General features: G+C 39.1%; 1 protein-coding gene across 1 annotated transcript; it reads right to left on the bottom strand.

Moving 5' to 3' along the window:
* Positions 1–28,646: 28,646 nt before the first annotated feature.
* Positions 28,647–61,567, bottom strand: LOC131154554 (uncharacterized). Its single transcript, XM_058107391.1, has 3 exons — positions 60,691–61,567; positions 57,737–58,301; positions 28,647–29,089 (listed from the first exon to the last, which is right to left on the bottom strand). Exons 1-3 carry the CDS (start codon positions 61,234–61,236, stop codon positions 28,776–28,778), a joined length of 1,425 nt encoding a protein of 474 aa, XP_057963374.1. The 5' UTR covers positions 61,237–61,567; the 3' UTR covers positions 28,647–28,775.
* Positions 61,568–72,089: the final 10,522 nt, after the last annotated feature.

Here is a 72,089-nt window from a genome sequence, read left to right as displayed (position 1 = left end):
ACTTCCTAGGAGTAGCATGACGACTTCAGATTGTTGAACTGGGGTAAAATAAGGCTAGATTTCTAGAGAGAAGGTAGAGAAAACGGATTTTTAGAGAAAGGGAAATTTTGCATGTTTCTCTTGCAGAAAGTGACTTTGGCCTTTTATAAAGTGCCTGTCCCTATGGCCTTGTCAATGAGCTACGTCACCTCGTCAATGAGTCCAAGAAGGAGTCTTGTCAATGAACACTTACCCCTCGTCGATGAAATTCAGGCCGTGGAACAGCCCTCTCGATAACTTCTCGTCGACGAGACACACGTCCAAGTTGACGATCCTAAGAAGCCCCCTGTTGTGCCTTAAAAAATTTTCCTTTTTATCCTATCTCTTATTATTTAATTGTTATAATTCATCGGTTCTCTACATTCTCCCTTCCTTATAAAAAATTTGTCCTCAAAATTTTCTATCTTTATTGAACACCATCCTTTAAAGAAAATGGGCTACTTATTTTATTACTTTATTACTTACCTTCACTTATGATGGAGGAATATCGTGGTTACATTCAGGGTCTTGGGAGATTACAAATATTTAAACTAAAATTCTCCCAAAAACAAAACACTACCAAAAGATTATTACATGTACTGATTAACCTACAAAAGGGACATTACATACTTATTTGCAACTTTTCCTAATTACCGCTGAACCCCGCTGAATAAATGTGGGTATTTCTGTTGTATCTGCTCCTCGAGCTCCCATGAAGCTTCCTATATCGTATGATTTCTCCACAGGACTTTTACTAAAGAAATCTTCTTATAGCGCAATTCCTGTTCTTTCATGTCCAGAATCTGCACTGGTACCTCCTCATACGTCAGAGTATCCCTGAGCTCAATCTCACCAAAACTGATCACATGGGAGGAGTCTGAGACGTATTTTCTCAACATTGAAACATGGAATACATCCTGTATTATAGACAAAATGGGTGGTAAGGCTAGCCTGTTGGCAATTGACCCCACTCTCTCAAGGATTTCAAATAGGCCAATAAACCTAAGGCTAAGCTTACCCTTCTTTCCAAATCTCATAACTCCCTTTAATGGAGCTATTTTCAGAAATATTGATCTCTCATATCAAATTCTAGTTTCCTGTGGCGAGTATCAGCGTAACTCTTCTGCTAGCTCTGAGCTGCACTGATCCTATCTCTAATGTGTAGAACTTTATCATATGTCTGCTGCACTAGCTCTGGCCCCACAACTCACTGCTCACCCATCTTATCCTAGTATAATGGGGAACGACACCTTCTTCCATACAATGCTTCATAAGGTGCCACTCTGATGCTGGCATGGTAGCTATTATTGTATGAAAACACCACCAGTGGTATATACTGGATCCAACTATCCCCAAACTCCAGCACACAAGCCTGTAGCATATCTTCAAAAATCTAGATAATCCTTTCAGTTTGCCCATTTGTCTGAGGATGAAAGGCCATGCTGAAAGATAACTGAGATGCCAGAGCTTCCCGCAAGCTCTTCCAAAATCGTGACGTGAAACGTGGGTCTCGGTATGATACTATAGATACTGGCACACCATGAGAATGGACTCTTTCCTGAACATAATTATCTGCTAGCCTATCTATGGAGTAGTTGATTTTAATGGGAAGGAAATAGGCCGTCTTCGTTAGATAATCCACAATCACTCAAATTGCATTTTGACCAAGCAATGCCGATGGCAGCCCTATAACAAAACCCATAGATATGTGATCCCACTTCCACTCCAGAATGAAAAGTGTATGCAACTGACCTGCCAGTCTCTGGTGCTCAGCTTTAACCTGCTGGCGTGTCAAGCGTTATACTACAAACTCGGCAATCTCCCTCTTCATGCCGCTCCACCAGAAAAATTTTCAAAGGTTCCTATACATTTTCGTATTGCCAGGATAAACCATAGAGATCTATGAGCCTCCCCTAAATTCGTTTTCCTAATATCAACATCTGCAGGCACACACAATCTGGTGCGAAACCTCAGAGCTTCGTTATCCGAAATACTAAACTCCTCTCCCTGACCACCTTGTATTCTAGCTATTACCTCTGTTAATTTTAGGTCCTTTTTCTAAGAAACTTTAATCCTTTCTTGTAATATAGGTTGCACCACTAAGTTGGTAATAAATGACTGAGGATCACTCTTTACCAACTTTACCTCAAGCCTCTCTAGATCCATTTGGATTGGATGCTGAACCTCCATGGCTGCCAGTGCTGGTCCCACTAATTTCATGCTTAGAGTATCAGCTACCACGTTTGCTTTTCCTTGGTAGTAACTGATAGAGCAGTCATAATCTTTAATAAGCGCCAGCTACCTCCTCTGTCTCATGTTTAGCTCCTTTTGAGTGAAAAAGTACTTTAAACTTTTGTGATTGGAGAATATGTCGCATATCTCACAGTACAAGTAATGCCTCCAAATCTTTAACGTGTGTACCACTGCAGCCAATTCCAGATCTTAGGTAGGGTAGTTCTTTTCATACTCTTTCAATTGTCGGGAGGCATAAGCTACAACCCTACCATATTGATAAATACATAGTCGAGCCCTTTCAAATACGTGTCACTGTAAATTGCATAACCATCACGTCCCGATGGAATCATCAGTAGTGGTGCAGTGACGAGTTGCTACTTTAATTCCTGGAAGCTCTGCTCGCATTCATCATCCCACACAAATCAGGAATTCTTCCTAGTCAATCGCGTCGAAGGCCCTGATAGTCTCGAGAATCCCTCTACAAATTGATGGTAATATCCAGCTAGTCCTAAGAAACTCCTGATCTCCTAAACGTTCCTCGGCCTTTCCCAATTTACCACTGCCTCAATCTTGCTGGGATCCACTGAAATTCCATCCCCTGATATAACATGCCCCAGCAATGCAACTTTCTCTAGCTAGAATTCATATTTGCTAAACTTGGCATACAATTTCTTTTCCCCGAGCATATGAAATACCAGCCAGAGATGCATCTCATGCTCCTCAAAGCTCCTTGAGTAAACCAGTATATCATCAATGAAAACTACAACGAACTGGTCTAAATACTGATGAAAAACTGTATTCATCAAGCCCATGAATACAGCAGGAGCATTCGTCAATCTGAATGGCATGACCAGAAACTCATAGTGGCCATACTGAGTCCGGAACGTTGTCTTGGAGATGTCCTCTGCTTTAACTTTCACCTGATGCTACCCAGAGCACAGATCAATCTTCGAATACACTTGCTTACCTTGAAGCTAATCAAATAAATCATCTACACGAGGTAGAGGATACCTGTTCTTGATTGTCACTTTATTAATTTCCTTGTAATCTATACACATCCTCATGGACCTGACTTTATTCTTTACAAATAACACTGGAGCTCCCCATGGTGATACACAGGGCCGAATAAAACCCTTATCCAGCAAGTCTTGTACTTAATTCTTTAGCTCTCCCAACTCTGCTGGGGCCATCCTATAAGGAGCTTTTGAAATCAGAGCCATCCTTGCAAATAGATCAATAGAGAAATCTACCTCGCGATCAAGAGGCAACCCAGGTAGCTCGTTTGGGAAGACATCTGAAAACTCCTTCACCACTAGCGTATTAGCAAGCTTTAATTCATTTTCTGATATTTTCTTTACAAAGGCCACGAACCCTTGATAACCGTCTATGAGTAGTCTCCTCGCATGTATGGTTGATACTAACTAAGGTGGAGATTGCGTTTGCGACCCCATGAACTGAATTCTAATCCTTCTAGAGGTCTGAATATCACTTCTTTCGAACGACAGTCTATACTGGCGTATTTAGCTGCCAGCCAATCCATACCAAATATTACATCGAACCCATGCATGTCAAACACTATCAAGTTAGTTGGCAAGACTTTCCCCTGAATATCAATTGGACAGTCTCGGAACACTCTACTACATCTCACTACTGACCCTGTCGGTGAAGTTACTAACAGTTCGGTGTTTGACAACTGTATTTCTACCCGACATAATCTAATGCACCTCATAGACACGAACGAGTGTGTGGCTCCTAAATTAAACAATACAATAACTTTAAATGAAAGCATGCTAATCATACCTATCACCACATTGCCATATGTCTCAACATCACCTAGCGTCAGGGCGTAAACTCTCACCGGAGCCGTATTCCTCTGCTGACGTCCACGGGGTGCCTGATAACCTCCCCTAGCAGGTCTGGGAGCAGGAGTAGTTCCACTATGAGCCTGACAATATCTCATCATATGCCCTGGCTCCCAGCATCAGTAGCAGACACCTTACCCGGCATGACACTCTCCTGAGTGTTTCTTTCCACAAATCTGACAGGATGGGTATGACTGCGTACCCTAAATCCCACGACTCCCTGACTCCTACTTTTGATCCTTACAGTAGCCACCCTTCTTCCAAAAACCCCAGCTGGATCCTTATTGGAAAACAGAAGGCGTGGATCTCTTTTTCTATTTTTGTTCCTCAGCATCCATCCGCTCTCTGGCTTCTACCATAGCTGCTCTGTCTACCAGCTCAGCAAAGTCCCATAGTTTCAGTATTTCCACCTGCTTATATAATTCTCGCCTCAGGCCTCTTTCAAACTTTCTTGTTTTCTTCATCTCATCCGGAGTAATGTACGGGGCAAAGCGAGATAATTCAATAAACCTCACTGCACTGTCCGTTGTCCTTGCTTCAGATTCAGGAACTCCTCTACCTTGGCTTCTCAGGATAAGGTCGAAAAGTATCTGTCAAAAAATATTTCTTTGAATCGGTCCCATGTCATCTTTATAGGCACTGACCTTTACTGCTCCAAGAGTTTCAATGTCGTCCACCATCTCTCGGCCTCTCCCGTCAGTTTATAGGTGGAAAATAGTACCTTTTGCTCCTCTATACATTGCAGCATTGCCAACACCTTTTCAATCTCCTACATCAAGTTCTCAGCGACTGCAAGATCAATTCCTTCTAAAAAGCCAAAGGATTCATCTTTGTAAACTTCTCAATCGTAAATCTGTGACCTGCAGACGGATTTCCTTACTCGCTGAAGCTTCTGGCAATTTCAATCATGACTTGCTGAGCCATGCTGCATAATACTGCATCTGAGTCGCCACTAGCTGCACTCGAAGGCCCAACACCCTCATTACCACTTGCATGTGCGCTACCACCTCCAGTGTCCATCCTGAAAAGACAATAAACTTGGCTTTAGGACCTTATTACCATAACATATCCAACACATTTCATCTAACTAGTATATCATCTCTATCCTTAATTCAAGATTCAATACTGCAACCTAAACACCCAACCCGACTATAGTTTGCTATGGCTTTCCTTAAATCATTACCCCAAGAAAGACACATAAACCATCACGGAAGTCCTATATCCAAACTACAAAACAAAACCTCAAATTCCTTTGTCCTATACTCTGGTATTGTTTCTGCTGCATTCTAGAGTCTACAGAACCTAACAACCTCGTCTATGATACCAAACAGTAACGATCTGCCTATTTCACCATAATTTTTTTCCTCACATACATAAATATCATTCTTAATAATAACCCTGATACCAATATAGAAAAATTAATCCGAACCTGTAGGCGTCGAGGATGCACCTGTTATACACAGTAAAAACCTAAGTAGCGAAAAACATAGATTACATTCATAACAAACAGTACAATGGGCCCACCTCACCTTGGTCCAGACTGCCAGGGGGACGTCTATAACACTACACTGAAACCACATCGACTATCCATCTCCCACACTCTCTACTATCAAGTGTAATTGCACTAATCTGAACAGAACTTAATAGCTACGGTACCAAGCCCTAAATACTGATTTAAACTAAACCATCTGAGTTCCAATAACATATAGTATGTTTACATATACTAATTTAACATGAACTAGATTGATAGAATTTTTTTGAATTCTGACATATCATACATAATCACGGCCTTGCGCCGAATAACATACATAATTACGACCTTATGCCGAATAACATACATAATTACGGCCTTACACTGGCTATCAATCACAGCCTTGTGCCGAGCATATTATAACATACTGTACTAAAATTTGTATTGTTTATCATAAAATTCTGAAACCATAATTTCATGTATTATTTATGGTTTTCCTAAAAAAACTATTGTAAACATGCTTTTACTGAAAATCTGACATAACATAATATTCGTAAAATAATACTCATGCCACATAGTTTTAAATAGTATTAAAACTGAATACTTAAGCTGAATATATTTTTGATTAAATATTTTAAAAGCGTTTTTCTAGTTCAACAATAGCATTCCCAAACATTCTGATATAACATACATAATTACTATAAATACATGTTGCTTTAAATAATAAATTTTCATAAAAATAAACTGACTTAATTTATCCCCTTACCTGGCTACTGAAAAACCCATAAATCTAACTTAATCCGCACCTGTGGTGTTCCCAGCTCAACACCTTGAAGTTCACATTTTTCTCCAGCAAAACTTCAGAATTATTTCATCTCCTTAGTCCAGAAATACCAAATACCATATGAGACTTAAAATAATTAACTTACCCAAATTTTGAGATGGTGCCCAAGTTAGCCTAACCAACAATCTACTCCAGCAGATATGAAGAGAAACTTCCCAAGAGTAGCATGGCGGCTTCTGATCGTCGAATCGGCATGAAATAAGGCTGAATTTCTAGAGAGAAGGTATAGAAATTGGATTTTAAGAGAGAGAAAGAGAAATTCTGCATGTTTCTCTTGCAGAAAATGATTTTTGGCCTTTTATAGAGTGCCTGTCCAGACGAGGTCACGTCACCTTGTCGATGAGTCCAAGAAGGAGTTTCATCAATGAATACTTACCCCTCATCGATGAAATTCAGGCCCTCGAACAGCCCTTTTGGTAACTTCCCGTCGATGAGACATGCATCCATGTTGATGATCCCGAGAAGCTTATTCATCAATGAACGCGGAGCGTTTGTCGATGAGACCCTGCTGTGCCTTAAAAAAATTCCTTTTTATTCTTTCCCTTATTATTTAATTGCTATAATTCATCGGGTCTCTACACTAGCTGCCCACTATGCTAGTATTGATTGCCACCAGAGAGTGGTATTGTTTAGACCTCCATGGGGACAAAAATTCAGATTTGTGGGATTATGTGTGCGCACCCCACCACAATTGCTATCCGCCATTCAGGCAAGGAGATTGTTGCTGGAAGGCTGTCAGAGATATTTGGCCTATGTGAAGGAGGTGTTGGAAGGGGAGTTGAGGTTAGAGGATATCCCAATAGTGAGGGATTTTCCAGATGTATTTCATGAGGATTTTTCGGGACTACCATTTGATCATGAGGTAGAATTTACAATTGATCTAATTCTAGGGATAGCACCGATTTCGAAAGCTCCGAATAGAATGACACTGATGAAATTGAAAGAATTAAAGGAAAAGTTGTAGAAATTGTTAGACAAGGAGGTTATTGGACCCAGCTTGTTGCCCTAGGGAGCACCGGTATTGTTTGTAAAGACGAAAGATGGGTCGATGAGAATGTGAATCGACTACAAAGAAATTAATAAAGTTACTATCAAGAATAAGTACCCACTTCCCCACATTGATGATTTGTTTGATCAATTATAGGGGACACAAATTTTCTCAAAGATAGATCTACGGTCTAGGTACCATCAGGTGAAGGTCAGGGCAGAAGACATTCTGAAGACAACATTCAGGACTCGGTATGGCCATTATGAATTTTTGGTTATGCCTTTCGAGTTGATAAATGCTCCTGTAGTGTTTATGGATCTGATGAACAGGGTTTTTCACTAGTATTTGAACCAGTTTGTGGTGGTATTCATTGACGACATACTGGTGTATTTGAAGAGTCCAGAGGAGCATGAAGAACATCTGAGGATAGTGCTTCAGGTGCTGAGAGAAAGAAAGTTGTATGCAAAATTCAAGAAGTGGGAGTTCTGGCTGAAGCAAGTTACCTTCCTTGGACATGTGGTATCCAGGGGTGGTATTTTGGTGGATCCGAGCAAGATTAAGGCAGTGGTGGACTAGGTACGACCGAAGAATGTGCAAGAAATAAAAAGCTTCTTGGGTTTGGCTAGGTACTACCATAGATTTGTTGAAGGCTTCCTAAATTGTCAAGTCCTTTGATGAGATTGACAAGGAAAGGTGTGAAATTTGAGTGGACCGACGAATGTGAACGGAGCTTTCAGGAGTTAAAGCAGTGGCTCATCACTGCACCGATATTGACGATTCCTTCAAGAGAAGAGGATTTTATAATTTACAGTGATGCATCACATAAAGGGCTCAAATGTGTGCTGATGCAGCAAGGGAGAGTGGTAGCATCTGCCTCATGACAGATGAAAGAATATGAGAAGAATTGCCCTACCCATGATCTTGAGTTAGCAGCGGTGGTTTATGCGCTAAAAATTTGGAGACACTATCTATATAGGGGTAGGTATGAAATTTTCACTAATCATAAAAGTTTGAAATACTTTTTCACACAAAAAGAATTAAAATACGGCAAGAGATGGCTGGAGACTGATAAAAGATTAGAACTATACCATCAGTTACCACTCGAGAAGGGCTATATGTGTAGCTGATGCTCTAAGCTGAAAATTAGTGGGCAGTAGCAGTGTCAGTAGGGATGATTCAACATCCGATTCAGCTAGATTGGAAATCTTGGGTTGGATCTCGTTAGAGGGTGATTACCGAGCATTTATTGCCAATCTAGTATGCCAGCTGACCCTATAGGAAAGAATTAAAGGTGCTCAGCTGAAAGACGTAGAATTCAAGAAAATATGGAAAAAGTACAAGCATGGTCAGGAGGGTTTAGATTTCTATATCTCAGATGATGGAGCCTTAAGGTTTCGTAGCAGGCTGTGTGTACCTGCCGACCTCTGAGATTAAGAAAGTATTTTGGAGGAAGCACACCGCTCCATATATACTGTACACCCCTAGTAGCACTAAAATGTATAGGATCTTCGGGAGTCTTTTTGGTGGAGCAAGATTAAAAGAGAGATCATTGAATTTGTAAAGCAATGTTTGACATGTCAGCAGGTAAAAATTGAGCATCAAAGACCAGCGGGATCATTGCAGCCACTCCACATCCCTGCGTGGAAGTGGGAACATATAGCGATGGATTTTGTTACGGGATTACCAATGGCACTGCATGCACAGGATGCCATTTGGGTAGTCGTAAATCAACTGACAAAGACTGCCCATTCTTGCCGATTAGAATTAACTACTCCATGAGATGATTGGCGGATTTGTATATTCAAAAGATAGTTAGACTGCATGACATACCAGTATCCATAGTATCAAATCGAGACCTACAACTTGCATCATAGTTTTGAAGGAGTTTGTAGAAGGTCATGGGTTCTCAGTTGATGTTTAGCACAACATTTCATCCTCAGACAGATGGGCAGACAGAGATGACGATATAGATATTAAAGGATATGCTACGAGCTTGTGTGATACCCTGTGGAAGAAAGTCTTAAAAGGATTAGATGTTACTACCCATATCAACAAGGTGCACCTTTCTTTTTGGGAGCATTCCCATAAGAACTCCACGATTAAGCGTGCTTGGCTTGGAGTAATCTTGGGATGGGTGACCTTCTAGGATGTTTACTCAGGAAGTGTGTGAGTGAGGACAAAACACACTCAAAAGGACATGTGTTGATATGTGGGGCCAGTCATTAGTCCGATAAGGCCCGCCCCTATTGTCTGGTCTAGGTGGAGGAGGAGAGACAGTGCTCCTTGGCAGACCCAGGTTGGGGCGTTATAGTATGGTAGTAGAGTCATTACTCAATCGGAAGTGTGATGAAATTCAAATCGCCTGGGTTTGGAAATGTTGGTTCGCAACGAGAATGTTGCGTTCTATAAGTGGGGGAGAATGTGATACCTAGTGGAAGAAAAGCTTAAAAGGATTAGATGTTACTACCCATATCAACAAGGTGCACTTTTCTTTTCGGGAGCCTTCCCAGAAGAACTCCACGGTTAAGCGTGCTTGGCTTGGAGTAATCTTGGGATGGGTGACCTTCTAGGAAATTTTCTCAGGAAGTGTGTGAGTGAGGACAAAACACACTGAAAAGGACACGTGTTGGTATGTGGGGCCAGCCATTAGTCCGATAAGGTCCGCCCCCTGTTGTCTGGTCTAGCTAGAGGAAGAGAGACGTAGTGCTCCTTGGCAGACCCAGGTTAGGGCATTATAGCTTGTGTGCAACTTCGGGGGCAATTGGATACAGTTTATGCCACTGGTTGAGTTTGCTTATAATAACAGCTATCAGGCCAGCATAGGGATGACACCATATGAGGTGTTATATGACAGGAGGTGCCAATCTCTATTGTACTGGGATGAGATTGGGGAAAAATAGATTTTGGGGCCAGAGCTGATACAATAGACTCATGATAAAGTTAGATTCATCGGAGACAGGATCAGAACAGTACAGAGTTAGTAGAAGAGTTATGCAGATACTCACCGGCGAGAGTTGGATTTTAATGCAAGAGACCATGTATTTCTGAAAGTGGCACCAATGAAAGGAGTTATGAGATTTGGGAGGAAGGATAAACTGAGCCCTAGGTATATTGGACCATTCGAGATTTTTGAAAGAATGGGTCCAGTTGCTTGCAGGTTGGCATTACCACTGATTTTTTCTAGAGTCCACGACGTATTTCACGTTTCCATGTTAAAGAAATACGTCTCAGATCCCTCCCATGTGATCAGTTATGAGGCACTGGAGCTGAATGATGCCTTATCTTATGAAGAGATGCCAGTTCAAATTTTAAACTAGAAGGAACAAGAGTTGCGTACAAAGAGGATCCCATTGGTAAAAGTGTTATGGTGCAATCATGCAATAGAGGAAACTTCCTGGGAATTAGAAGAATAGATGCGCCAGAGATACCCACACCTGTTCAGTGGGACCCAGGGTTGAACTGGGAAAAAGAAAGTGAATAACAAGGTATGTATTTTGATTTGTATAGTATAGGATAGGTAGTGTTTTGGTTTTGATTATGAATGGTTTTGGGGGAGTTTTATTTGGAATGTAGTATAGTACATGATTGTAATCTCCTAGAACCCTTTTTATGTAACCACAGTATTCCTCCGTTATAAGTGAGGGTAATTAATAAAATTGGGGCGTTTTTCTTTAAGGATGAAAAGGTGATGAATAACAATTTCGAGGACAAAATTTTATAAGGAGGGGAGAATGTAGAGACCGCAAAAAAATTTAATCTATTAAAATAATAAAGGAAAAGAGGAAGGAAAGGAGAAGAAGAAGGAAGAGTAAATAAGGGGGAAATAGCAGGGAATTGTTGACAAACATGTGTCTCTCGTCGACAAGCAACCTTCATTGGTTTGTCGATGAGTCATTTATATGCGTCGATGAGAAAGTATTGAGAGTTAGGGAATTTCAAGGAATTTAATATTCGTTGACAGACCAGCTTCTCTCGTCGATGAGTTTTCTTCATTGGCTCGTCGACGAAGCACTTAAACTCGTCGACAAACGCTGGCTTATGAATAGGCATTCCGTCATTTTCTAGAAAATTTCTCTCCTCTCTCTCTCTCTCTCGCGCCCGCGCTCGCGCGCACACACACACACACACACAAGGGCTTCGGTCCTCCTTCTCTCTCTTTTTGATTCTCGCTCCATTTAAACCCATTTTGATGATTAGAAACCACCCCAAGAATCTAGGGAAGATTCTCTACAACTTACTTGGAGTGGATCGTTGATTTGGGGTTCTGGGGCACCACTTCAAAACTGAGGTAAGGGTGTTAAATATTAGTTTTATTGTTTATTTGGAGTATACAAGGCCTAGGAAATACTAAATGAGAAATATTCTGTGAGATGAGTTGATTGATTTGGGAAAGATGTGAATTTCATGGTTTTGAGTTTCGAATGCCGCAGGCGTAGGATTTGGGTTTTAGCGGGTGTCGACACCCCAATTTTAACGAGGCCTGCCCAAGAAGACCCAGTATAATAAGAATTGACTTGGCATCCCGGAAATGGGAGGACCAGATCGAGTCCCGATGTTTTTACCGAGTTTTGGTGTTTTTACCGAGTCCTAGTGCTTTTACCCAGTCTCGGTTTGTTTTTTCTGAATCCCGATTTGTTCTCAATGAATCTTAGTGTTTTTACCAAGTCTCGGTGTTTTTGCCAAGTCCCGGTTTGTGTTCAATTGAGTCCCGTTGTTTTTGCCGAGTCCTAGTTTGTTTTCAATGAGTTCCAGTGTTTTTATCAAGTTCTGGGCATTTTTTAATAAAAAAAATGGAGTCAGAGTCCTTTGATTTTTGGGAAATTAAGTTTAACTTTCGACTGAATCTCTCTTTTTGGAAAGATAAGGGTCAATGAAAAAATACAAAAAAAAATAAAAAAAATAAATATACAAAATAGAAAAAAAAAATACAAAAAGCCTATAATTATTAGTTTCTTATTATTATTATTAGTAGTAGTAGTAGTGGTAGTAGTAGTAGTAGTAGTAGTAGTAGTAGTGTTAGTGTATTATTATTAATATTATCATTTTTAGTATTATTATTATTATTATTATTATTATTATTATTATTATTATTATTATTATTATTATTATTATTATTATTATCACTACAAAACAAACAAACAAAAAAAAGGCCCCATCGAAGCTTTCCTCACCGGCAACCAACTCTCTCACTCTCCCTCTAAATTCCATCCTCCCTCAGACTCTCCCATATCTCTGCCTCACGACGACCACCATCCCTCACGGCTAGACCTGCAATTCTCCCTCACCTCTGACTCTTCCACCATCCTCACCTCATTTTCTCCCTGCTCTCCCCCTCATCCTCTCTCGTCCTCCCATCGCAGCCACCACCCGAACCAGGCACCATCCAACCACCTTATCTTTGCTCTCTAACCACCACTTGGCATCACCTGCAACTCCAGCAACACTCTTCCTCACCTGTTGCTTCCACTCACGAAAATGCCCAGCGCCTAGTCACCACCGCCGACCGAACCCAATCGTGAGCACCATCCTTTGTCTCCATCCTCCCATACCACTCCACGAAACCACAATCTGCTCTGGCAACCCACACCGGCATCCCTTCGGTTCTCACAACATTCTTGGTGGACTCTTCTTCTCTCCCTCTTTCATTCCATGGGGTTACAAGGAGGTTCTGTTTCTTATGTTGTTATATTGTGCTTGTAGGTGAGGTGTTTGTCAAAATGCTCTAACGAAGTGAATGTGTTGGTGGGTTGTGTTTGCATGTGATGTTTGTGAAAATGTTTTAATGAAGTGAATGTGCTGGTGGGTTGTGTTTGCATGTGAGATGTTTGTGAAAATGTCTTAATGAAGTAAGTGTCTTTTGATTGTGGATACTAAAGCCCAAGACACCGCTGACTTTCTGCATTATTAACAAAAGGTTTGGCTTCTTAAGGGCTTATATAGGCTAAATTAATGTCATGGTTGTGTCACTATTGCCGAATATCATCACCTTGCCTTAGTTCATCACACACCACACACACTTCTCACACACCATACACACAACACACACTATTCACACACATTTACACACACCGTTCACACACTTTTTCACACACCTTCAAATGCTAATTTACTAATTTACTAACTTTAACTAACATTTTATTTCTTTGCTTACATTCATCCTAACCCAAACTCATGCATTTACTAACTCATACTAACATCTATATTTCTTGTATACTAACATTCACTTTCCTGCACTCTAACTTTTAATTTCCCATATACTAACTTTTAACTTCATGTATACTGACATTTAATTTCCTGTATACTAACTTTTAATTTCCTATATACTAACATTTAATTTCTTGTATACTAACTTTTAATTTCCTGTATACTAACATTTATTTTCCTACACTCCAACCTTTATTTACTTGCTTACTAACCCTTTTCACTGCTTGTGTACTTGTATATGGTCTCCTTTACACATGCAAACACATACTCCCACGTCCACATACATGCATATACATGCATGTAATCTCATGCATACACATGCACACATGTATTCATATACACCCACATCCACATACATGCATACATGCATGCAGTTTCACATATACACATGCATGCATGCATTCATATATACTCACATGTACATGCATATACATGCATGCAATTTCACATATACACATGCAAGCATGCATACACATACACCCACATACACATGCATTCACGTACACATGCATACACATACACCCACATACACATGCATTCACATACACATGCATACACATACACCCACATTCACATTCATGCACATGCATGCATGCATACACATACACATGCATTTACATACACATGCATATACATGCATACAAATTCACAGATACACATGCATACACATACACCCACATCCACATACATGCATATACATGCATGCAATTTCACACACACACATGCATGCATGCATTCATATACACTCACATGTACATGCATATACATGAATGCAATTTCACACATACACACACATTCCCATTCATGCATGCACATGCACATAATCATGCACATACCCACACATTCACATTCATACATATACATGCATGCAATTCTGCTCATATGCACCCATTCATATACCCATGCATGCAGTCACACATTCACATTCTTGCACATGCATGCATGCACTCACACTTGAACACACATTCACATGCACATGCATGTACATGCATGCAATGCACATAATCACATACTCATACACATGCGTGCATGCAACCCACCTCATGCATCCTGATATCACCCATGATATCATCATTTAAGTCATTATCCATTCATGCATGCATGCACGAGTATTCTAGTCCATGCATGCACATCCATGCATAATCATGCGTGCACTTACACACACCATGCATGCGTGTTCATTCTCATCCATGCATGCACACACATTCATGCACGTACCCAATCATGCATGCACACACATTCATGCACGTGCTCATCCATGCATGCACACATTCGTACACGTACACATCCATGCATGCACACACATTCATGCACGTACCCAATCATGCATGCACACACATTCATGCACGTGCTCATTCATGCACACACTCACGTACACACGCTTATGCACACACTGATTGCACAACCATATACACTTCACATGCCCACATGCATATATACATACATCCATGCACTACATCACTACCCATTGACTTCATCCGTCCATGCATGTGCATACTCATCACATCTCATGCATGCATGCGCGTCTGTTCTTATCCATGCACAAACACATCATCATCCATGCCGACATCCATCCATGCGTGTGCCCATCCATCACATATCATGCATACATGCATGCCCATTCGTGCCCTACACGCATACATATATTCATGCATTACATCATGTCATTACTCAAGCATGCATGCACACATATGCATGTTCGTTCATACACCAGGCACATGCATGCCCATTAATGCATTGCATCATTATTCATCATGGTTCATTCATACATGCATGCATGCATACATGTGCATGCCTGTTCATACACCATGCACATGTGTCACGGGCTAAGCTTGTTCAGGGCATTATGCTTGCCTATGACCGCTTAGCTCGTGTGTTTGGGATGGGTTTCCATCATGTAAATACTAGTGTAGGGTTATTTTCTAGTATTTATTTCATTGTAAGCCAAATAAGGCAGTATGACTCCTCGGTCACTTTGATGTTTCCTAGTGCTAGAGTGAGAATGACCTAGAAAGCTCTTTAGGGGAGGGTGAGTGTTCATCAATCATTGTAAAACTCACTAGAAATTGTCAACGTGCTTAGCCTACTTGCCTCCCTCGCTAAGTACAACATGTCAACGGAGGATTTGTTAATGAATTACGTTTGCTTCAATATTTACTGCTTGGTTGCCACGGCTTTCATGAATTGATTATTATTTCCGCTGCTATCTGATTGAATGTTAATGAAAGTGCTTCGTGGATGAATGTTGGTAAACAATAGGCTGGCTAGTTAAGCAAGAGTGCTTTAGCTAGCGCCGCACGGCCCTTCACAACGGTGTGAAAAAGGCGGACCGTGACATTTGGTATCAGAGCCCAAGTCGGTGACACTTGGTGAGAGCCCAAGGTTGAGTTGCTACGTGAATTCGATTGCCTTCGTTGTTGGGTTTGGAAAGCTTTGGTAAGTGACCATGGCCCCAAACAATGCTGAGAGGATTAGCGTGCTGGAAGCACAAGTTGAGGAAACAACCAACACTATATCCGCGAAGGTGGCCCAGATGAGAGAACTTGTTGATGAAGTGATGGGATCACAAAAACATCAAGCAGGTTTGATAGGCGACATGTCAGAGGACTTTCGCCACACTATGGAATCTTTGCAAGCCCGGATGGCAGATCTGGATGCAAAGGTAAATGTGATGGTTCTTGCTATGGGGAACTCCAACACTCCGGGAGTTAGCAAAACCAAGGTGCCAGAACCCAGGACGTATGGGGGTGCCCGAGATGCCAAGGAGTTAGAGAACTTCTTGTTTGATGTGGAGCAGTACTTTCGCGTTGTGAGGATGGCCTCAGAACAGGCAAAGGTGGATACTGCGACCATGTACTTGGTTGGTGATGCCAAACTGTGGTGGCGTACCAAGTACAGAGAAATTGAAAATGGAAACTGTGTGATTGATAGTTGGGCAGACTTAAGGAGAGAGCTCAAGGCCCAATTCTTTCCTGAGAACGTTGAGTATAATGCAAGGAGAAAACTGAGAGATCTCAAGCATACGGGGTCAATCAGTGAATATGTGAAACAATTTTCTGCTTTAATGTTGGATATTCGGGATATGTCGGAGAAGGACAAGTTGTTCTATTTTCTAGAGGGGATGAAACCGTGGGCAAGAACTGAACTTCATAGGCAAAGGGTTCAAGACTTGTCAACTGCACAAGCGGCTGCAGAGCGCTTGACAGACTACGCTGGTGATGAAACCGCTTCGTCCAAACGGTTTGGCGGAGAGGGAAACAGTGGAAAGTCTTTCAAGAATGGCAAACCCAAGAGTGGGGGAGCCGACTCTAAATCATCAACCTCACAGGAAGCTTCGTCGTCTCAAGGGTTCAACACACCCAATGGAAAGGGGAAGAGTAAAATTGAGTGTTTCTTGTGTCGAGGTCCTCATAGAGTTTTTGAGTGCCCTCACAAAGCATCACTTAATGCCTTACAGGCTTCCATTGTAGAACAGGCAGTGGAAGACGATGGGGAAGAGGATGAAGCCCCGAGGTTGGGTTCAGTGCGGTTGGTGAACGCAGTGGAAAAGCAGGCAAAAACACTGAAAGTTACACGAGCAAGAGGGTTAATGTTTGTGGACTTGAGGATAAATGGGAAGAGTACTCGCGCTATGGTGGATACGGGAGCTACTCATAATTTTGTTTCGCAGTTGGAAGCAGGAAGACTCAACTTATCCTTAGAGAAGGATACAGGACGCGTGAAAGCAGTTAACTCTGTAGCCCAGCCTACTCTGGGAGTAGCCAAGCAAGTGGCTATAAAGCTTGGACAGTGGGAAGGTCATGCGAATTTCACAGCGGTGCCATTGGATGACTATCCAGTCATTCTAGGAATGGAGTTCCTAATGGGGACGAGGGCAGTGCTGATGCCTTCGGCTGGTTCCCTGTGTCTGATGGGAGATCACTCGTGCATGGTGCAAGTCGTTGCAACGAAAGGAGACGAAGGGAAGTCCCTTTCAGCCATACAACTCAATGAAGGATTGCGTCAGGGTGAGCAGACACGTCTAGCCACGGTGGTGGTAGACAAAGAAGTAGGCCAAGAGCTGGAGCCTACGACCATCCAAGCGGTGTTGGATGAGGATAAGGAGGTGTTGCCGGATAAGCTGCCTCAAAATTTGCCTTCACGACGGACTGTGGAGCAAGAGATCAAGTTGTTATCAGGAGTGAAACCACCTGCTAAAAGGCCATGTTGGATTGCGCCTAGAGAGATAGTAGAGTTGGGGAAGCAACTTGATGAAGTGGAAGCGGGATGTGTTCGCCCTTCCAAAACACCGTTGGGAGTATCGGTGTTGTTTCAGAGGAAACATGAAGAGCATCTACGGAAGGTGTTCGACAGGCTGAAGGGAAACAGTCTGAATTTGAAGAAGGAGAATTTCTCTTTCGCTCGGCGGAGCAACAAATTCCTTGGTCAAGTCGTTGAACAAGGTCATATCCGGAGGGGTATGGAGAAGGTAAGGATGATTCAAGAACGGAAGATCCCCACAACAGTGAAGGAGTTGCGTTCCTTTCTTGGCCTTACTAGTTTCTACAGGAAGTTCGTTAAGGGGTATTCGCGGAAAATGACTCCAATGACAGGACTACTGGGGAGGTATTATTGGCCGCACACGCAGGATGATGTGGTTGATTATACCAAAACTTGTCTCACTTGCCAACAAGACAAGGGGGAGCGGAAGAAGTATGGTACTTTCATGGCCGCACCAAAGTACTAATCGGCAGAGGGGACGACACAATTATTCCTTGTGACTATTGTGAGATATTGGGGTGTTCCCCAAGTTATTATTTGTGACCAAGATTTAATGTTCACTGACAACTTCTTAACAAAGTTTTTCAGGATATTCAGGTCACATCTTGACATCTCTTCGAGTTATCATCAACAGACAGACGAACAGATGAAGAGATTCAGAGAGCTACTAGATGAGTACTTGTGCCATTGTGTCAACGACAACCAGAAGAATGGCGTGCAACTACTTGATGTGGCTCCATTCTGTGGCAATGCCCAAAGGCGCTCAATAACCAACAAGAGCCCTTTTGAGCTTGTTACAGGCCAGCTGCCGCTGTTACCTCACACAGTGGGTGAGCCGTACAGACAAAAAGAGTCCCAGGGCGTACATCTTCACCAGTGATGGGAGATAGAATGCAAAGTTTGCCCAAGCCTATCTGGAGAAAGCTTTTGAGCAGATGAAGAAGTGGGCAGATCAAGAGAGAAGACCGCAGTCTCATGTCAACTGCCTCAAGCCATTCAACGCCAATACCAACAACCTGAGCAGAAGTCAGTCAAACAGCGCAGAGTTGAAGACAGTGCAAACTGATAGACATGATGTTAAAGAGATCCTTGCAGACAGAAAGCTCATATCCTCAAGGAAGAAGCGGCAGAAGTTCCTAGTGAAGTGGAAATGCCTTGATGATAAAGAAATCAGCTGGATTTCTGCGGAAGATTTGAAGCCATTCGTGGACAAAGTTGAAGTATACCTATCGCAAAAAGTCTACGAGGACGTCGACCACATAAGTGGGGGAGAATGTCACGGGCTAAGCTTGTTCAGGGCATTATGCTTGCCTATGACCGCTTATCTCGTGTGTTTGGGATGGGTTTCCATCATGTAAATACTAGTGTAGGGTTATTTTCTAGTATTTATTTCATTGTAAGCCAAATAAGGCAGTATGACTCCTCGGTCACTTTGATGTTTCCTAGTGCCAGAGTGAGAATGGCCTAGAAAGCTCTTTAGGGGAGGGTGAGTGTTCGTTAATCATTGTAAAACTCACTAGCAATTGTCAACGTGCTTAGCCTACTTGCCTCCCTCGCTAAGTACAACATGTCAACGGAGGATTTGTTAATGAATTACGTTTGCTTCAATATTTACTGCTTGGTTGCCACGGCTTTCATGAATTGATTATTATTTCCGCTGCTATCTGATTGAATGTTAATGAAAGTGTTTCGTGGATGAATGTTGGTAAACAAAAGGCTGGCTAGTTAAGCAAGAGTGCTTTAGCTAGCGCCGCACGGCCCTTCACAACGGTGACAACATGCATGCCCATTTGTGCCTTACATGCATACACATATTCATGCATTAGTGTCATTGTTCATTCATGCATGCATGCTCATTCACACACCATGCATGCACATTCATTCTTATCCATGCATACACATGTTCATGCATTATGTCATCATCTAGGTCATCATTCATTCATGCATGCATGCATGTGCATGCCCATTCATGTGTTATACATGCACGTTTACACATCCATGCATTCATTGATACTTGCACCATGATACCACACACGACACTGCGCACATTCTCCTGCACACATTTTAACATGCACTTGAACACACACAACCCACGCGGAAGGCAATGTGTGTTGACTTGAGATGGTCTCGACCAAAACCTTAAACTGATTTTCCCCCCCGGACTAGTCAGTGCTCAATCGGCTCCTCCCCCAAACCGGTTTACGCCAGTTTTCTTCATTTCACTTGTTTATTATTATTTAGATATCTAGAAAATTCACAAAAAATCCATAAAAATTAAAAAAACTTAGAAAATTTCTAAAAAAATGTTTTTTTGACTTATCTTCATGGTTTTTGTCTTAATTTTATTTAGACTATTTTGAAGTTCGGGAAAAATATTGAAAAATCAAAAAAACCACAAAAAAAATATTTTCACACTTAGAAAAATCACAAAAATATTTTTTAGGCCCAGAAAATCATTTCCATCCTGAGCAAATTCCAAAAACCTCTCAAAATATTACTTTTCACTTAAAAACTTCTATAAAAATTTCAAAATCCTGGGAGTGTATTTTCATAAACTATTTTCTTGATTTTCTCATCCCGATAATTGCAACAAAGGGCATGGACTCTTTGGAGTATTGGATTGCCCCGATTATGAGGGAATACCTATATAGTATCTGTTTTGTGCATTTTCTTTGATTTTTGGAAGGGAATAATTTTGAAAGGCTTATTATATTTATTTTGGGATAATTTTTTATTAATTTGGTACCGTTCGTGAGAACGGGCGTGTAAGGGGTGCTAATACCTTCCCCTCGCATAATCGTACTCTCGAGCTCAACTCTAGTAACGCAGACCGATTCTCCCCCTAATGGGGTAGCAATCAAGTGTTCTAACCACACTCCAAAAGGTTAGTGGCGACTCCATCACACGTTGTTTTTCCACGAAAATATCTTTTTCAAAATACACATCCATTTTTCCCAGTTCGCTGCCGCACCATTTTCCAGAGTGGTTTCTGGAGGGTCCGGGACGTCGCGACAACGGGTCTCTCAGTAAGTCGGGTAAAGGGAATAAATTATAACAACTATTTTTAAGAAAAATGAATTGTTGAGTTAAAGGATGTGAAAATGAAATATGATATTTTGCCTTTCGTTATTATGTTATAAATATTAGATAAAAATTGTGTGGCTTGAGAAATATGAGATAACAGGTTTATATTGGGAACGTAATTGAAATTGGGATATATGATTTGCACTGAGGAAAATGAGATTATGATATATATATATATATATATATATATATATATGTAATATACTGGGAAATAATGAAATGTGGTATTGATATGTTTACTGAGAAATGTTGAAATATGAGAAATGAGATATTTATTATGAGGAGAATAAAATAGAAAATGATGAGAATACTGCTGATGTGATGAGATGAAATGTGAATACTGAATTGTGAATACTAAATGTGAATACTGAAATGTGATTACTGAATTGTGAATACTGAAGTGTGAATATCAAAATGAGAATACAGAAATGTGGAAATGAGTACCCTGATGGACTGTTATTGATTAAGAGCACGATACCGTTGCTAGGGAGGTGATAGTGCAATCACACGGTCTCGTGGTGAGTGTGGCAAGACAATCAAATGGGCCTGTAAAGGGTTGTCATGCCCCCTCCTGGGGTCCGGCCCAGGATTGGGTAGGCCATTCGTACTACAGACTCATTTCCCTTTGATATAACCAGGTAGGCAAACCACAGTTATGTTCAGCTTTCGGGCCACACAACCCAGTAATGGGGGGAAGCGTGACGATGAGATGGGGCTATCCTCAGGGCATCCATGAGTTACAGACACGTTATGGATGTTATAATGTCGGAAACTCATGTGCTGGATTGTGATTACTCATTACAGACACGATGATGAACAACCATGGGTTACAGACACGTTGAGATATTTATATGAGGATACCTATGGGTTAGAATGTGAAAATGAGAATGAGAAAGAAAAGCTTACGAAAGCTATTGAAATATGAATATGAGAAAGAATAGTTTGTGAGAGAAAATGTGAATATGATTTTGAGAAATGAGAAAGTATGTATATAATTATGAAAATGATAAGAGAGCTTTGAAAATATGTTTTACATACATATATGATTATGAGTACATATATATATATATATATATATATATATATATATTCTCCCAGCTGTTATATTTATTAAAATGGAATGTGATATGATGTAATTGAACTCATTTTGCTACACACTGTGAATAATTTATTCCGTCTAACTGAGAGATGTCTCACCCAAATATTTAAAAATTTCAGGGAACCGTATTAGACCAGGAGATATAACTCTGAGATAAAGGGGAGCTGGTACCCTGATAGACAAGGTAAGCATTTTGTGTTGGGGATGTGTTTGTGTAATCCCCTAGGGTATGTTATGGACTTTTGGGGATGTATATGGATGTTTAGAATTCTGATTATTTGTATTTTGGATGGTATGTAAATATGAACTTCCGCTAGTAGGTATTTTTATATGATGGACTGATTACCTGGTATCCCACTTCGAGTTGGGTTGTGTTGATATGGTATCAGAGTTGTGACGTGGCAGATGCTAGTTTATTATTGTTTATGGTAAAAAAAATATGGTAGGAAAATCAGGTTGTCACACAAGGTATTGTTTGAGTTGATCGTAGGCCTTACTTTGCTCCTCCCCCTATTCAAATTCACCTTTCTTTCGTAGCGCCTTGAAGAAAAGTGGACCTTTATCTCTCGCACAGGAGACAAACCTACCGAGAGAGGCGATTCTTCCTATCAAGACCTGAATCTTCTTCTTTGTTCGAGGGACTTTCATCTCTAGCAGTGCCCTTATCTTGTCATGGTTGGCTTCTATCCCCCTGTGTGTCACCATGAAGCCTAAAAACTTCCTTGCAAAGACGCCAAACACGCATTTGGAAGGATTTAATTTCATTTGATACATGCGCAACAATTCAAATGTTTCCTTCAAATCCTTGCAATGCTCCCCTGCTTTTAGGCTTTTCACCAGCATGTCATCTACATATGCCTCCATCGTTTTTCCGAGATGGTATTTGAATATCTTGTTCACCAGCCTCTAATATGGTGCCCTCGCATTCTTCAGCCCAAGGGCATCACTCGGTAGCAATAAAGTCCTCTTTCTGTGATGAATGATGTTTTCTCCATGTCCCTTCGGTGCATTGGGATTTCATTATATCCTGAATAAGCATCCATAAAACTCAGGAGCTCATGTCCAGACGTCAAGTCTACCAACTGATCAATTCGGGGAAGGGAGGAAGCTATCTTTTGGACACGCCTTGTTCAGGTCTGTGAAATCGATACACGTCTGCCACTTTCCATTCGGTTTCTTTACCAAAACCACATTATTTAGCCACTCTAGATAGTTGACCTCCCCGAAAAATTTTGGCCTACATCAGTTTCGTCACTTCCTCATCTATCGCCTTAATTTGCTCCAACGTGAAGTTCCATTTCTTCTACTTTACGGGCTTATGGTTGGGGTCTACCTGCAACCTGTGTTCCATGATTGCAAGGTCAATCCCTAGCATATCTTTGGCCGACCAGGCAAACGCATCTGCGAACCCATTCAGTAGTTTACTCAGTTTTGTTTTCAAAGGGTTGGACAAGCAACTCCTGATCTGTACACACTTCTCCCGATTACCATTTATGGGTATGCGTGTAAGGTCATCATTCAATGTGCTAATTTATAGGTACTCTCCCCTTACCTCCAGGTCTTCACTGATCAAGGTTTCCCTTGCTTCAGTCTTGCCTTTTAACGCCATCACGTGGCAATTTTGAGTTGCTGCTTGATCTTCCTTGATCATCCTCATCCTGTGTGGGGTAGGGAATTTCATTTTAAGTGATATTGGACGTTATGGCTCAGGCTGCATTGAGCGATGGGCTACCCAGTATGATGTTGTATACTAATGGCCGATCAACCACCTGAAAATCTGTCAATGAGATGATTCATTATGGGGCCATCGCCATTGTCACCAGGTGTCATGCCCTAAACCAAAAATGGAATCCAAAGGTGAAAATGTAATCTAACCCGTCCCTATATCAAACAAATATAACCAAAATATAGGACAAAGGATGAGGGTCCGATCCCGTGGGATTCCCAAGCACCCGATACACATCCATACACAACAGAATGTACGCAGCGGAAAAAGGTTTTTCTATATACATACAGTCTCATACCAGAGTCTATACAATAGGAGTCCAAGCTCTATAGAACAATACATAACCCGATTATCAGCCATACTCCAAAACAACAACCCGAGCACAAAAGTCCTAGCACTTATCCAAGCGCTATTCGCGATACACTGACCACTATGCTCCTACACCAAGAAGCTAGCTTTGGTTACCCGAAGGACCTGAAAATATGTACATACAACAGGGGTGAGACACCTCTTAGTAAGAAAGAATACAAGTTATATCGGTGTGTGGTATTTGAGTGTTATCATGACAGCAAAACATACACAGTTAAATACAGTTCTAGTACTAGTTTCAACACTGTGCATACAAGCACACACACATATGATCAAATCTGGTGTCGACACACCCCTCACCCCAAAGCCGGCCACGATACCCGGCGTTCAGCCTGTAGCCGACCCACAGTATTCGGGGTCCACCGACACATGGCTAGTCCCAAACTCCCATGACATCATACCGGTGCAAACTAGTGGATCCACACCCTTCGGTGATCAGCCGGTAAGGCTCACGCCCTCGGATATAGAGCTAGACACTCTGCCAACCTATGGCTAGTGATTTTATATGCCCTCGAATAAAGAGCCAGACACTCTCAGTACCTGGAACAACTCAGAACCTAGTTCTAATTGCATTTCACACAAAAAACACAACCATACGTGCTCATATGACCAAACATACCACACCCATTTGGTAATCTAAAATCATGGTTTTACAAAAACATACAGTTTAAATAAAGTCAAGGTACGACCATCCCTGTTACACAGTATAAATCATCATATACATGCCGTTTTCCAACAAAACCAGGGATGCAACCTAATACCCCATTTTCCCAAAACTGTAATCTTGAAACACCCATAGGTTTACCCATTAGATCCCCCCCAAATGAGTAATCAAAACACACACAGGACCATGGACCACAGGACCACTGAGTTCGATTTAAAAAATAACTGACATAAACTAAATCCCCTTACCTTTCCCCAAACGGTAAATTCCAAACTCCAAGGCCCCTAAACAGCCAACCGAGTTCCAAAACCTACAACGTACAGTATAGAAAATACTCACAACACTGTTCTCTACAAAACTACCGAATCAGAACTGAAGACTGAGCCTTACCTCGATTTTGAGCAAAAACCAAAAAATGCCCGAAACGAAAATCTGATCCGTAGAACTTGTAGAGAATCCTTTCACAATTCTTGTGGTAACTTCGGATCAACGATTCCCACAACGAACAGTGAGGAAATCTAGAGAGATGGAGAGTAGGAAGAGTTTCTAGAGAAATAGAGAGAGAAAATGAGATTTCTTAGCTAAGAACTAATGAAAATATCTATTTATAGTACCCTTGACTCAGCTGTTCTCGTCGATGAATTGCGTCCTCATCAACAAGTCCCTACAGACACCTCGTCAACGAAGCGATGACCTCGTCAATAAGCCTGAGATTCTCGGTTTTCCAAAATCCCTCAGCTTCTCCTCATCGACGAGCCTCTAAATTTTGTCGACGAGCAGTGCATTGATTTCGTCAACAAACTCTAGCTTTGTTGACGAAGCCTGCTAAATTTCCAATTTTCCCCTCTCTTAATTAATTAAATTCACCTCTCACAATTCAGGTTCTTACACTAGGAGTGTAATTGTTCCCATGGAATGTACTATGTCTCCTCTAAATCCGACCAATGGGGAGGAGATCGATTTGAGGTGCTCCCTATATATTTTCCTTCAAGCACTAACCAAAATATTATGTTGGCCGAGGTCTCGTTGTCTATCAGCACGCACCTTACTTTGTAGTTGGCCACTAGAAGGGCTACTAGGGCGTCGTCGTGGGGCTGTTGTACTCCTTCTTCATCTTCGCTACTGAAGATGATAGTGTCTTCCTGTTTTTGTCTTTTGCTATGTGGCTCCATTTTCTCCATTAAGAGTCCCTACTTAGCATACCTCTTTCAAGCGCCTCCGCTATCTCCGCCACTGGTAGATCCACCAAAGATCACAACAATTTCTCCAATGATCTGCTCCTCTCTCTCATCTCCGTTTGGCCTTTTTTGCTCACAAGCTTCCCCTCGATGATCCCATTTCTTTACTAACCTCGATAGATGACATTTTTTTATCAAGGTCTCAATTTCATTTTTCAATTGAACACACTCCTCAATATCGTGCCCGTGATCCCTATGGAACTGACAAAACTTTGAGATGTTTCGTTTATATGAAGATGTTCGCATAGGTTCAGGCCACGAAACATACTCCTTCCCAATTCTGGAAGATTCGCCTACCTCTCTGTTACCCTTCCTTTTCAACTCGATCCGATTTCCTTTTGTATCCATCATCTCCTCCAAGTTGACATGCTTATGTGCTCTAGCCATTAGTTCTCCTATATCAGCTGGCAGCTTCTTCCCCAATGAATACATGAAATTACTCGACTGAAAGGTCGTGGTCAGGGCCGCCAACGCCACTCCAATGTCTACGTTACGGATCTCCATGGTCGTGGTGATGAAGCAGTACATGAATTTTTTCAACGACTCCCGTTCTCCTTGAACTAAGTTCATCAGATGAGCCGAAGTTTTGACGATTCTTCGACTGCTGATGAAATAGCTGGTAAACTACTACTCCATCTTAGAGAAGGAGCCGATCAATCTAGGTCGTAGGGTTCGGTACCAATCCCTGACACTACCTTTAAGGGTGGCTACAAATGCCCGACACATGATGGCATCAGGTGCGCCCTACAATTGCATCAACACCTTGAAGGTGTCTAGATGATCGACCGGGTCAGTCAAACCCTCATACCTTTCAAAAGTAGGCATCTTGAACTTACTGGATATCGAGACTTCCATCACTTCTTTGGTAAACGGTGGCTCCGAGGATTTTAAAGAGGTTTCCCCGTAAGAGGGGTTGGTTCGACCCTCTTTCATCATTTTTTCTATTTGGTCTATTTTTGTTTTAATCCTCTCCTCTAACTCATTCAATCTTTGCTCGTTGACTCCTATGCTGTTTACGTCTTCCACCCTCTTAGCGAGGTTAGTTTTTCCCTCACTCTCCTTCAGGTTCTCTACTTTCTTAGGTGAGTCGGGGCTAACCTGTTGTTTGCGGGGGACATGTTCTTCCTTACCCTTTTGCTGCAAGAGTAGGTTGAACATATCCTCCATCTTCTTCTGGGAGGCTTCCATTCTCCTTTGGAAGGCGAGAAATTCCTCCCTGGTGACCCCCAAACGATCTCCAAGCGTGGAGTGAATGGACTAGGGTGATTCTTTACCAGCAGCAGGACCGGAGCTTGAGCCTTGGGTTGTTGTCATTATTCGAGAATTGGAGGTCGGAAGCAAGATAAACACCTCTTAGAAGCGGTTCCCACAAACGGCGCCAACTGTTGCGGGATAAAAATGGTGCTACGATGTTGCTCTCTAACTCTCGATGACCTAAAAAGGATGAAAACAAAGCAGGCTTGGAGGACCCGGGGTGTACTTTGGGGATCACTTCAATGCCTAAATAAGAGAACGCTTTGAAGAGGTTGAATGCAACAGTAAGATTGGGTTAAGAATGAGTTCCCTTGGCCTCTCACCCGAGTCCCTATTTATAGTGGCAGAAGTTGACCTGAGGGTGTATGACTATTTATTGGTGAGTTATGGCGCAGAAGTTGACTTGAGCGATGATGGCTCTGATTGTTGCTGCACCTTAATGCTCATTTATGATAGATGGACTGTTTTGAACCTGATATATATTTAGGGTACATCAAAATTAATGGGCATAATTAATTTTAAAGAACTTGGTTCAAGGGAGGTTGTAAGGAATTAAAACCAAGTTTTTATAAACCAAGTTTCCTTTATTTATTTTATTTTATTTAGTCGTGTATGAATTGCTTGGTATAATAACCTAGGTAACTCAAAACATGTATAATAAGCCATTATGTGTGCTTCCAAATTATTCTTTAGTGACCGTTCTTTGTGTGTGAAGGAAGAAAGCAACAATAGTGGTGTTCCTAATTATATCAAAGAATTTAAAGTGTTGTTCCCACATAGGGAGCTAAACTATTGCCGCAAAATCTAGATTGGAATTTGTTGGAATAATAATGACCTTGGCCACTTGAAAATAAAAAAATAAAAAAGGACAAGAAAGGCTTGGAGAACCCATGTGTATTTTGGAGGATTATGTCGATGCATAAGTCAAGAAAATGGAAGGATATGAAATGGCAATAGAATATGAAAAAATGGGTTGTTGTAAGATTCCTTACCTCTTCTCAAGTGCCCCTTTTATAGTTGTGTTGACCTAACTCCCATTAATTCTCTAATTAAGAAGGGGTTATAAGGGAGTTATAGACTTTTATACGAAAAGTTATATTGGATTTATGGGCCTTTAATCCAACCTTTATGGAGGGGTTACAAAGGTTTCATTATCCCCTTTAATTTTCTCTTGATTCCATGTCATTTGCGTGACTTTATGCAATGACTTTATCACTAACCTCTGATTTTTAAGTGTACATTTTATAACTCCAACCCTGTTTGTCAGGCCCCTTAAGCTTATAATATTAAACACAAACTAATGCAAGGATAAAAAATTATACATGCAATATTAAAATCATAATATTTTTTTTTATTTGTTGAAGTGCCATAAACATGCTTATTACAACAAAACATTCACATACAAAATTAAGGAAAATAGCCATATGTAGTCATAGTTGCAGGCATAGATGACACTTAATTATATAACGAGCTTGCGAGAAAATTGGCACCATCGGTCATAAGATGCTTGGAGATTAGGCCAGTCTGAGGTAGAAGTGGCAAACTCATGCAACCAATGGGTTAGGATTATTTCTTGATCGGTTATCGGTAGACTAGAGATGACTTCATCTAGCACTCTCTCCATCTCTGCCTTTTCTCGGCCTAGTAGGATTGGATAAGCGACACCATTGCCTGCATAGCAAAACAACGGAAGCCATAGCACTAGCATTCTCAACTTCACTTGTCTTGAAACCTCAAATGCTCCTCCTTGGATTAGCTCTTTAAACAATATGGCTGCCATGAAAAAGTAAATAGATTTAATATGTTTGAGAAAAAGAAAAGAAATATAAAATGGGAAGATAATTTATTTTCTCTCTATGTCAAATTATTAGAAGCAAACGCATTTAGTATATCAATTCCTTCATATATTTCTCTTATTTTCTTGATATTTTTTGAGTTCCAAATTGTGCCTTAATGACACATAGAATTATTGGTAAACTTGTGTCAAATAAAACCAGCTTTGGAACAATTGGTAAGTCAACAAATTTCGAGAGGTCTAAAGTTCTAACTTTGAGAAAATGTACATAGGATGGTGATTGGGATGAGAGACTAATTAGTCCATTGTGCAAGTTTGGGAAAAGGTAATTTAGAATGTCTTAACTCTTTAGGACAAGATGACTCAAGATCCCTATTAATATTTTTGAATAGAAATGCATATCACCAAGTTTCAAATTTCTTAGGTTTATAAATGCAATGGACAATTCTATGCACCTTTCCTTAGTATTTTTGTTTCTGAATTTAAGGATATGAAATTAATGCTTGCAAATTTCTAGATAATACAAAGATTCCCTCTTTTTTTTTTTTTGCTTGTGATTAAAAGAAAAACAAATTAACTAGTGTTTGAAACATTTGCATCCTATGCTACGAAATATCAAAAGCTAAGTCAAATAATGTAAAATGGGTACAATCTACTCATTATTTTTGTAGTCCAACCTACTCACTTTTAATGTTGGCAAAAAGAAAAAAAAAATAGAAAAAAAAAATCAATCGTCATGTTAAATAGGCTTGTCCCTCACAATTTTATTTATACCATTCATGCTTTTATATATGATATAAATACAAAAGTAATAGCCTGAGTAGTTAATGTTTTAGTTTAGGATAAACTGACATATACAATAATGGCATTAGTTACCTAAATTACAATCCAAATTCATTCTACAAAGATATAAAGATGATATAGAGTAGAAAAGAAAATTAATAACAATATAATAATTTTACGCAAAATTGTATTTTGTATATTTTTTTTCACTTTGAGCTAAAAAAGTGATGCCCCTTTAAAAAAAAAAACTACTAAGGTCATATAACTTAGCTATATGCCATGGATGTACATATTTCCATGTTAAGCTTCCAATCTTCAAGTTTAAGTTGCATGATTTCATAAGTTTAGCATGTATAGATGATTAAATTGGAAAATACCTATTGTGCATATTTAAATTGGTATTTTTATGGTGTTTTTCATATGCAAGCTCAAGATTCAGTTTTTTGATCCTTAGTGTGTTAAACTTTTAGCTTTTTAGGATTCATTTTTGCACCAAAAGACCCTTTTAAAGCTTTTTTGATGTTTTATGTATTCTTGGACACTTCAAATATAGTTGGCTACATTTAGGGTTTTGTGTGTGGCCATACTCATATAAGGGTAACCCTGGGGTTAGAGAGGGTCGAAAACAACCAAAAAAGTAGAGAGAGAGAGAGAGAGAGAGAGAGAGAGAGAGAGAGAGAGAGAGAGAGAGAGAGAGAGAGAGAGAGAGAGAGAGAGAGAGAGAGTTAAGGGTTTTCATGAATGCATGGGAGGTTTTGGAGGGCCAGATGGTCCATATAGGGTCAGAGGACCCCAAATATGTGTTTGGAAGCTAAGAAAACACCCTATACTGGAAGAACTTTGGCTGTTGGCCTAACAAGGTCTTTCAATCGGTTTTGGTGATAACAAAAAAAAGGACTATTTAATTTCGAAAGGTTGAGTTTTTGTGTTTCAGGAAATATGGATCAAGTATGGTTCAAGTAAAGATCAAGTATGGTTCAAGTAAAGATCAAGTGTGATTCAAGTAAAGATCAAGTATGAATCAAGTGTGGGTCAACTAATTAATGATCCAATGAGAAACTAAGGCATTTGTAGATAAAGTTAGCTCAAGCAAATTTTCAAAGAACTTCAAGAGTAACGAATGAGAAAGAATTCAAGCATGACATATAAAGGCTTAGGAAACAATTTGCAAGTATTTCAAAAGCTAAAATATCGTTTGAAATATGTTTTGAAACTCTTCCAAGAGATTATGAGGACTTAAAGACCTATTTAAGATTTTTGAAATAAGTTTTGTAAAAATCAAAAGAGAGCAAATCAGTTTTTAAAGAAAAATATTTTCTAAAACAGGTTCTTGGCAAATTAGATGACTGAACTTTTCAATTCAGATGTCTGAAGTGGCAACTTCAGATGACTGAAATTCATGTTCAGACATCTGAAGAATTACTTCAAACTTATAAAGATTAAGTGCAGACGTTTGAAGATTTTATGGATCAAAGCAGAAACAAGTAGTAGCAGTTTAGACGTTTAAACTCAAGACTTCAGACATCTGAACCTGGCACCTCAGACGTCTAAACCCTCTCTTCAGATATCTGAACCTGTGTCCAGTTAAATTTTTAAAGGGTTTCAGGAACTTCAGACGTCTGAACTCGAATCCTCAGACATTTGAACACTGTTCAACGGGAAAATTTTTTAAAATATAGCCGTTTGATCCCCAAATTTTCTAACAACTTGGAAAACTCTCTAAGGAAACTCTTGCAATAAGGAAACTTGTTTAGAAGTCTATAAATACATGGTTTTTGTAAATCAAAAATACACCAAGCATTGAAAATCTCTCAAGCTCTCTTGCTCTCAAAGTCTTACCTTGATCAATTTCTTGCAAGCTGAAAATGCTGTGATTCTGATATTCTTACTCATCAAATCTTGAAGAAATATTACTGATTTCTCATCTGGAGAAAAGGAATTTGGTGAAATCCTTGTTAAGCTTCAAAACTGTATTTATTTCTTGATATTTATCTTTTGAAGTACATAGTTTAATGTTATACTAATCTGCTCTTTGTGTGAGCATCTCTTGTACACCAACTTTTTGATATCTCTCTTGTAGATTTTGAACGATTCCAGGCTATTGGATCATTGACCAAACAAGGGTATATTGTTTGGAGAAGGCGGGCTCTAGCCTTGGCCAAGGAGTGATTGCAAACAGGCGTTGTTCCACCCGGTAACGGAACTGCTATAGTAGAACCCTTCGGTGTTTTGCCAAGGGCAAGGACGTAGGTTGTGTTGAAGCCGAATCTCGTAAAAACCTTGTGTCTTTCTCTCTTCTTTACTTTCTATTTTCTATACTAGCTGTTGTAGTGTGATTTTAAGTGCAGGTCGCAGGTTTTAAAGTTAGACATAAACAAAGACTCTTGATATTTAGAAAGTACGTTTTGATTAACCATTTGCGGAAACCCAAAAGGAGTACGTTGGTTAATCTGCGGAAATATTGATCAAGAGAAGTGCATACGAAGAGGTTACTCAAAGAAGGTGGTAAACATTCACAGGGAAATTAACAAAAGTACTAATATTCTTGGTTGAGTGGTTGAATTGCTTTGGTTTCATTGATTGGCTTGTGAATTTAAATTTCAGTATTTTCAAGTGTGATTATCAGTTATTAATTGTGTTTTTCTTGGTGTCAAAAGCTCAAAAATTATTAAAATAAAAAAGAATCCATTTCATGCCCTCTCTTGGGAAGCTATTCCTAATTTCAATTGGTATCAAAGCCTAGTTATAGAAATTCCTAACAAGAAACTATAAAAGGATCTAATGGCAAACATTGGAGTAGCACCCCTTGGTGAAGTCCAATCCTCAACCCATCCACCAATCTGTTGTGGACACAATTATACCTTTTGGAAAAAAAGAAGGGAAATATATCTCCAACACATAGATTGGAAAGCATGGGAAGTTGTTATGGATGGAAATCTTATCCGCACTAAGATAGTTGATGGAAAACATATTCCAAAAGAAAAGAAAGATATGACCGACTTAGATTATAAAATGCTTCAAATAAATGCAAGCGCTATAAATGCGTTATACTGTGCATTAGATGCTAATGAATTTAACCGAGTCATGGCTTGCAAAATAGCTAAGGAGATTTGGGAAAAATTAGAAGTAACTTATGAAGGAACCGTTGATGTTAGAGATAATAGGATAGAGATTTTAACAAGCGAATATGAAGCATTCAAGATGAATCCTGATGAAACAATATCAAGCATGTATACCAGATTTACTCACATAATAAACTCCTTAAGCGCCTTAGGAAAAACCTATACTACCTATGAAATGATCAGAAAAATTCTAAGAGACCTACCCTCTATTTGGGAACCAAAGGCTACAGCTATCACGGAAGGTAGAAATCTTAAGACTACCTCTTTGGATGAACTAATAGGCTCACTTCTCACCTATGAAATGGCATTGAAAGAAAGAAATCCTGAACCAAAGCATAAAAGATCCATAACACTAAAAGCATCTAGCCACAGCACTAGTGGAGAAGAAAGTGAAACAAATGACTTAAATCAAGATGAATTAGCATTCATTACTAAGAGAGTAAGAAAATTCTACAGAAGAAATAAAAGGTTTCCTAGAAAGTTTAATAAAAAGAAAACTGAAAAAGGAGAGACAAGTAGGAAGGAAAATAAAGGTAAGAGAACCACCAATTTGTTATCATTGCAAAAAACCAGAGCATATCAAATCGGACTGCCCGTTATTCAAGAAAGACAAAAATAAAAAGAAGGAAGCTATGAAGGCTACTTGGGATGACTCAAGCTCCATCGAAACTGAAATCGAAACAAGTGAATAAGAGATGGCAAATATATGCTTCATGGCGAATGACGAAGAGGTAAATTCTTACTACTCTTCAACCGAATCTCAAAATGAGTCTTATGATGAGTCGTGTGATAGCTTGCCTTCTTATAAGGAATTATAAGCTAAGTTATTTTCACTACATAAAAGATTCATAAAAATTTACAAGAGAAATATAATTTTGAAAGATCAAAATCAAGAACTAGTGAAGCAACTTGAATCATTCAAAGCTATTGAAGAAGAAAGAAATACTTATATTAAGAAGTTGGAAGAAGAAATAAATATAGCAAAACAAGAGTTAGATAAAACTCATAAAGATAACTTGAATAAGAAGGATCTAGAAATAAATGAACTCAAAAAGGTAGTTGAGGATAAAGAAAAGATCATCTATAATTTTACCAAAGGTGAAGAAAACTTTGAAAAGATGATTGGATAGCAAAGGCTTCATGAGAACAAAGAAGGAATAGGTTACAACGGTAAAACAAATAAAAGGAATAAAAAGCTATACATGGGATACTTTGTTAAGGAAGCTAAGCATCATGCTAGCACTTCATCAAATAACAAATATGAACACACCACTCGTTATATGTGTAAGACTAAAGGTCATGTAATGTTTAATTGCCCATTAAAAAGAAAATATGTTAAAGTTCAAGGAGAATGGAAAGCAAATAGTGGAACTCACAACAAAACAAAGAAAGTCAAAAGAATTTGGGTTCCAAAAACTAACACATAGTATCCCTCATTATAGGTTTGTCTTAGGACAACAACGACAACGGACAAATGGTACTTGAACAGCGGGTGCTCAAGGCACATGACCGGTGACAAGACCAAGTTCACTACATTAAAACAAAAGGATGGAGGATACGTCACCTTCGGCGACAATGCCAAAGGTAAAATTATTGGTATTGAAAAAATTGGTAAAGAACCTTCACTCACTATAGATAATGTACTATTAGTGGAAGGGCTAAAACATAATCTTTTAAGTATTAGTCAACTAAGTGATAAAGGGTTCGAAGTAATTTTCATGAAAGAAAAATGTGTTATCCAAAATCCTAAAAACAAAGAAACTTTGTTTATAGCTCATAGAATAAATCATGTCTATTGCATAAATCTTGAGAAATTAGCAAATCAAAGCATAACTTGTTTGACAACTATGAATGAAGTAAGTTGGTTATAACATAGGAAACTAGGTCAAGCTAGCATGGACCTACTATCCAAATTATCTAAGAAAAATCTTGTAAAAGGACTACCAAATATTAAATTCATAAAAGACAAGTTGTGTGATGCATGTCAAAAGGGAAAACAAGTTAAAAACAAGCTTTAAAAAGAAAAAATACATATCCACCAAAAGACCCTTAGAACTCTTGCACCTAGACTTATTTGGTCCAACTAGAACCTTAAACTTAGGTGGAAAACAATATGCTTTTGTGATAGTAGATGATTATTCAAGATTTACTTGGGTAATCTTTTTAGCAAACAAAGATGAATCTTATAACCAATTAATAACCTTATGCAAGAAATTACAAAATGAGAAAGGTTATAATGTAACAAGCTTTAGAAGTGACCAAGGAAGAGAGTTTAAAAACAGGGAAGTTGATAAATTTTGTAATGAACATGGAATAACTCATAATTTTTTAGCACCTAGAACTCCACAACAAAATGGAATTGTTGAAAGAAAAAATAGAACTCTACAAGAAATGACAAGAACGATGCTTAATGAAAATAATCTACCAAAATATTTTTGGGCAGAAGTTGTAAATACAGCATGTTATATTGTAAATAGGGTATCAATAAGATCAAAAATAGATAAAACACCATATGAACTCTGGAGAGGTAGAAAACCTAATATTTCCTACTTTCATGTATTCAGATGTAAATATTTTATCCTTAATACTAAAGATGATTTAAGAAAGTTTGATGGAAAGTTGGATGAAGGTATCTTCCTAGGTTACTCTACAAATAGTAAAGCTTATAGGATTTATAATAAAAGAACTTCTACTATTATGGAATCAATTCATATAACTTTTGATGAATCAAATAATCATAACATTAAAGACAAGAATGAAGAAATAGAATACACTCCACAAAAAGAAGAAGACCTTGAAATAAAAGAAGAAAAGAATAATGCTGCTCCAAATGAAAACTTTATAGAAAATCTGAAACTTCCTAAAGAATGGAAATATGATAAAAATCACCCAAAAGAACAAATTCTTGGTGAAACATCAAAAGGAATAACCACTAGAGCCTCACTAAAAAATATTTGCGATCATTTTGCCTTTTTATCCCAAGATGAACCCAAAAATATTAAAGAATCCTTAAATGATGATTCTTGGATTATAGCTATGCAAGAGGAACTAAATCAATTTGAAAGAAGTCAAGTGTGAGAACTTATACCTAAACCCAAAGATAAATCAATTATAGGAATCAAATGGGTGTTTAGAAATAAGAAGGATGAAAATGGAGTCATTGTAAGAAATAACGTTAGGCTAGTAGCACAAGGATATAATCAAGAAGAAAGAATTGATTATGATGAAACCTTTACTCCTGTGGCAAGAATGGAAGCAAGTAGGATGCTCTAGCTTATGCAGCCCATAAAGATTTTAAGTTATATCAAATGGATGTAAAAAGTGTATTCTTAAATGAATATATAAATGAAGAAGCGTATGTCAAACAACCTCCAGGTTTTGAAAATTCTAAAAATCCAAACCATGTATTCAAATTGACTAAAGCTCTTTATGGTTTGAAACAAGCTCCAGGAGCTTGGTATGAGAGGTTAAGTAAATTTATACTTAAAAATGAATTTACAAGAGGAATGGTTGATAGTACTTTATTCATTAAATCCAAAAACAAAGATATGCTAATAGTTCAAATATATGTGGACAATATTATATTTGGAGCTACAAATGAAGATCTATGCAAAGAATTCGCTACATGTATGCAAAAAAAATTTGAGATGAGTATGATGGGGGAGCTAAATTATTTTCTAGGATTACAAATAAAACAAGTTAAAAATGGAACTTTCATAAATCAAACTAAGTACATCAAGGATATGCTCAAAAAGTTTGATATGGAACAAAGTAAACTCATAGGAACTCCTATGAGTACAACCACAAGTCTTGATAGAGATGAAAAAGGAAAATAAGTAGACATAACACACTATAGAGGAATTATTGGTAGTTTACTATATCTAACTGTTAGTAGGCCTAATATTATGTTTAGTGTGTATATGTGTGCTAGATTTCAATCAGCACCTAAGGAATCCCACTTAATAGCCGTTAAGAGAATTCTTAGGTACTTGGTAGGATCACTTGATCTAGGCTTATGGTATCCAAAGGACACTGATTTTAATATGATAAGTTACTCCGATGCTGATTATGCAGGATGTAAAATTGATAGAAAAAGTTCAAGTGGCACATGTCACTTTCTAGGACAATCCTTAGTGTCATGGTTCTCAAAGAAACAAAATTCTATAGTCTTATCAACTGCCAAAGCCGAATATATGGCAGCTGGAAGTTGTTGTGCACAAATCTTATACATGAAACAACAATTAAAAGATTTCAATCTAGAGTATAAGACAATACCAATAAAGTGTGATAACACAAGTGTCATAAATATATCTAAAATCCGATTTTACACTCAACAACTAAGCATATAGACATAAGACATCATTTTTTGAGAGATCATATTCAAAAAAAGGATATAATTCTTGAATTTATAAATACAAGTGATCAATGGGTTGACATATTTACAAAACCCCTAAGTGAAGAAAGATTTATACATATTAGGAGAGAACTTGGGCTAATCCATAGCAGAGAAGCATATTAGAAATGAAAATTCAACATTTTTATGCACTTCGGATGTCTGAACTTCACACCCCAGACGTCTGAACACTGTAGCAGACAGGTTCAGATGACTGAACCTGGGACTTCAGACGTCTGAGCACCTACTGACTCTTCAAATTCTGAGCTTTAAAATCTTTAGACATCTGAAGTCGTGGGGTTTAAATATTTCTTGCGGACTAAACCCTAATTTCAGAATCCTGAAGTTGCTTGCTTCACTCATCCGAACACCTTCCTCTTCATCTTCTCTCATCCTCTCTTCAATTTGTAGCTTCTTCTCTTCAAGGAATCACCTCACGAAACTTAGGGCATCCAAAATCTAGTATCTTCATGCCTCGACTCAGGCAGACTGCAAACGAGGGTTCTTCATCGAGGAAAGATGCTCAAAATATTGACAAGTGGTTGGTTGCTCCTCGAGCTCAAATCCGTTATCGTACTTCACTAAGTTCTGTAGAACCAATCTTAGGTAAAATTCTGGATGTATCATTCTTCAATACTGAGTTTCTAGATATCCTTTCATTATTTCATGACTTTAGTTGGCTTGATTTCATCACTCAACAACCCAAAGGTTGTTTTCCCTAACTTGTCAAAATTTTCTATGCTAATATGACACATGAAAATGGGATTTTTTTTCTTCGGAAGTTAAAGGAAAGAAAATTTTGCTGAATTCTAAAATATTGTCTCCCATTTTCAAAATTACTCTAAGAGATTTTAACTGTCCTATGTTTGCTCAATCTTTGATCCTAGAACAAAGATTCACTTCTGAAGCTTTTCTTCCAATGATCATGAAGAATGAACCTATCTATTTTGCACATCCTCCACTATACAGACAATTGAACTTAAAAGGCCAGATTCTACATAAACTTGTTTCAAACAATATCATACCAAAATGTCACGGTCCGACTTTTTCACACCGTTATGAAGGGCCGTGCGGCGCTAGCTAAAGCACTCTTGCTTAACTAGCCAGCCTTTTGTTTACCAACATTCATCCATGAAGCACTTTCATTAACATTCAATCAGATAGCAGCGGAAATAATAATCAATTCATGAAAGCCGTGGCAACCAAGCAGTAAATATTGAAGCAAACGTAATTCATTAACAAATCCTCCGTTGACATGTTGTACTTAGCGAGGGAGGCAAGTAGGCTAAGCACGTTGACAATTGCTAGTGAGTTTTACAATGATTGATGAACACTCACCCTCCCCTAAAGAGCTTTCTAGGCCATTCTCACTCTAGCACTAGGAAACATCAAAGTGACCGAGGAGTCATACTGCCTTATTTGACTTACAATGAAAGAAATACTAGAAAATAACCCTACACTAGTATTTACATGATGGAAACCCATCCCAAACACACGAGATAAGCGGTCACAGGCAAGCATAATGCCCTGAACAAGCTTAGCTCGTGACATTCTCCCCCACTTATGCGGTCGACGTCCCCGTAGACTTTGACGCTAGGTACACTTCAACTTCGTCTACGAACGGTTGCATGTCTTCCGCCAAAACCCAGCTAATTTCTTCGTCACCAAGGCCTTTCCACTTTACTAAGAATTCCTGCCGCTTCTTCCTTGAGGATTTGAACTCTCTGTCTGCAAAGATTTCTTCAACTTCACATCTGTCAGGTTGCCCTGTACTCACTTCCGCTCTGGCTGACTGATTTCTGCTTAGATCGTCAGTGTCGGCGTTGTACGGCTTGAGGCAGCTGACGTGAAACACAGGATGCACTTTCATCCAAGTCGGAGGGTCGATTTTGTAGGAGACCTTCCCGACTTTGGCCAAGATGGGGACTGGTCCTTCATATTTGCGAAGTAGTCTCCTATCTCGTCCTCGTAGTGACCTGACTTGTTCAGGATTGAGCTTAACAAGCACCAAGTCACCTACGTTGAAGTGCTGCGGTCTTCTCCCTTGATCTGCCCACTTCTTCATCCGCTTAGTAGCTTTCTCGAGGTAGGCTCGGGCAATCTCAGCATTTCGTTTCCATTCTTTGGTAAAGACATACGACCTGGGACTCTTTCCTCTGTACGGCTCATCCACTGTGTGAGGTAACAGCGGCTGTTGGCCTGTAACAAGCTCAAAAGGACTCTTGTTGGTTGTGGAGCACTTTTGGGCATTGAAACAGAACTGAGCCACATCGAGTAGCTGCACCCAATTCTTCTGGTTGGCATTGACAAAGTGGCGCAAGTACTCTTCAAGTAGCCCATTGAATCTCTCCGTCTGTCCATCTGTCTGTGGGTGATAACTCGAAGAGATTTCTAGTTGTGAACCGAGGATTCTGAAAAGTTCTGTCCAGAAGTTGCCAGTGAATCTTGAGTCTCGGTCACTAACAATGTCGTGGGGAACACCCCAATATTTCACAATATTCTTAAAAAATAACTGTGCTGTCTCCTCTGCCGAACAGTACTTCGGTGCGGCTATGAATGTACCATACTTCGAAAACCTGTCTATAATAACAAGTATAGACCCTGCGTCTCCCACTCTGGGCAGGTTGGTGATGAAGTCCAATGAGACACTTTCCCACGGTTTGGACGGTACTGGTAAGGGCTCCAACAGCCCAGCCGTTTTCCTCCGCTCAACCTTGTCTTGTTGGCAAGTGAGACAAGTTCGGGTATAATCAACCACATCATCAAGCATGTGCGGCCAATAGTACCCCCGCTTTAGTAAGGCCAAAGTGCGCTGCCATCCTGGATGTCCGGCCCACATGATATCATGACATTCCTTCAGCAATGTCTTTCTCAGATCACCTGCTCGTGGCACAAAGAGCCAGTTACCATGGGTTATCAGCAATCCATCTTCCATCCAAAACTGTCGTGCCTTCCCTTCTTCGGTAAGTTTCATTAAGTTCTGCGCAACTGGATCTTTGGCTAAGTTCTCTTTGATGCGCTCCCGCATCGTTGTGGTAACAGTGCTTGAAGTCAGATGTGTTACCATTTGTAAGGCCGCCAGTTCGGCCTTCCTACTCAGTGCATCCGCGACTTGGTTCAATCGCCCCGCCTTGTGCTCAAATGAGAAATCAAATTCTGCCAAGAATTCTTGCCATCGGCCTTGCTTAGGTGTCAACTTTGGCTGTGTGAAGAAATGGCTAACACCTGAATTATCTGTTTTCACCAGAAACCTTGCCCCAAGTAAGTAATGCCTCCACACACGGAGACAATGTATCACCGCTAACATCTCCTTCTCTTGAGCTGTGTACTTCCACTCCGCTTCACTAAGCTTACGGCTTTTATACGCAACAGGGTCTCCCTCCTGTACCAAGACTCCTCCAAGGGCGAAGTCTGATGCATCTGTCTATACCTCGAAGGGTTTCATGACATCCGGAAGAGCCAGAACCGGATCTCTCATCATGGCATCCTTCAAGTCATCAAAGGCTCCCTGGCACTCCTCTGTCCAGTTCCACCCATGACCCTTCTTTAGTAGTTCTGTCATAGGGGCCGTTCTTCGTGAATACCCCTCTACGAACTTCCTGTAGTAGTTGGCAAGGCCAAGAAAGGAACGCAACTCTTTCACTGTTGTTGGGATCTTCCATTCTTGAATTGCCCTTACCTTCTCCATATCCATTCTGATATGACCTTGGTCAATCACATAACCAAGGAATTTTATGCTTTTCTGAGCGAAAGAGCACTTCTCCTTCTTCACATATAGACTGTTTCCCTTCAGCCTATCGAACACCTTCCGCAGATGCTCTTTATGTTCCTCCAGAGTGGAACTGTAGACAACGATATCATCCAGGTCCACCACGACAAACTTGTCAAGGTATTCACGGAAAACCTGGTTCATCAAGGTGCAGAATGTTGCAGGTGCATTCGTTAACCCGAATGGCATCACCAAAAATTCATATGCCCCATACCGTGTCACACAAGTAGTCTTCGGCTCATCCCCATCAGCAATTCTCACCTAATAGTAACCTGACCTCAAGTCAAGTTTAGTGAAGTACTTGGCATGACTCAACTGATCCAATAAATCAGCAATCAATGGAATAGGATACTTGTTGCGCACTGTCACCTTGTTGAGCGCGCGGTAGTCTACACACATCCGCAGGCTCCCATCGTGTTTCTTCTGAAATAGCACCGGTGCTCCAAATGGTGCTTTGGAAGGGCGAACATGTCCCGCTTCCAATAATTCATCAAGTTGCTTCCTCAATTCTGCCAACTCTGGAGGCGCCATCCGATATGGCCCTTTTGCAGGTGGTTTCACCCCTGGAAACAACTCGATCTCATGCTCCACACCCCGTAGTGGAGGTAGTTCGTGAGGTAACTTATCTGGCATCACCTCCTTGTACTCATCCAACACCGCTTGGATAGTTGTAGGCACCAGCTCTTTGCCTACTTCTTTATCTACCACCATCGTGGCTAGATATGTCTGCTCTCCCTTCCTCAGACCTTTCTTGAGTTGCATGGCTGAAAGGAACTTCCCATCGTCTCCTTTCGTTGCAATAGCTTGCACCATGCACGGGTGATCTCCCATCAGGCATAGGGAACCAGCCGAAGGCATCATCACTGCCTTCGTTCCCCTTAGGAACTCCATTCCCAGAATGATTGGAAAGTCATCCAATGGCACTGCAGTAAAATTCACATGACCTTCCCACTGCCCAAGCTTCACAGTAACTTGCTTGGCTACTCCCAGAGTAGGCTGGGCTACAGAATTAACTGCTTTCATGCATCCTGTATCCTTCTCTAAGGATAAGTTGAGTCTCCAAGCTTCTGGTTGCGAAACAAAGTTATGGGTAGCCCCGGTATCCACCATAGCGCGGGTGCTCTTCCCATTGATTCTCAAGTCCACAAACATTAGCCCTCTGGCTCGTGTAACCTTTGGTACTTTCGCCTGCTTTTCCAATGCGCTCACCTGCCGCATCGCACCCATCCTCGGGGTCTCATCTTCTTCCCCATCATCTTCCCCTGCCTGTTCGGCAATGGAAGCCTGTAAAGCATTAAGTGATGCCTTGTGAGGGCACTCAAAGACTCTATGAGGACCTCGACACAAGAAACACTCAAGTTTACCCTTTCCCTTGGGTGTGTTGAACCCTCGAGACGACGAAGCTTCCTTTGAGGTTGATGCTTTATAGTCGGCTCCCCCATTCTTGGGTTTGCCTTTCTTGAAAGACTTTCCATTGTTTCCCTCTCCGCCAGATCCTTTGGACGAAGTGGTTTTCTCCCCAGCATAGTCAGTCAAGCGTTCTGCAGCAGCTTGTGCGATAGGCAAGTCTTGAACTCTTTGTCTATGAAGTTCAGTCCTTGCCCATGGTTTCATCCCCTCAAGAAAATAGAACAACTTGTCCTTCTCCGACATATCTCGAATATCCAACATTAAAGCAGAGAATTGTTTCACATATTCGCTGATCGACCCCGTATGCTTGAGATCTCTCAGTTTTCTCCTTGCATTATACTCAACATTTTCAAGAAAAAATTGGGCCTTGAGCTCTCTCTTCAAGTCTGCCCAACTATCGATTACACAGTTTCCATTCTCAATGTCATAGTACTTAGCACGCCACCACAGTTTGGCGTCACCCACCAAGTACATGGTTGCAGTATCCACTTTCACCTGTTCCGAGGGCATCCTCACAGCGCGGAAATACTGTTCCATATCAAACAAGAAGTTCTCTAACTCCTTAGCATCACGGGCACCCCCATACGTCCTGGGTTCTGGCACCTTGGTCTTGCTGACTCCCGGAGTGTTGGAGTTCCCCATAGCAAGAACCATCAGATTCACCTTTGCATCCAGATCAGCCATCTGGGCCTGCAAAGTTTCCACAGTGTGGTGAAAGTCCTCTGACATTTCACTTGTCAAACTTGCTTGATGTTGCTGTGATCCCATCACCTCATCAACAAGTCCCCTCAGTTGGGCCATCTCGTTGGCCATATTGTTGGTTGTCTCTTCAACCTGTGCTTCCAGTGCACCAAGTCTCTCAGCAGTGTTTGGTGCCATGGTCTAATACCAAAGCTTCCCAAATCCAATAACGAAGGCAATCGAATTCACGTAGCAACTCAACCTTGGGCTCTCACCAAGTGTCACCGACTTGGCTCTGATACCAAATGTCACGGTCCGACTTTTTCACACCGTTGTGAAGGGCCGTGCGGCGCTAGCTAAAACACTCTTGCTTAACTAGCCAGCCTTTTGTTTACCAACATTCATCCACAAAGCACTTTCATTAACATTCAATCAGATAGCAGCGGAAATAATAATCAATTCATGAAAGCCGTGGCAACCAAGCAGTAAATATTGAAGCAAACGTAATTCATTAACAAATCTTCCATTGACATGTTGTACTTAGCGAGGGAGGCAAGTAGGCTAAGCACGTTGACAATTGCTAGTGAGTTTTACAATGATTGATGAACACTCACCCTCCCCTAAAGAGCTTTCTAGGCCATTCTCACTCTAGCACTAGGAAACATCAAAGTGACCGAGGAGTCATACTGCCTTATTTGGCTTACAATGAAAGAAATACTAGAAAATAACCCTACACTAGTATTTACATGATGGAAACCCATCCCAAACACACGAGATAAGCGGTCACAGGCAAGCATAATGCCCTGAACAAGCTTAGCTCGTGACAACAAGGCTCTTTTGATCATCTTTCCTATATTGAATGCTTTGTTCTTTGGTGTCTTCTTAAAGGAAAGAAACTAGACTTGGCTAGTTTAATCATTCGGTGGATGTGGACCAAATTGGAATCTTCTCGAGTCATTCTTCCTTATGGAGGAATTCTTACTCTTCTCTTTACTCATCTAAATGTTACAAATATTTCTCAATTCTTCATAAAGAGAACCCGATATGATCTTTTCAATGAGACTTATCTCAAGCAAATGGGGTATGACAAGGGGAGTTCAAGATGGTACTTGAAAATAGGAAGAACTTCACATGCACCACCTGCATCTACAGTAGCCTCAGGTTCAGCCCCAGCCTCAGCCTCAGCACTAGTATCAACAGCAGCACAATCTTCTTCTACACAAGACCTTGGTTCATCTCAAGACACACCTTCATGGTTCTTATCCTTTCAAATGGATTTCTTCAACTTTTCATCTGAAGTACGCACTGGACTTCAGAATATTAAAGAAAAAGTCACATCATTCGATAAGCAGGTCACTCATATAGAACAATATCAGGCAAAATCCTCTAAGGGAAGTGATCCTATGGACATTAGCTCCACTCCTCAAAATGGAGATGATGATGATGATGACTTTGCAGAAAAGGAAGGAGATTCTGAAGAAGAAGGTGATGAAGGCAATACTGAAGAAGAAGGATACCAAGAAGAAGAAGAAGAAGAAGAAGAAGAAGAAGAAGAAGAGTAAGGAGATGGCTCTAAAGAAGAAGATTAGGATAGTTAGAAACTACCTAACTTAGGTCACTATGAAAATTTTTGTTTGTCATAAAAGTATCAAGACTTATGTATTTCAGATGTCTGTAATCATGATACAATGCAGCTTTTTGTGTTAAATTTCTGTTTTTGTATGGAAACACATGAAAGTTCTATGTACTGCCTCTTGTATTGATTACCTTTTGATTATAAGAATGACTTTTTGATGTTTTTTCGTAATCTTGTTACTCTTTTTGACTAATGAGAAAAGGGGAGAGAGTGCTTAGTAAAGATAAAATAAATAAAGAATTGATGAACTACATGAGAATTGATAAACTACATGAGAATTGATAAACTACATGAGAACTTGATGAACCACATGTGAACAAATGAAAGAACTTGATGAACCATATGCCTTTTCCATATGAACTAAATGAATGGATGGATATATGACACATGTGAACTTAACATACATGAATTTAAACTGAACTTAACATATATGGACACATGTGAACTTAAATTGACATGAATATATGATGAACTTTCTATGGCTTGCAACATATATGGAACACATGATGAATTTTCTATGGCTTATTGTAAGGGGGAGTACTTTATTTCATTTTACATGGCTTGCTTATTAATGTTGATGAATGGAATTTAAACTGATATGGATATATGATGAAATTTCTATCTTTCTATGGCTTGCTTACTAATGCTCATAGTAAGGGGGAGTACTTCATTTCATTTTACATGGCTTGTTTATTAATGTTTCATAAACCCTTTATCTTTACTCCTTGTTTGTCATCATCAAAAAGGGGGAGATTGTTGGCCTAACAAGGTCTTTCAATCAGTTTTGGTTATAACAAATAAAGGACTATTTAACTTGGAAAGGTTGAGTTTTTGTGTTTCAGGAAATATGGATCAAGTATGGTTCAAATAAAGATCAAGTATAGTTCAATTAAAGATCAAGTGTGATTCAAGTAAAGATCAAGTATGAATCAAGTGTGGGTCAACTAATCAATGATCCAAGGAGAAACTAAGGCATTTGCAGATAAAGTTAGCTCAAGCAAATTTTCAAAGAACTTCAAGAGCAACGAATGAGAAAGAATTCAAGCATGACATATAAAGGTTTAGGAAACAATTTGTAAGTATTTCAAAAGTTAAAATATCGTTTGAAATATGTTTTGAAACTTTTCCAAGAGATTATGAGGACTTAAAGACCTATTTAAGATTTCTGAAATAAGTCTTGTAAAAATCATAAGAGAGCAAATCAGTTTTTAAAGAAAAATATTTTCTAAAACAGGTTCTTGGCAGATCAGATGATTGAAATTTTCAGTTCAGATGTCTGAAGTGGCAACTTCAAATGATTGAACTTCATGTACAGACATCTGAAGAATTACTTCAGACATTTGAAGATTAAGTGCAGACATCTGAAGATTTTATGGATCAAAACAGAAACAGGCAGTAGCAGTTCAGACGTCTGAACTTGAGACTTCAGACATCTGAACCTGGCACCTCAGACGTCTGAACCCTCTCTTCATATACCTGACCCTATCTCTAGTTAAATTTTTAAAGGGTTTCAGGAACTTCAGACGACTGAACTCGAATCCTCGGACATCTGAACACTGTCCAACGAGAAAATTTTTTAAAATATAGCCGTTTGAGCCCCAAATTTTCTAACAACGTGGGAAACTCTCTAAGGAAAATTGTTTAGAAGTCTATAAATACATGGTTTTTGTAAATCAAAAATACACCAAGCATTGAAAATCTCTCAAGCTCTCTTGTTCTCAAAGTCTCACCTTGATCAATTTCTTACAAACTGAAAGTGCTGTGATTCTGATATTCTTACTCATCAAATCTTGAAGAAAGATTACTGATTTATCATCTGTAGAAAAGGAATTTGGTGAAATCCTTGTTAAGTTTCAAAACTGTATTTCTTTCTTGATATTTATCTTTTGAAGTACATAGTTTAATGTTATACTAATCTGCTCTTTGTGTGAGCATCTCTTGTACACCAGCTTTTTGATATCTCTCTTGTAGATTTTGAATGATTCCAGGCTGTTGGATCATTGACCAAACAAGGGTATATTGTTTGGAGAAGGCGGGCTCTAGCCTTGGCCAAGGAGTGATTGCAAACAGGTGTTGTTTCACCCGGTAACGGAACTGCTATAGTGGAACCCTTCGGTGTTTTGCCAAGGGCAAGGACATAGGCTGTGTTGAAGCCGAATCTCATAAAAACCTTGTGTCCTTCTCTCTTCTTTACTTTCTATTTTCTGTACTAGCTGTTGTAGTGTGATTTTAAGTGCAGGTTGCAGGTTTTAAAGTTAGACATAAACAAAAACTCTTGATATTTAGAAAGTACGTTTTGATTAATCGTTTGCGGAAACCCAAAAGGGAGTACGTTGGTTAATCTGTGGAAATCTTGATTAAGAGAAGTGCATACGAAGAGGTTACTCAAAGGAGGTGGTAAACATTCACAGGGAAATTGACAAAAGTACTAATATTCTTGGTTGAGTGGTTGAATTGCTTTGGTTTCATTGATTGGCTTGTGAATTTAAATTTCAGTATTTTCAAGTGTGATTATCAGTTATTAATTGTGTTTTTCTTCGTGTCAAAAGCTCAAAAATTATTAAAATAAAAAAGAATCCAATTCACCCCCCCCCTCTTGGGAAGCTATTCCTAATTTCACTGGCCATTGCCCTTATCACTAGTGATGATTGAGCATGGTTATAACACCCTATTTTTGCATAGTTTTGGCCACCTTAAGGATCGTGGGAGAGTCATCATGCCAGAAGTGTTGTCTTTTGTCCCACATTGGTAGAAAAGTTGTTTTGAATTTTTTCTTTATTTGTCCCACATTGGTGAGAAGTTTTTTTTGGACTTGAGGTTGAAGTTATATAAAGAGCTCAACTCTCCATTTGTAAAACACACCTCAAAGTTGTACTTTGTCAAGATGTAGTGGATTGATTGTCGTTGCCTGAGGATGTAGGTAATTCTATACCGAACCTCGTTAATTTCTTGTTTTGCTCTTTTGACTATTTTTATTATTAGTTTCTGCATTGCTTTATTTTCTTATATATTCAATAGTATAAGTTGTAGTATTGGTATTTGGCACAAGTGGGGTGCCCGGCACAACAGTTGGTATCAGGGCTAGGTTGAATAGTGTCAATATGGAAGTGTTCCTCTGTTAGGATCCTTGATTCCACATTTGATACCTAAGAAAGACCTTGTCTAAGCGAGTGCTCAGAGACCATTGCGGCTCAGTCGCTCCCTGGAGGTCGGCCTGGTCAAAGTGGAATTTCATAGGATAAAACAAAGTAGACACAGTTGGTACGTACTATTCATCCTAGGCCTTTGCTTTGTTGGTTGCTATTGAATATATATAAGATGGCAGAAACTAGTGCAGTAGTAAAAGAAACTCTATCCACATGAACTCCAATCCCTTCGAATTTGACATCATTGCCAAAGACGATAGCTAATGCTCGGTTTGAGATAGAGAAATTTAATGGTACCAATAATTTTGGTATGTGGCAATGTTAGGTGATGGACATCTTGTATCATCAAAAGTTAGATATTTCTTTGGATAATAAACCAGTAGATATGGGTGATAGAGATTAGGAAAAGATCAATCATCAGACATGTGGTATGATTCATCCATGTCTCGCTAAAAATCAAAAATATTGTGTTATGAGGGACATCTGCAAAGAAATTGTGGAAGACATTGGAAGATATATTTATGACCAAGAGTCTAGAAAATAGGCTCTATTTGAAAAAGAAATTGTTTCACTTCCAATATCAACCAGGTATTTCGATTAATGACCACATAAATTCTTTCAATAAAATTTTGGCCAATTTGTTAAATTTGGATGAAAAGGTGAAAGATGAGGATAAAGTCATATTGTTACTAAACTCTCTCCTTGATGATTATGAACATTTGGCCATCACTTTATTGTATGGGAAAAATAAAATTACTTTTGATGTTGTTTGTACTACATTGATTTGTATTGAATGCAGAAATAAGGATCAAATGATCCATAAGGAAACAACAGAAGCACTAATAATAAGGGGATGTTCTTAAAGTCATATGCCTGGAAGGAGGAGTAAATCTCATGGGAGGAGTAAATCTCATGGAAGACCTACTAAAGATAAATGTGCCTTTTGTCATGAGAAAGGACATTAGAAGAAAGATTGCCCTAAATTACAGCAAAAGAATTAGGGCAAAGCACATTCTAATGCCAATATAGCCAATGATGATGGAAGTGAGTCATATTTTTCTCTTATTGGAACATGTTCGTCACATTATTTTGGTGAGTGGATTTTGGATTCTGGTTGTTCCTATCACATGTGTCCCAATAGGGAATGGTTTTCTAATTTTGAAGAATTAGATGGTGGGGTTATTTTTATAAGAAATGATAATACCTGTAAAAATACTGGAATGAGATCATTACAATTGAAATGTCAAGATGGAACTATTAAAACCTTGATTGTTGTTAGGTATGTTCCAAGTCTAAAGAAAAATTTGATTTCATTGGGTGTCTTAGAATCTAAATGGTTCACTATCACTTTGAAAGATGGAACCTTAAAGATTAAATTAGGTGTGCTGGTGGTGATGAAAAGAATAAGGAAAAATAACTTGTATTATTTACAAGATAGTACAGCTATTCTAAGAAAAATGCAGGTTTAGATACAACCAGGTTATGACATATACGATTGACACATGCAGGAGAAAAATCTTTGCAACAATTAGCTAAGCAAGATTTGTTGAAGGGTGCAAAGGTATGCAAACTTGAATTTTGTGAGCATTGTATCTTGGAAAAATAAATTAGAGTGAAATTTGGCACTGCAATCCACTCGACTGAAAAGTATTTTAGACTACATCCATACAGATGTATGAGGGCCTACAAAAACAACTTCATTGGGTGGTATGCATTATTTTGTCACTTTTTTTGATAATTTTTCTAGAAGAGTTTGGGTGTGTTCTATGAAGCATAAAAATGAAGTGTATGATATTTTCCTTAAGTGGAAAAAATTAGTTGAAACTCAAATTGGCAGAAAGATTAAATGGCTCAGAACAGATAATGGTGGTGAATACAAGAGTGACCCGTTTATGAAGGTTTGTCAGGATGAAGGTATTGCTTGACACTTCACAGTTAGAGATACACCACAGCCGAATGGGGTGGCAGAGTGCATGAATCGGACTTTACTGGAGAAAGTTTGATGTATGTTGTCTAATGCTGGGTTAGAAAAAAGGTTTTGGATTGAGGCTGTTAGATATGCGTGTCATCCCATCAACCGTCTACCATCATCTGCAATAGGGAAAAAAACACTCTATGAGGTATGGTTTGGAAAGCCTGATAGTGATTATGATTCTTTACATGTAATTGGTACTATGGCTTATTATCATGTTAAAGAATCTAAGTTGGATCCAAGAGCCAAGAAAGTAATATTCTTGAGGATAAGTGTAGAAGTCAAAGGATACCATCTTTGGTGTCTAAAGACGAAAATGATTTTAAGTAGGGATGTGACTTTTGATGAACTTGTGATGATAAAGAAAACAATACGCAAGGAGTCACGAGTTGATGAAAAGAGCAGTGGTACTTAACAATAAGTGGAGGTTGATACAATTTTAGGAAACCAAGTGAGAAATGAGACTATACAAGGTAACTCTCCAGTTACAGTGGGGAATAGTGTACAAGAAGAGGAGATTTCAATTTGAGAATCTTTACAACAACAAGAATCAATTGTTTCTTAGAGGGCAAGATGAGAAATTCAAAAACCTGCTCGGTATACAGATATGGTGGCCTATGCACTTCCAGTTGTGGATGATAATGTTCCTTACACTTTCAAAGAAGTAATGAGGAAATCTGAATCAGACAAGTGGAAAAGAGCGATGGATGAAGAAATGTAGTCTCTTCATCAGAATCATACTTGGGAGCTAGCCCAGCTACATAAGGGTAAGAAAACAATTAGTTGCAAATGGGTTCATGTAAAGAAAGAGGGATTCCCAGATGCAAATAATGTTCGCTTCAACGCTAGATTGGTAGTTAAGGGCTACGCACAGAAGGAAGACATTGATTATAATGAGGTATTTTCTCCAGTTGTTAAACATTCTTTCATTCGAATTTTGTTGGCTTTGGTAGCACAATTTGATCTTGAACTAGTTCAATTCGATGTAAAAACTGCATTTTTACATGGTGATTTGGAAGAGGAAATCTAAATGACTTAGCTAGATGGATTTCAGGTTGCTGGAAAAAAAAATTGGGTATGTAAACTGGGTAAATCATTGTATGGTTTAAAACAGTCTCCAAGACCGTGGTACAAACAATTTCATTAGTTTATGATGGGTAACAAGTACATCAGAAATAAATATGATCATTGTGTTTATTTTCGCAGACTAAAAAATGGATGTTTTATACATTTACTTTTGTATGTTGATGTTATGTTGATAGCTTCAAAGAACAGAGAAGAAATCAACAAGTTGAAAAGTCATTTAAATCAAGAGTTTGAGATGAAAGATCTTGGTGAAACAAAGAAGATACTTGGCATGGAGATTCGCAAAGACAAAATGAAAGGAAGAGTTAGTTTGTCTTAGAAACGGTATTTGAATAAGGTAGTACAAAGTTTCGGCATGTCTAAGCAGTCAATACCAGTAAGCACTCCTCTTACTCCTTATTTCAAACTTAGTGCAACTTTATCTCCTAAATCAGACGAGGAACGTAAGTATATGTTACAAGTTCCTTGTGCAAATGTTGTTGGTAGTCTGATGTATGCAATGGTTTGTACTAGATCTAATATTTAACCAGTTGATAGTATGGTGTGCGGGTATATGCATGATCCGAGTAAAGAACATTGGCAAGCTGTGAAATGGATTTTGAGATATATTATGAATACGATTGATGTTGGTATAGTACTTGAGAAAAATAATACTATTGATCAATGTGTGGTTGGATATTTAGATTTTGATTTTACAGGTGATCTGGATAAACGCTGATCAACTACTTTCTGTGATAGCCAGAGAGCTGTTCATTTGGCAAAGAACCAAGTCTACCATGCACAAATGAAGTACATCAACGTTCAGTTTCATTTTATATAAGATAGTATTAATGGAGGTAAGATACTTCTTCAGAAGATTGCTACATATGAAAATCCCACAGACATGTTAACTAAGATTGTGACAACAATCAAGTTCAAACATTGTTTGGACTTGATCAATATCCTACAAGTTTGAATATTTTTTTGGAAGGCGCTGATGATGTGGAACTTTAGAGAATGTTAGTGACTGAAAATTTGTTGAATTTATTGTCAAGGTGGAGATTTGTTGTTTTTTATCCCACATTGGTAGAAAAGTTTCACATTGGTAGAAAAGTTGTTTTGAATTTTTTCTTTATTTGTCCCACATTGGTGAGAAGTTTTTTTTGGACTTGAGGTTGAAGCCATATAAAGAGCTCAACTCTCCATTTGTAAAACACACCTCAAAATTTTATTTTATCAAGAAGTAGTGGATTGATCATTGGCGCCTGAGGACGTATGTAATTCTATACCAAACCTCATTAATTTCTTGTCTTGTTCTTTTTACTATTTTTATTATTAGTTTTTGCATTGCTTTAGTTTCTTTTATATATATATATATATTCAATATCATTAGTTGTAGTATTGGTGTTTGGCACAAGTGGGGTTCCCGGCATAACAGGAAGCCCATCGTTGTTGCCATGAACTCTCCAAGCCGAGAACCTCCTGCACTGTTGCTTTTCCTTGCGCGCTGCTGTCAACTGCTTCAACTCCTCCTCCTTGCGGTGTTCCGGTTGCTCTTTGCTGCTACTGCACGTGAAACAGCAACCCGAAGTCCTTCTTGCTCTTTGCTACTGTTCCTACTCCCCAACATGAGAGGATCGTTGCCACTGCTGTTGTTGTCTGCAGAAGAGGAAGCACCCCGAGCTTCTTAACTTGCTGCCACTGTTGTTGCCTTCTTCAGCCACACCAGCTGCTACAGCCGTCCTCAACCCACGGCCAGCCACCCCGAGAAGCTTCCTCCAGCTTGCTGCCATATCCGAGACCTTCTCTTGCTGAACCCGAGCCACATAGGCTGTTCTCTCTCTCTCTCTCTCTCTCTCTCTCTCTCTCTCTCTCTCTCTCTCTCTCTCTCTCTCTCTCTCTCTTTTCTCTTTCTTTTCCTTTTTCTGTTCTCCCCTCTCTTCCTTTAGTTTTATTTATTGCTCTTAATTAGATGAATGATTGTATTTTTTTCTAGTAAAATTTTAATTGAAGTTTTAATTTTTAAATCGTGATTATTTGTTTTCTTTATTTTTTATTTAATATTAGCAATAGATTTAATTTTACGTTTGAAGTAGTTTTTAGTTGGTTAAAGTTCCGGTTGGTCTCTTGAAAAAAAAAAAGGGGAATAAAATGCCAAATGTATATATATATATATATTCTTTAAGATTTAAATTTGTTTTCTTTTTTTTTTTTGAGTTAAATTGTGCTGGGTTTTCTCTAAGATTTAGTGTAGGTTAATTAAATTTAGAATTTTTATCATGTTTCCGTTTATCATTAATTGTTGAAAGAGTTAAATTTTTGTTCCTGCTTGTATTAAATTTTTTTTTTTTTTTTTTTTTTGTCGATTGAGGTTGTTGGAATTGCATGTTTAATTACGAGTTCGTGTTTGATTGAGTTTTTATCATACCTTAAGCTATGTAGGAAAGTTATCGTTTTTAGTTTTTATTTCGAAGTTCAACGTGTATTCCAATTCTTGTTCGGTTTTCAACGTAGGATTTCCGTTTCTCGTTGTTAAATTTAGTGCAAGTTAAGAATTAGAATTTAATTTGCATGTTCATTCAAATTTGTCAAAAGAAAATTCAAACAATCCTGAAAACCCCAAATCTGAACTGAGTTCAGTGACATTTTATTTTCGATTGGAAATACGAAAATAAAAGGAAGAATCAGAAAGAAACATATGAAGGAAGTTTACTTGGAAAGAAGATGTGGCATGAAACTAAAGGAGTTTATGGCTGAAGATCCACAACAATAATCAAAGTTTAAAGGGGAATTCCCCTGAGAATCCAAGTTGCCAAACCCTTTATAGGAGCATCTAAAGGGGGAGAAGGCTGACCAAGTGGTTTAAGTCATGCCCAAATTGGAGAAAGGTGCAGACCCTTGGCCCTCTTCACTGGACATGGACACGTAAGACTGGGCAATAGAGTTAAAACCCTAAAATAATCTTTTCCCCTTTTATAAGGGGTGGGTTCATAGTTCCAGCGCCATCCTTAGTATCTTGAGCTAGAGGGGAGGTTTGAAGCTTGTGGTGATTTGGAGGCCTTTCCTAATGATATAATAAAGAAGAAGTTAGAACTTAATCAACAACTACTTAAAGGATAAATTCGCTAAGCTCGAAGGGTGGTGACCTCACTACTTGATCTTTTGTCCATTGAGGGCTAAAGCTAATGTTAGGGATAGGCTCCTTTAGTACATCATTTACCAGTTAGGACTTCTCAGATAGAGTATAAATGAATCTACTTTTCTATTTATGGACGGACGACCAATTTTCGAAGGTAAATTTCGTGTTTAGATGAAGATAAGAGTACCACCACTCTTCGAAATAGGGATGGTGTTGAAGGGAGAAGAAGTACTGGGAGTTCTTGACCATAGGGTCAATCTCGATCTCATAATTTCAATACAAGACAAAAAACCCAATGCGCTAGTAGTTTAGAAGAAATTAAAGAGGAGAAATGTCGTAGAAATCGAAGATTTCAACAATGAAGGGGTGGAGAGGAAAGCAAACGCCAACCATGAATGCCTCTTCATAGACACCTAGTTTCCTTATTTGAGGGCCACAAGGTGGAGAGGAAAGAAAAGGCCAAACTTAAATGCCTCTTTATAGACACCTAGTTCCCTTATTTGATGATTGCAAACCCTGTTTAGGATCAGGGAGATGCAAGAGGAGGTTTGAAGGAATTTGAAATTTTTTTAGTCAACTAAGGGATGTCCTTGGCCCTTGGGGTGCAAGGCTAACCAAAGGGACCACTTAACCTCTCCCTAGACAACCCTAATTCAATATGGACTTAAGATTTTTTAGGGATGTCCTCGAAAAGATCCAAGGATGCATTTCCCTTTGTTTGTATTCAAAAAAGCACCTGATTTGGGTTTGGCCATTGTGGATAAAAGAAGCAAGATGGAAAAACTAGAGAACAAAGATGAAAAACTCATAAGGGAATAAAAGTGAATACCTAGAGACCATAAAGTCAACATAAAGGAAATGAATCTTAAATTAACAAAAGGATGAACAAGGACTAGAAATTGAAGGAAAGTGATTGGAGATTGAATGATGGAGCTTAAAGATCTCTGAAAGAAGGTATAGGAGCTTAAATGGGAAGAGAACCAAGAGAGGGTACTTGAGAAGATGAAGAACTTGGCAAGAAGAAAAAAGGGAAAAAAAATGCCATATTTACATAAAGAAGAGGAAAAGACATCAGCACCCTATGACATATGGCAAAATAGGATCAGAATAAGATCACAATCAATGGAGGAACATTAACTACTGTATGCGTCACACTCAGGTGTCACGGGCCAAACACTTCACATCTAGTGAAGGGTCAAGTAGCACTAACTAAAACAATTTTGTTTAACTATCCAGCCAAAAGTATACTTTGATTTACTACAAAAAACAAATTCACAACCATTAGATGCAAAGTAAATGGAAGCAGTAAGCAAAGTATGTAAGCAAATAAAAATTATGTGGTAAACATTAAAACATAATTCATTCACAACACCTCCGTAGGCAACATGTGTTTAGTGTAGGAGGCAAATAGGCGAAGCATATTTACAACTGCTAGTAAGTTTTTACAATTATTTATAAACACTCATCCTCGTATAAAGAGTTTTATATGTTATTCTAACTCTAACAGTCTAACACTAGGAAACATCAAATTGATCAATGAGTCACTCTCATTTTACTAAGGCATAAACACACTTAATGAATAAACCTTATACTACTATTTACATGATGGTGACCATCCCATATACACAAGGCAAGCGGTCATAGGCAGGTATAATGTCCTAAACAAGTTTGACTTGTGACATTAGGACATATGAGGAAAGGGAGGCATGCATGAGGAGACTGTGCTAGAAATGAATGTTTTTCATGCCAAAAAAAAAAATGGCCCAGAGACCGCCATATGCCACTCTAACATTTAGGTCAAGACAGATGCTAAAGCTTGAACCTTGGTCCTCAATTGAGGACCGGAGATTTGACCCTATAATTTTCTTCACCAAACTCTAGGTTAGGGGCACTAAAGGGTAAAATGAGTCACTTGAAAGGTCTGTGTGGACAACTATTAATCAATATAGTTGGATAGCTTTTGTAATAATCTTGGAGAATCAAGGGAAGATATAATCCCTTGATGTCGAAGTCAACCTATATACTAAGTAACTACCCTTAAAGGAGAAATGAAAGAATATTTCTAGGTGGAAGTGTGTTGATTTGTAGTCAAGAATCATTAGCACTGTCATGAATTTTGGGGAGAATCCCTTGTTTAGGCAATTATGAGCAATCTAGCTATAAGGTGGAATAAGGAACCGAAAAGGAGGTAAGTACAATTTGTGACCTAAAACTCCTCTACAATTCCACTTTAGAAACCCTATTGTCTTAAGCATTGAAGGGCCTTTTTGAAACTTGAATCTGGTCACTCTATTTGGTTGCCTTTTGCATGGCCAAACCATACCCTTCAAGCAGTCCACCACTTCAACAACCAAGTACAAAGTAGGTAATGCCCCCAGGGCGTAGCTCAGGTGGTGGAGCGGACTACGGGTGTGCCTCTCACGAGGTCAGCAATCAGCCTCCCGGGTTCGATTCCGCCCCTGGGCTCCTGGTTTACCCTCCTCGTGGTGATGTGGGGCCGGATCCACGGGGCGTGGGATTAGTCGCTGGCCGGTGCGACGGACCGTAAAACGGACGTCGTTGACGGTAGGCGGATACCCGGGTTGTACCCAAAAAAAAAAAAAGTACAAAGTAGGTAAAGTTGAGGGCACCAACTTGGTTTCTACAACAATTTTATTTTCTATTCCTAGTTTTTAAACGATAAAAAATAACATGACATTTTTAAAATTTTTTAAAATTTTCATAAAATATTTAAATTTTTTTATTTTTAATATTTCTTTTAGTTCTCATTTGGAATTCGGAAAATATTAGAGACAGGAGAGGAAAATATCAAAGACTCTATATTTTCATATTTGGTTATCAAGGAAAGTAAGAAAGAAAGTGAAATATATATATATATATATATATATATATATATATATAATTCATGAACAATTTTTTTATTGTACGCATAATCAAATTTTCATTTTAAAAAATAAACTTTCATTTTAAATAGAATTAAATATAGAAAAAGAATACAATGAAAAATAAATTTCCTCTTTATTTCCCTTTCCTTTCCTTTCCTAAGTATAACTCTTAATCCAGACAGACTCCTAAAAAATTGAAAAATAAGCTTATAGTTTTATAATTTTTTAAATAGTGAAAATTAAAAATAAAAATAGACTTTCACACACAAACATGCCTTAATGGTCCCTTTAGATCAGAATTTTATTTGAGAAGAGGAAAAGAAAGGAAAATAAGGTAGAAACTCTTTTTTTTTTTTTCTTATATTTTCCTTTTATATTAAATTCTATCAAAAAATATAAATTTAATTTTATATGATAAATAATTGAAAAAAACTAAATATTAATGATGTATAAAATCAAAATTTTATTTATAAATTTGGTATATTTTTCATTTTCTTTTCTTACTTTCCTCCATCACCACGTGAATTTCTTGATATATATATTTTTTAAAATATTTTTTCGAATTCCAACCGCAGCCTAAAGATTTTAGGAATTTAGTAAATGTTAATTTAATTCAAAGCTTACCTGTGATCTTGACCATGAAGCCCTGTACCCTCGGATTAGCAGCGATGGACAGTGACGCCAGCCCCGTCGCAAAACTCCACTGCACCAACGCTTCGTCCATCGCTCCATAGCCTTTTAGCTTGCTGGTTATCCACAGCAACTCCTGCGCGTGCTTCTCCGCCACCACGTCCACGCAATCCTCGTCGCCCACCTTGCCACCGCCCGCGGCGGCTTGCTGGCCCCTCTGCAATCGACTCTTGGCGGCGCTCAGACCCTCCAACGGAAGGATGGCGGAGAGGCAGAGGCCTACCGTTTTGAAATAGGAGGCCAAGGAGGAGCCCAGCGGAATCGCCCTGATAATGCGGGTAGACCAGGCGCCGCCACCGTCCGCCGCCTCGCCGCTCTGGAGAGAGCAGTACAAGAGGTTTGATGTACGCGCGAATGCTGATGCCAGGGCCGCACGATTGATCTGCAGCAACTCCACTTGGCCAGCCCTGGCATTTTCATCCATGATCTTATCGACCATTCCCATAGCAAACTGATATTTCGTCGACTTTGCCGGAATCTCGTTTAGAACTGCAAAAATCTGCATCCAAAGAGAAAGGACCACGTGTTAATCTTTCTTTTTTGTTTGTGTGTTTTTTTTTTTCTTTTATGTTGTAAGCATGAAAAGTTTTGACTAATACCATATGAGTTAGTACCTAAATTCACCTATTTGATTTCTCTGGAAGCATTATATATACCATTAAATTATCAGGGTGCGTTATTAGATGGACAATTTTCACCTTTCGGGTTAATTTGAACGTGCATCATAGTGTTTAAAGTAATATAATAGTGACTAGAGTTCTTAAGCTATTAAAAAAAAAGATTAAACACGTTATTTACATGTAATTTTAAAAAATCACCACATACTGGAAACATAAAGAAAAATCGATGTCTTGCCTAGGGGTGAGCAAACGGTCGGTTCGGCCATATTCGGTTAATTAACCGAATTAACCGAAATTTTCGGTTAAAGAAAACTGTTAACCGAACCGACCGAACCGTTTGGCTGAACCGAATCGAACCGACCGAATTTATTTTTCGGGTAATTCGGTTAACCGAATTTAACCGAGAAGTGAGGGAAGGGGGGAAGCCGGGAAGGTGTATCCGAGAAGTGAGGGCAGGGGGGAAGCTTCCCGAGAAGTGAAGGAAGGGGACTCGGGGGTGGTTCTCACTTCTCAGTGAACTGGGACGGCGACGAGAGAAGAGAAATGAGAATGAGAGGGAGCTTGTCAGCTTGTGTGCTGGTGATGATGGACGGCAACGACGATGGCGATGGCGGTGCGGAGCAGTGAGCTCGGATGAGTGGGAGAGAGGCAGTGACTCGGTGATGGCCTTCCGATTTCAGAGAGCAATGACTGTGTAGTCTGTGTTGCCGTGTTGGTGACGATGGCGGTGATGGCGAGTCGGCGACGGCGATGGACACATACGACGGCATCGCGTGAAGATGGAGTCTGGTGGACCGGTGGTGTCTGGTGTGGACTGCGAATGAGCGAGCTCAGGTGAGCGAGAGAGAGGCAGTGACTCATTGCCAGTGAGGGAGGGTTTCGCTTCTGCGAGTGTGAGATAGCTGAGAGTTTGAGAAAACCAGAAAAATATAACAGATTTTAATTTATAATTATTTTAAATTATTATATTCGGTAATCGGTTACGAAACAATTAACCGAACCGAACGATCACCGAATGAGCTAACCAACGACCGCTAATTTTTAACGAACCGAACTGACATTTCGGTCGTTTATTGGTAATCGGTTTTCCCGAATTTGTCATTATTTGAAATTAAATAATTAATTAAAATTTAATTATATATGTTTATCGATTTCACACTTGTGTTTTACGAAAAGATTATTTAAAGTTATGAAATGAGAAATTACCGTATAATCCAAGCTTAAATAAAAACAGTAGACGGGTAAATCAGAACATGAAAAAAAACAAAACATAAGAAAACAAAAACGAATAAGACAATTAATATTGCAATCTAAGATAACAGATGTGGCTCTCAAGCCATGCATGCTGACCAAATGTCCTATGGGGGTTACAAGGTCGACACGTGGAACGTTATATTGCATTAGCTGCATGCATGATCACCCTTTCCCTTCACAAATTGATGTATGCAGAGTTGTTGATATCATATTTTATGAAATATTTTTACTCGTCTACTTAAAAGTTTATTACCAAATTGGCCAAATTAATTGGTGCATTAAATATAATGATATAATATATTGATTTTTCTTGAAATTTGATTTTAATAAATAAATAAATATCTCCTTTAGGATTTTGAAAAACAACATGTCTCCATAATTTAATTTCTTTTGAAATCTTCCTTACTAATTTTTCGGAGCTTATACTTTTAAAAAATTTATTTTTGATAAAATTTTAAAAAATTAAAATTTAAAATAAATATCCTTAAATTTTTTTTATTTATCTTTTTATCAAGTCTTGAGGAAAATTAATGTTAATTAATTTTCATTCAAAGTACTCAAGGCTTGAGACTTTTTTGGATTGAAATTTGTATTTAAGAAAAAATAGAAAGAAAAAAACATTTTCATATTTTATCACGTTTTTATATTAAATAGTATTACAAATTAAAAATAATAATAAATTAAAAATATGATTTATAATTAAAAATTAAATATTATCTATTTATAAAATAAAATTTAAGTTATTATTTATTATATATTTTAATTTTTTTTATTTTAATTTTTTAAATTTGTTTTTGATTCTTTAACATTTCCCAAGTTCACGCAAGCGCAAATTAATTGTACAAATAATATATTAATTATGCATGCATACAACCACTAATTAAAAAAAGATTGCTGTTTTTTTTTTTTCTAACTTCACAAGCTGGTTTCAATTTTTTTTTTTCAAATATGCTCTCAGATGTATTAATGGAGCATTTAATTATAAACAACAATTATTACCAAGATAAAACTTACATGTGAGAGAGCTCTCCTGAGGGCGTTAACGTCGGACGGTCTATTCATTCCTCGTTCCGACGAAACCAGTTCCAAGGAAGAAGAAACCGAAGACGTCGAACGCAGAGAAGGCACGCAGAATGAAGAAGACGAAGACGATGATGATGCTGGTGAGACGACGTCGACCGATGGTGCTGATGAAGAGGCCAAGAAGTCAAAGGATGATCCAACGGTGGGGAAGGCGTCGAGGGAGTAGGGTGGGGAGGGGGCGATGGGGACGGGGAGGTGATCCATCAGAATCCGGAGGATCCAAAGGGTGAGCCAAGTGAGGAGCATGAGCATGAACCTCAGGTGATCGGAGACCTTCCACTTCTCCGCAGGCTCCGCCTTCACGTTGGACGCCACCGCCACCAGCATCCTCGCCGCCGTCCTTGCCGTCGACATGAACACCGAGTTCAAGAGTGCCGACGGCTTCGTCTTGTACCCTCCGCCGTAGTCGTCCATCGCCAGCGATGTAATTGTGGTGGCCAATAATTCTCTCTGCAGGTAGCTCTGATGATATGTCATATGTTGTGGCCCTGGCAGGTTGAAGCGAGAAAGAGTGAGATTTAATGATGAAAAGGAGGGGGGAGAGAGGTGGGGGGGGGGGGGGGGTGTGGGGGAAGCTAACTTCGCTCACCGCGAAAAAGAAGAGAAAAAAAACTACTTTAAATGGATAATAACAATGGAGTAATATCATATTTTAACACGGGAATGAATCATCATGTGAGTTCCGTAATGCAATTTGAGAGGGAATACTGCCATTGTACGTGGGTTCTTGATGTTGAGAGAGAGTATGAAATAGGTGCAACAAGGAGAAATTATACAGACCTCCCCTTCCACTAGTCTGTATTTTTTTAATATTAGACTTAATTGATTATATATTTATTAATATTAAAAGAAAACTTATTTTCAGTAAGTATATAATTAAAAAAACAGACACACAAACACTTGAAGGGTGAGTTCCCTTATATAATTTCTCGTGCATGGGAGAATGGTTACTTTCAAAACCTAGTTTTTTTCTAACCTTCTTTGTCACTGCCATCTCATCCTCCCTCCACTCGACCGCCAGTTCTACGTCATCGTCTGGGTGTGGTTTTCTTGTCTGATTTGCAAGCCCTCAGTTCTTCCCTCTCTCATTCTCTTGTTCGGCATTCCTTACTTTTTTAGTTTTCTAGCATCCCCTTCAATTCGTGCTCTGTTTCCGGCAAACCACCGTCCCTCTTTGCTGCTGTTTTTTTCTCCGACGTTCTTTAGTTGTTTCCGGCGATTTGCCTCACTCTCTCAGTCTTCACGACCCGCGAGAAGCCAAGAAGCTCACCAGTCACCTTCTCAGTTCTCGCTTCTGCCCCTCTGCACTGTGACTCTACGAGTTGTCGACGCCAATCAGGCCACGTTGAGTCTCTGTCTCTCGACTCCCTTTTTTTTTTTCTTCAGCATCTCTCGGAGTTGTCTCAGTTTGGTTGTCTTCTTCGGCCAGACCACTTTGATCGACATACGCTTAATCTCTCCAGCAATCTCTTAGTTTCTCGGTTGTTCTCAATTCTTGGCGTCTTCCACCTTCTACGACCTCATCTCAATGCACCGTTAAGTTTTCGACATCATTTCTCTCCTCCCAGCTCAGTTGCAGCTCTCAGTTTCAATACCCACAGCAGCTCTGGCATCGTCTCCATCATACCTCAGTTATCCGACAGTTCTTTCCCATCTCCAGCGCAGTCTCTCTCAGTTCTAGCTCGTCGTCTCGGCTGGTTCTGTTCGTAGTTTTCCGACGATCCATCTCAGCTCTGTTTTTCCGGCGATCCAACCATCTTAGTTCCGACGACAATTTTTCTGTTAATCTTCTCCGAGTATCCCTTAAGCCTTGGGTTGCCTTCTCCGGTGACATCTTTGCTTGTTGCTCCTACTCCGGCATCATTCTTGTCTTCGGATAGTTTTCCAGCAATAGATCCTCAAGCTCACAGCCTCTCTGTTTCTTCGCATCTCCACTTGGAAAAGAGGTCAAATCTGACCTGATTCGGCGGTTTGCTTCGCCTAAACTAATCTACAATATGACCAACATTACATCTGGTTCTTCAATGATTGCAAATACTGTCACATATTCTTCAACTTCTTCTAAGATTGCTATTCCTAGACTTATAGTGAATAATACCGTCAACTCTTTGATCTTTTATTGCCCTTGAACACCAATTCTACCAATTTTGCTCGTAACTTTGTCTCTTGTCACTGTGTTTCTTTTTCTAATATTGAATGGATTGTTGATGCAGGTGTGTCCAATCATATGACTTCCAATTTGTCTACTCTTGATAATATTAAACTTCTTAATCTGTCATGCCCCATTAAGCTTCCAAATGATGATATTGTTCCTGTAACTCATACCGACATTATGTTTTTTTTCTCCTAATTTCTCTCTTTCTAATGTTCTTTATGTGCCTTCATTTAAATTTAATTTATTGTCCATCAGCAAAATTACCACTGGTCTCAATTGTGTTGCTATATTATTTCCTACCTTTTGTGTTTTTTAGGACCTATCAACGAGGAGGCTGATTGGAACGTGTGTAAGTATGGATGAACTTTACCATTATAAACCTCCCTCCGCCTTAGTTTTCCACTCTCAGCGTGTTTCTAACACTACTCTTTAATATCAACGTCTTGATCACCCTTCTATCTCATGCATTCCAAAAACCTTAAATATGTCTTCTTCTCATTTGCCTTGTAATGTTTGTACTAGAGCAAAACACACTCGTTTACCTTTTTCTTTAAATACAAATAAAAGCACATTTTGTTTTAATCGGACTTATTTTGGCATATGGGGTGGTTATCCTACAGTTTCACTTTCTAGTGCACATTATTTTTTAACAATCGTGGATGACTACTCACGTGCTACATAGGTCTATCTTATATGCATGAAATCTGATACTTTCTTTTGCTTTAAAAATTTTTGCACCATGGTTAAAAATCAATTCAATTGCACCATTAAGCACGTGCACACTAATAATGATCGAGAATTTCTATTCACTCCACTTCAAACTTTTTTCCATGATCAAGACATTTTTCACGAGCGCACATGTATGGATACACCTGAACAGAATGGTGTTGCCGAGCGCAAACATTGTCATTTTTTTATATGGCTCAATGTTTACATTTTCAAGCTAATCTTCCCGTCTCCTTTTGGGGTGAATGCATTCTTACAGCCACTTATTTAATTAACCGCACTCTTTCACCTAGCCTCAATCATAAGTCCCCTTATTAACTTCTTTTTCAGAAACCACTATCATATACGTCCCATTTCCAAGTAGGAATCGCACATGATAGAGCAAAAAGATAAAGCTCCAGGTCCTATCATGTATGGTTTTCCTTCTGGATACCAGATTGCTAAAGGTCCAAGCATCATTATAATTTTCCTTCTAGGTAAGTTGCTAAAGATGATTCAATTTGGTGTTATTTGGTTCACAGGATCCTTCGGAATACTTGGCAATGTGATGCCCATGACATCTTGTTCTTATGTTTGTTTTCACTTTATGGTGATAACATCACTTCCCAGGAAATAAAGAATTTTCCCAAAACATAAGAGTCCAATTGTTGCCCACTTAGTATCTTACATTCTTATGGGAATCTTAATTTTAGGATTAAACTGTCCCCACTATTTTGGCCGACTTATGGAAATATGAAAATATGTAGTCGATGCACATTCTCATCGACCCATATTTCTTTTTCACAAACAATACAAGCGTTTTTCAGGGTTACACATTGGGCCTAATAAACCCTTATCTAATAATTCTTGTAACTGTTCCTTAACTCTTTTAATTCTGTCGGTGCCATTCTGTACGGCGCTTTAGAAATTGGTGCTATCCCTGGAACTAGATCAATAGTAACCTCTACCTCACGATCAAGAGGTGGTCTTGGCAAATCCTCGGGGAATATATATAAGGAAAATCCCTCACTACTGGGATATCCTCTAATCTCAACTCCCCTTCGGGTGACCCCTTTGGGGTGCCTGATTACCTCTTCGGTACTGATGCTGTGGAGGTGGATAGTTCAATGTTGCGCAGCAGTCCAACGCCATATGTCCAACCCCACTACACCGATAGAAAATAGTTGGTCCTCCCCTGTACTCGATCTAATGCCTCTGATGACATCTGGAACATATAGGACGCTGCGAACTCCCTTGACGGGCTTGAGATCCCATATCCTATCGTTAGCCCAAGAAATTACTAGGTCACCTCCATGAGCCCTGACTAGTGCTGCTCTGAAGCCCCTGAGGCAAGGGCCTCTTCTTCTGGTTTGCGGTTTTCTCTGCCTCCTGAATACAAGCCTCAACTGCCATGCCCCTGTCCACCAGCTCAGAGAAAATTTGAGTCAACAATGCCACCACCAGTGCGTGTATTCCCTGCCTTAGACCTCTCTCGAACATCCAAGCTTTCCTCAATTCATCTGGGACCATATGAGGAGCGAAATGGAATAGCTCTATGAACCTAGCCGCATACTGCTATACAGTCATGGGTCCTTGGGTCAGATGCAGGAACTCCTAAGACTTCGCCTCTCGGGTGGCAGCAAGGAAGTATCTGTCAAAGAAGACCTCCCTGAAGCAACTCCAGGTGATAGTTATATGCCTTGGATGCTGTTCCTTAACCATATTTGCCAATCTCGACCACCTCTTCACTTCCACTACCAATTTAAAGGTGGCAAACTGAACCTTCTGCTCCTCTATGCACTCCAACACAGCCAACAGTTCCTCTATTTCTTGAACCCAATCTTCAGCTGTGACTGTGTTTGCTCCTCCAACAAAAATCGGTAGATTCATTCAGGTAAACTGCTAAAAAGTGAAGCCTTGACCAATTGGTGGCTGATCCTGCTCTCTAGAGTCCCTCCGATTCTCCTTCCTAGCCTACCGTGCTATACTTCACCGCACTGCCAAAGTATCAACATCATCCTTACTAGAAGTATCCACGTGATTATCCCCTCCAGTTATGATGTCATTTCCCCTAGAATCCATCCTGAAGATAGGATAGAAACGAACTTAGAAACTCCTTATTCATCATAATTGAACCAAGTATGAAATGAAGAAACTACTAATACTTATGAATTCTTAGTTTAAAGATTCATTCCCCTAATTTTCTCACAAAATCGACAATATATTAGTCTCCAACATAATACTGACTCCACACACGTGCTCGAGCATCCTAACGTTCCAACCTAAATTTCCAAGCTCCAGTCTCTCAACCCAGAAACAAAACCATTGATAGATAAACCATGGTTTTCCTGAAATCGTCATTCTAGGAAAAGCACAGAAAAATGTCAAGGATCTCTGCCTCCAAGCTTCCAGACCAAAACTTGGCCTAACCTACCCATTCCTATCCTTAACTTATCTCAACCTATACTCTGGTAATTATCAACCATCAAAGTCTACAGAACCTAGCAAACCTAGGCTTTGATACCACCTGTAACGCCTCGACCCGCTATGTGGGCCCGGGGTGCTACTTTAATGACCTTTGTGTATCTGATACCTTATTCATCATATATGAAACGCATATACGCAGTGGAAATAAAACACAAAATCCTCAAATTACATTACCAGAGTTGTAACTATCTTTATACACAAATATCTCCATTTTCACATAATTACATCCCATAAACTATACAAAAATAAAATCTCTGTCCATACACACCACCTACATAAATTTAAACCACTAGCCCGACTCCTCTAGCCTGCTAAACTCGATCCCTTGGATTTCCTGAAAAGATAGTTTGTAAAGTAGGGGTGAGGCAAAGTTCAGTAAGGGAAAAACTAAGTTAATGTTAGTGTGTGGCTAGCATGCATTTAGTATACAAAAAATAACCAATTCACTAAGTAGATAAACACATTTATGAAATCATTCTTATTTTACACTCACACACACAATTAGCTGAGGATAAGGAAGATTACCCTCCCATACAAGTAGCTTTCCTCTGCTCTAATACCATTACTGCTACTAAGGCACTCACCTTTCTCAGCAAGTCCTCGAAATTATCTTATTAATTATTCATATTCACATAAATTAACAGATATGCATCTAAGACACTCCTTGTGAGTAACACACCATTTACTTCCCCCATGGCACGGGTTGTGCAGCCCGAAAGCTGGACTAATGTCTTAGGGGATCCACCCAGACAATAGTCATCTGTACTCTCTGCTAACATACTCCTCATGTATATGTAGCTCCAGCTATTGGTCTGATTGCCCTTACCTAGGGGAGGGGGGGTATATTCACCTCACGTAGGCAAATCGGACAAGGCCACCCTACACCTCCCAGCACAGGTGTGGGCACACACAGCCATATAACAAATCCCTAGCAACGGTACCATGCTCACAATACATTGGTCCTTAAGGTTCCTAAAGCATATCATGCAATTTAGATAATAGAAATCACCATTTAAAACATCAATTTACATATATTTCTTGTTATTCCAAAAACCTAGCCGTCGACCACAAAATACAACCTGGTGTATAGCCATCAATTGAAACTCGACCCTTGGCCATCAAATAATAATCCTGGCCCTTGGCAAATCAAACAATACCCGGCCACTGGCCGTTATTTCAAGCTCCTGCATTTCATAAACAGTTCTAGTATTTTTGCAAGCATTTCCAGTATTTCTCAAACAATTCAGTATTTTATAATTTTTAACCCATTCAAATCATCTGCCACACAATTTCACATTTAAACGCACTCATATATATATTCAACTGTCCACCATTAATTTTATACAAAATTACATATCATATATCCTAATTTTGTAAAATAAATTAATCCGAACGGGGTTTTCAAAAATAACCTCAGAATTCTCAAATCAAGTTATATATATAAACGTAACAATTAAATTGATTCAAATTCCATAAAATTATTGACTTAACTATATCCTCTTCTAGAATCCTGAACGCTTGGTAAAATTCCAACCCATGCTCGTAGCGTCAAAACTCCAGCCTTGAATCACATTATCACCCAATAAACCAAATCACCCGCAAAATTATAATTTCCTTATAATTCTAGGCTCACAAAATTCCCAATAACTATTTACCATTTCCTAATCTAATACACTCCATACATAATTACATTCCTAAAATAATCAACTTGCTTAATTCCCTAAATCTCACTCTTGCTTTGGAGTGGTGCCTAGGACCCCCAAATTAAAAATTCACTCCAGCCAAAATGACGACAATCGAGACTAGGACCCTGTGGTGGTGCCCGATCATTGATTTAGCTGAAGATTAAAGGAGAAATTAAGGAAAGGGGAGAGTATACCTTTCCCCAGGAGTGGTGCCTACGTCGCTCCTACGAAAAATTCACTCTGGTAGAAATGTCGGTGGCAAAGATAGGATCCTAGCGATATCTTTAATTTTTTTATTGGCTAGTTTTCCAATTGGCCGAATATTAGCCGAGAAAATGAGAAGAGAGGGAGAGAGAACAAGGAGCGAGAGACACTGGGAGACATGCAGGGGGCATGCGCAGAGATGTAAAGAGGGGGAGGGTTCCTGATTTCCAGTTGTTTCAGGAAGTCTCACTTCCTGAAACTTTCTATATATATATATATATATATATAGATATATAGTATATTATATATATCTACTTACATATAATCTGAGTATATATTCTCTTCTTCCTCCAGTCTTCCTTCTTCCTTTTCCCTTTTCCTTCAATCCTTCTTCCTTCCTTTCTTCTTATTCTTCTTTCCTTCCTATTTTTCTTTCTTTCTTTCCCTTTTCCCGCTCCCCTTTTTTGTTCTTTCCCTCTCCTCCCTTGCCGCTTGCCGCCTCCTTGCGCTGTCCCGCCGGCCTTTCCTTCCTGCCCCCCGCCCGGCCCGCTTGCCATCCTCCCTCTCTCTCCTCCCCGTCCTTCTCTCTTTCTTCTCTCTCTCTCTCTCTCTCCTCTCTCCTCTCTCTCCGCTCTCTCTCTCGCCTCTGTTCTCAATGAATACTCAACCGATTGGAAAACAACATACCAAGAGTTCCTATCTCGGTCCTGACCATTTAATAGGATGGATTTTTCGTAGGAGCATCGTAGTGCACCACGCATAGGGTAAGGTAAACCCGCTCTCTCTTCTCAATGTCTCCTCACATCTTGGCCTAATTGATGATTAGAACTCCATTCCTAGGGCCAGCACGATCCTCGTCAATTTAATTGAGTGGATTTTTGATTGGGAGCCTAGGCAACCACTCCCAGGAAAAGGTGAGTACACTTTAACCGAATAAATTCTAGTATTTATATTAAATTGTAGTATTTGATTATTTCGATTTTTTGTTTATTCTTGGGAATTAATTAAACTGCGAAAATTGTTGAATAAATTTTTGGGAGTATTTGGAATTAAATTAAGTTCTAGTGATGTATTAAATTATATTTTGGGAATATTTTTGAATTAGATTAAATTGCGATGATTTGATCATATTGGGTATTTTTAAGTATGTGTTAAAAAATTAAACTTTACATATGTGACAGTGGATCAAACTCTCTTTTTTTAGGAATTTAATGGGTTAATGGGCGCGTGTGAACCTAGAAATATTAAAATAATTGTAATTATGGGGTTGAGCTGAATTAAATTGGAAATTTAAATTTCATGGTGTTTGAGTTTCAAACGCCGGAGCGTGGGCTTTTGGTATTTTCGCAAGTCTCTTTAAGTTAGGTAAGGGAAATAAATTTAGCAATCTTTTTCTAAAAATACTAGTTGGGAAATACTGAGAAATTGAAATATGATATTTACTTGAATTATTATGATATGAATATCAGATTACCCATTGTTTACCTCTGCTTTATCTTGAAATGTATTTGAAATTGGGTTCCCTTTGCCATTCAAACTCATGACCGTTCTGACATGTCAATTGAACTATGAGATTTGAAATTGGACAAATGATAACAGTGACAGGTCAACGGAAAAAACTTTTGAAAATTAGAAAATGTGAGGCATAGATTTGCATGCTATACTGGAGACCTATGAATGTTTGATATTGTTTTCACTGAGATCTGTGGAAAACCGTGCCCTGCACATCTATCTATCTCTATCTCTCTCTATGTCTGTATGCTATGTTCATGTATGCAGATGCATTATGTATTGAACTGTTTGCAAGCCCTCGACGAGGATGAGAACCTATGTGAATATTGAATTGTGATATTGATATATGAATATGGAAATTGAACTATTGCAATGTGAATTTTGCAATATGAATATTGAGTGTTGAAATTGAAATTGATCCTGAAATGTGTATATTGGATGTGAAATATTGATAAATGGGATCTTGTAATGTGATACTGCAGATATGAATCTGAAATATGATATTTGAAATGTGACATTGCAAGTAAAGCTACAGTTGATATTGGCAATTCTTGATGATTCCATGATGAATGCTGGATGATGAATCCTGATTGTGCCAAGTGAAAGGTGGAAATGAAAACCCTGATGGATGGATTGCGATAATGAGTATGGTACCATAGCTATGGTGATTCATTTGCAACCACACAGACTCGTGGAGCATGTGACATGATAGTCGAATGACCATGTGCGCGAGGTAGTTTTACCCGCTGGAGTTTCGGACCGGGTGAGGCAGGCCATTCGTACTATAGACGGGTATATGGTATGTTGTATTTTGATCTAACTAGAAGGCCAACCATGATTAAGATCCGCATTTAGCTGCACAACCCGAATATGGGGGGAAGCATGGCATGGAATATTTTTCAGGGTCGCGTAACCTCGACCTGGGTGAAGCATGGCATGGAGAATATCCTCGGGCATCCATGAGTTACAGACGCAAAATATGCATCTGGTTACTCGAGGACACTCATGGGCTGGATGGTGAGATGTAAATGGGAATGAAGAATGATGAAAATGGGAAATGAAAGAGTGTGAGTTAATAACATAAATAATTAAAGCGAAGTAAAACACTTCGCCTGAGGGTTTACTGAGTAAGGTGAATGCCCTGATAAGTATCAGTTGAAGCTGAACCTGACTTAATCAGGCAAAATTACAAACGATATTAGAGAAGAGGGGAGCTACATGTATGAGCATGTAATCTTCCCTATTCTTGGGAACTTTGCTGGTAAACATGGGTTGTGTGTGAATGAATTTGAAAATGGAATAAAGCTTATAAAAGCTTGTGTATTATATTTATATGATTATAAATGCGGAATTGGTATATTTTTCTTAGAAGGTATTATCACTGAAATGAATATATGTTATGATATAATGAAATTCATACTACCACACATTGTAAATAATTTATTCCGTCTTACTGTGTCTCACCCAATCATTTAAATATTTTAGGAAATCGAGAAAGACCAGGTGTTAGAGCTCCGAGATAGAGGGGAGCTGATACCCTAATAGCCAGGGTGAGTGTTTGACCTAGGGATGTATGTTATCCCCTAAAGTTTTGATTGATTTTTTAGAGTGTGTTAGATATGTATATGTGTATGGATGTTTAGTACTCTGGTTATTTGTATTCTGAATGATTTGTATATTGACTTTCATTGATAGGATTGTTATATAAGTTTGACTAATTCCCTAGTATTCCACTTCGGGTCGGGTGATGCTAATATGGTATCAGAGATTCTGACGTGGCCGATGTGTGATTTGAATATTATTATTTAATGAAAAAAAATGGTATGAAAATTGGGGCATCACACTTGATCTTGAAGATCTGCGAGTAACTCTTGACGTCGGAATATGTCTCACGAATGGCATCCCAGACGTCCTTTGCTGTTGGCAAGAACAAGTAGATTTTCCCGATTGATGGTTGCACTGAGTTTGAGAGCCAAGTAGTGAGCATGGAGTTTTCGAACCTCCATTTTTGCGAGGCTACAACGTCGGTAGAGTTTGGTTTCCTCCGTTTGCCGGTAAGATAACCTAGCCTCCCTTTTCCTTAAATTACCAATTTTATGGATTGAGCCCACTCACGGAATTTTTTTCCATTTAATTTCTCCACTAGAGAGTGAAATGGCCTGTCCTTGTCTAGCCCCCTTCGAACCCCCACGGATGTGCCTCTTAGTTGCCTCCATTTCAGAAGAGGTCGACCCTCTGCTATTGATGGTGTTCACTGGCCAAGTTAATAAGTTAGAAACCCTAACCGCTGATCCTGAAGCAGAATTCAATTCACTACGTGTTAGTATGTCCATCCCCAATCGTACATTATATAATACAATCACTGTCTAAACAAGGAAATAATCCCCCTACAGAATAATATATAATCTTCTACATTTACCCACTTTCCTAATTTACTCATTATTCACAAAGATACTTGGAATTTTAACAATTCTTTTGTAGGATCTGTGGTTTGTCGAATGATGATGAGGATGACGACAACTACAATAATGATGATGCACACTATTTTTTTTTTTTTTGTATTTTTTGTTATGTGGACAGAC

This window comes from Malania oleifera, chromosome 4 (genome assembly GCF_029873635.1).
Source record: "Malania oleifera isolate guangnan ecotype guangnan chromosome 4, ASM2987363v1, whole genome shotgun sequence".
Taxonomy (NCBI): domain Eukaryota; kingdom Viridiplantae; phylum Streptophyta; class Magnoliopsida; order Santalales; family Ximeniaceae; genus Malania; species Malania oleifera.
This window is presented reverse-complemented; position numbering and strand designations above follow the sequence as displayed.

What these genes read in the sequence shown, in the direction of transcription:
- LOC131154554 (XM_058107391.1), bottom strand. Translation starts at nt 61,236, where the DNA reads ATGACATATCATCAGAGCTACCTGCAGAGAGAATTATTGGCCACCACA. An exon ending in TCAGGAGAGCTCTCTCACAT is followed by an intron (nt 58,302 to 60,690) that starts GTAAGTTTTATC and finishes CTTTGGATGCAG; the next exon opens with ATTTTTGCAGTTCTAAACGA. An exon ending in CTTCATGGTCAAGATCACAG is followed by an intron (nt 29,090 to 57,736) that starts GTAAGCTTTGAA and finishes TTTTCATGGCAG; the next exon opens with CCATATTGTTTAAAGAGCTA.